Source organism: Galleria mellonella, unplaced genomic scaffold (genome assembly GCF_026898425.1).
Source record: "Galleria mellonella isolate WM207_F2 unplaced genomic scaffold, CSIRO_AGI_GalMel_v1 utg21, whole genome shotgun sequence".
NCBI classification, from domain to species: domain Eukaryota; kingdom Metazoa; phylum Arthropoda; class Insecta; order Lepidoptera; family Pyralidae; genus Galleria; species Galleria mellonella.
The window spans coordinates 4,676,586-4,748,674 of record NW_026442037.1 but is presented as its reverse complement, the minus strand read 5'-3'; the positions used below and the strand labels follow the sequence as shown (position 1 = coordinate 4,748,674).

The 72,089-nt window shown below is 36.6% G+C and overlaps 6 protein-coding genes across 6 annotated transcripts; 1 reads left to right on the top strand and 5 right to left on the bottom strand.

Annotated features, from left to right (window-relative positions):
- Window positions 1–323: 323 nt before the first annotated feature.
- On the bottom strand, window positions 324–2,954 carry LOC128200565 (neuropeptide-like protein 31). The gene is made up of 2 exons (XM_052894393.1): window positions 2,868–2,954; window positions 324–1,112 (listed from the first exon to the last, which is right to left on the bottom strand). The coding sequence occupies exons 1-2, from the start codon at window positions 2,877–2,879 to the stop codon at window positions 864–866; spliced, it is 261 nt and encodes an 86-aa protein (XP_052750353.1). The 5' UTR covers window positions 2,880–2,954; the 3' UTR covers window positions 324–863.
- A 9,032-nt stretch (window positions 2,955–11,986) lies between these two features.
- Window positions 11,987–16,854, bottom strand: LOC128200554 (pupal cuticle protein G1A-like). The gene is made up of 2 exons (XM_052894354.1): window positions 16,757–16,854; window positions 11,987–12,713 (listed from the first exon to the last, which is right to left on the bottom strand). The coding sequence occupies exons 1-2, from the start codon at window positions 16,766–16,768 to the stop codon at window positions 12,069–12,071; spliced, it is 657 nt and encodes a 218-aa protein (XP_052750314.1). The 5' UTR covers window positions 16,769–16,854; the 3' UTR covers window positions 11,987–12,068.
- A 13,099-nt stretch (window positions 16,855–29,953) lies between these two features.
- On the bottom strand, window positions 29,954–32,760 carry LOC113513421 (larval cuticle protein F1-like). The gene is made up of 2 exons (XM_031910695.2): window positions 32,609–32,760; window positions 29,954–30,398 (listed from the first exon to the last, which is right to left on the bottom strand). Exons 1-2 carry the CDS (start codon window positions 32,618–32,620, stop codon window positions 30,054–30,056), a joined length of 357 nt encoding a protein of 118 aa, XP_031766555.1. The 5' UTR covers window positions 32,621–32,760; the 3' UTR covers window positions 29,954–30,053.
- Window positions 32,761–35,380: 2,620 nt separating this feature from the next.
- On the bottom strand, window positions 35,381–38,037 carry LOC113510536 (RNA-binding protein 33-like). The gene is made up of 2 exons (XM_026893992.3): window positions 37,910–38,037; window positions 35,381–37,799 (listed from the first exon to the last, which is right to left on the bottom strand). The coding sequence occupies exons 1-2, from the start codon at window positions 37,922–37,924 to the stop codon at window positions 36,027–36,029; spliced, it is 1,788 nt and encodes a 595-aa protein (XP_026749793.2). The 5' UTR covers window positions 37,925–38,037; the 3' UTR covers window positions 35,381–36,026.
- Window positions 38,038–43,020: 4,983 nt separating this feature from the next.
- On the top strand, window positions 43,021–48,303 carry LOC113513786 (gastrula zinc finger protein XlCGF52.1-like). Its single transcript, XM_026897769.3, has 5 exons — window positions 43,021–43,648; window positions 44,680–44,858; window positions 45,428–45,511; window positions 45,777–45,988; window positions 47,089–48,303. Exons 1-5 carry the CDS (start codon window positions 43,104–43,106, stop codon window positions 47,128–47,130), a joined length of 1,062 nt encoding a protein of 353 aa, XP_026753570.2. The 5' UTR covers window positions 43,021–43,103; the 3' UTR covers window positions 47,131–48,303.
- Window positions 48,304–49,259: 956 nt separating this feature from the next.
- LOC128200544 (proline-rich protein 12-like) lies at window positions 49,260–51,356 on the bottom strand. Its single transcript, XM_052894311.1, has one exon. It carries the CDS (start codon window positions 51,354–51,356, stop codon window positions 49,260–49,262), a length of 2,097 nt encoding a protein of 698 aa, XP_052750271.1.
- Between the last annotated feature and the right edge of the window lie 20,733 nt (window positions 51,357–72,089).

Below are 72,089 nucleotides of genomic sequence, written 5' to 3'. Positions count from 1 at the left end.
GCTACATGCAGCTTCTAGCGTTTCTTTACGACGCCATCTAGTGGAGCGTCAAATTTTATTTAAATTTTTGTTCAGCCATTTAAGTGCCTACAGTAAAGAAACAACGGGGGAACGGCAACATATACGTATAGTAGACAGGCATTGCTACTGTATGAAATAATGAAAAAATATGTAATGTATAATAAAATACATACATTATATATTTTTAATCTTGGTGGTTCATTCCACCGATTTACAATCCAACTCCGACAAATAATAAATTTATTTTAGAAGCTGTCAAAGTCCATCCTGTGTTTTTGGAGAAAATGTTTTAAAACACCAAGTAAGTTTACTGAAGAGTTTTATTGGCTCTCGAAAACACTTAATATTATAATATCACAGAATAAATAAAGAATATATACAATGATGATTGTGAGGAAATATATGCTCTAAATATAACTTGAACAACGATAACTTACTCTCGTCACGTTGTTTATGAAAGTATGCAATTCTATCCTACGAGTGAATTTGAGAAGATGGTTGCAAAATTAATGGCACAGGTTTGGTCGCTGGTTGGCTCGGCAGGCTGTGTGACGGTCGCTGTACACAAGATCTTGTTATGTTGTCACACTTCCATACAGTTGAATGATACTTCGGGCGAGCACCTCCAGTCAGTGTGAATGTTAAAAAATGTATTTCTTTCCCATGTAATTACATAGAACAGAATCGAATAATACACTTAGACAATGATATGTTTAGTAACATTATTTCTAACATTCTCAGATTTTGTCAAGTAAACAGTCATTGACGAAGTACGTAACTGTGTGGAAATAATGGTACGTCCAAGGAATGTTGTCGCCCGAAGTAGTTATTGACATTATTGTCTACCACCATCCGCTGCTCCACCCGCTCCTGCCGGCCCATCCGCCGTATCCGCCCCCGTATCCGCCGCCGTATCCGCCGCTGTATCCGCCGTATCCGCCGCTCCAGCCGCCGTAGCCGCCCCTCCATCCGCCGTATCCCCCGTAGCCGCCGTAGCTCCTCCTCACCACGACGACGGGCGAGGACCAGCCGCGGCTGATGTAGCCGGCGCTCGCTGTGTACACCACAGCGCACAGGGCGAACACGAATGCCTGAAACAATTTTATCAAATCATATGCACTGCCCTCCACTCACTTACGAGTATATACCACTTTAACGTATATTCCTTTTAAAATGAACCCTATGGTGTGATGAAAACATGAAGTAATTCTTAAAATAATCATCATCATCGTCATATCAGCCGTTCAATGCCCACTGCTGCCCCTATTGGGGATTTTGCCATTAGCTGCCACGTTTGGCAAGCAGGTTAGCAATAGTAGTTAGACTTTGCTGATGTTTAAAGAGAGACGCTGCTGTTCATTCCCTCGAGCATTAAGTAAAATAAGTAAGTAAAGATAGTAAGTTTTCAAACAATACCTAAAGAGATTTTTTTTTTATTTAATTTAAATAGGTGCTTATTTTACATGTTGACGACGTGATAACTGTTAAAACTAGTTTTTATGACTTGCTAGTTATATTGTTGTGTTTCAAATACAATAAATTATTGCATTCTTCGTGTGAGATGTGAGAAGATTACAATGTAATTAAAGCTTGTTAACCGGAGTCGTGTTAAAGCCGACTAGAATGAAAAAGCGGAATATAGTTTGGATAGTGACATCCGCGTACTATTCGTCTATTTCTCGACGTTCCGGTATTTTTGTATGGAATGCCCCATACTATATATATATATATATATATATATATATATATATATATATATATATATATATATATATATATATATATTTAAAAATATAATCAAATCATTAAAACTTAAGATACAATGAAAGCACAATATAGCAGAACATAAAAAAGAAAACTAGAAATAAATTGGAAGAATACTAAATATCTTTTTTTATAAGAGTCTGTAAAGGACCTGTGTGAATAAAGTTATTGTGAATTGGTTTGATGGTGCCCAGTGGAGGATATTTAAAGGGTTGTTATATATGGTGATGATGGATGATGTTTTATGTGTAGCAAGTAAGTCAAAACTATTGCAAATAAGTTTCAGAATATAGAAAACTATGTTTATAATTTAACTCGAAAATCGAACCCTTTCATAAAGCTTTATTATGAGTGAGACCATGCTCTGTGTCACTAATTGAATGTTTGTTTCCTAGTTCTGAAACGTATTAATTTATCTGACATATTAATAGTGCATTTTCATTAGATGAAATATATGACATCGTGTGAACAGACACTACAGCTTTTATTGTATTTGTTGGATAGATCACTCAGGCATTTGTGCATAATTTGGTGCGTGAAGACTATCAATTAGTCCTTTATTAATTATTAATTATATTATGGCTGTATTTTGTATACTATTGTATATATATTTTTATTTTCACGAAAATAGTCGACACATGTCTCTGATTACGACATTAGTAATTAAAATCGTGAGTATATTTATTTATTTTTTAATTTTATATTCAATAAAACAGTTATTATACCAAATAATCTTAATTTTAGAATAAAATTGCATCTATATGTTATGCATTAAGGTATGTTTAGTTACAGCGTAGCAATGTACATAATACATTATTATATATAAATATAAGAAAAATATATCAAACATATGTGTATATAATCAGAAAGATAATTATTTAGTAAGTAAATAATTCAATTATAAAATCCCATTGCATAAAAAATGCCTTATAAATTGTTGGGAGATTTTTTTTTTAAATAATATGCATAGTGCATGGTTATAATTAGTTGCACAATTGAAAACGAAAAGTTCAATGACTGACATATTGTTTTTTTGGCGTTAATTTAATATTAGATTTAGTGAAATAAAAAAACCGACTTACTAGAAGCTTCATATTGTTAGTCGAGTAGTGGAGTGCAGGACTGGCGACCAGTACATACTAAATGCATATCGCAGCTTCACTCTTATATACTGAATCGACACACATCACTAGCAACTTCTATGCGGCACAGAGTAAACGTGAGGGTATACGGCACCAGTGTTACAATATTAGTAAACTGCTTTATTAGTATATATTTTGACCGGATAGATTTACTCTGCGATGTAAACGAGCCTCTCCCACTGCGGATGAGTCACAATGGAACTTTTATTATTATTAACTGAATATAATTTATATGAATATGAAGTGTATTGCTACTTTAGTTTTTTTTTTTTTTAACAGAATACACATTATTTATTCATTAGTACAAATATGTGTACATAGCGGACTTAATGCTAAAAGCATTCTCGCCCAGTCAACCATAGGGAAGTGTCAGAATACTCGAATTCGGTACTAGTAATTATTGATATACCTACATACTATTATTACATATATAAATAAATATATACAAGTAACAAATATATTTATTTATTTAAAGGAACACCAGCAGCATATTGCATTATAATATATATAACAAACATTAAATACAATACAATATTAATGCACATGCCTATTAAAGGTATTCACAGCGTTTACTTTAACATAAGTATATAGTATGAATTAAATATACTTGCACATATATAATATAAGATATTTATTTATTTATTTATTCATTAGTACAAATATGTGTACATGGCGGACTTAATGCTAAAAGCATTCTCTCCCAGTCAACCATAGGGAAGTGTCAGAATACTAGAATGCGGTACTACTAATTATTGATATACATACATACTAAAATTACATATATAAACGAATAAATATATATAAATAACAAATATACTTACACATATATGACATATACTATATTATACACGAAATTGAGAATAATATAAAGTACTTACTGCTCGGATAAAAATAAAAAGTGTGCGTTAACGCTTTTTTTGAACACGAAAATGAGAACAATAGAAGTACTTACTGCAGTGAAGAGCTTAAGATAAAGCAATACACGTACCTACTGTTTATAGCTTATTTGCTAAATATGAAGTAACTCGTAACAAATATGGTGAATTTTTTTCAAGGTGCCTCATATTCGCACTGTTGGTGTAGGTTAGTTATCGACTTGCCAGACTTTACCAGAGGGAGACTTTGTACAAAAGTCGATTGCTTGGGTACCTCTGTCCCATATGTGTTTCAACCGTGAAACAGTTGTGTTTGCATGGCTGTGTTTCGGTTTGAAGGGTGGGATATGGCGTGAATTTACACGGTACAGAGGAATAACACCTGAGTCCTCAGGAATGGCAACGCATGGGGGGTATCATGGGCGAAACAGTAAACTCTGTTATGTCCATAGTACTGCTCATGTCTGTAGGCGACGGTTACCACTTCGGGCAGCCTTCTCCCCCCCCCCTTTAATTAAGTTTATAGAGTCATGTGTCTGTATCCTGTAATTTAAATACCAATGTAATATATTTTACCCTTTAAGCCGAAACACAGCCACATGGCTGCACGGCTATTTAAAGAAAAAGTTCAGAAGGCCTAAAAAAATTAACATGTCATTTCTTTGGACTTTTATGGTAGGAATGATAAACAAAAAATATGATGAACGAACAAAATGTTCAGCTCAATTTACTGGGCCGATTACAATATGAATGAAAACACGAAATTGAGTCTGAAAATTTAGGAATTTTATTTCACGATGGAGTCCCTGAGTTCCTCTATTAAAAATATTACGGTAACACGGTACTAACAATCTCTGTATTACCAATATTTGTGAGGTACCAGCTATACGTATCCGTGCTAATTTAAAACGAGCAACATGCGTTGATTTGCTGCATCTAGGTACATACGTGTGAGCGAATCAATCATTGATTCACAATAATTCATCTTAATTATAAATTACCGTCGGTGGCTCGAGCTTTATTAAGGTTATGTTCTAAGCTGTAATAACCAATGAATAAAACAACGATGTACAATAGTTCAGAAATTATACTCGTATAGTTTGATGCTAAAAATTATTTTTAGGCAAATATATAAATAGATAAAGGTTTCATGATCCTCGACATGTTTGTAAATAAATTAGATTAGATTTACTAGAGGGAGACTTTGTACAAAAGTCGATTGCTTGGGTACCTCTGTCCCATTCGTGTTTCAACCGTGAAGCAGTTGTGTTTGTATGGCTGTGTTTCGGTTTGAAGGGTGGGATATGGCGTGAATTTACAGAGTACAGAGGAATAACACCTGATTCCTCAGGAATGGCGAAACAGTATACTCTGTTATGTCTATGGTACTGCTCATGTCTATAGGCGACGGTTACCACTTTCCATCAGGTGGGCCGTCAGCTTGTTTGCCATTCTAAGTTGTATAAAAAAAATCATTATTAGTAAATTTTTTTTATACAACTAAAAAAGAAAAAAAAATATTATTATTATTGTCATATTCTTTTTTTTCTGTTTAAAAAATACATGTTTACGACTATAAACTATATGGGGTAGTCAGAGGCATTTCTTAACTGCTAACATTATAGTGAACGTAAAATTCTACATGCTCTCATTTTGCCTAAGATATTAATTAGAATCCAACTATGCAGTAAATTGGGTCCATTATTGGTGTTTATCAAGAAAACAGAGAAATTTAATTCACACATAATGGAATCAATATGGTGTTGGTGTTGGCTAGACTTGAATTCGTTGTGTATGCTATTTATAAATATGGGACAGTATGCCCTAACCTGAATTATCAGGGGGGAGAAAGGATTGTTAGTAATGGGGATTAGCAACCCGATTGCTAGCAATAAACCCTAATAGGCCGACCTCCACGCGGTTCCCCCTGGAAACTATCATGATTAATTTGTTTTTTTTTTTTATTCACGATCGGTTAACAGACCTGTTTCATCCTCACCTGTCATCCCTCACTGGTGCCCCGTCATTGTATACCAATAGCGCAGGCGCGGTTACCATTTCATTATCATCCATTAAAAAGTCCTGAATTACCGAAATCACTTTGTGTAATAATATTTCTTAAACACACCCTGCTTCGCGTCGTTGCAGCGTACTTGGATGTCGTAAAAACGTATTTATGCAACCGGGAACGGTAGTTGGCGGTTCACCTCCATGGTGAATGATAGTCATCGCCTTTTGACATGTACACCACCATAGCTATTACCACGACGCCCATGTTACTTCTCATGCATTGCCATTCTTGAGGAAATTGCACTGTGTTAGTATCCGCGACATTGAGTTATTTTTATTAGTCGTATTAATATACCATAATAGATACACTTCGCTCAAAACAGAACCATTAGCGAAAATGTAAATGTTGCTATTTTAGTTTAATGTTTCGTCATCCACAATCAATGACTTATGATAAATGTCTATCGGTTACGCGTGATAGATGGGTTGCGTTAACCTATACTTCTACACGAAGATTAGATCAGTGGAATAATACAAAAATTCATAGCAAAATTTGCCAATATTTCATTATAATTCAAATATATTCGAGCTCTTGTAAGTATTGCAATAGGTAAATGAGAAACGAGTTAAAGAGGAATAAAATTTTATACAGGATTACTACATACGATGGAGAAAGAGGGAACCTTTTTACCAGAGGGAGACTTTGTACAAAAGTCGTTTGCTTGGGTACCTCAGTCCCATTCGTGTTTCAACCGTGAAGCAGCTGTGTTTGCATGGCTGTGTTTCAGTTTGAAGGGTGGGATATGGCGTGAATTTACTGGGTATAGAGGAATAACACCTGAGTCCTCAAGAATGGCAACGCATGAGGGGCATCATGGGTGAAACAGTATACTGTGTTATGTCCATGGTACTGCTCGTGTCTATAGGCGACGGTTACCATTTTCCATCAGGTGGGCCGTCAGCTTGTTTGCCATTCTAAGTTGTATAAAAAAAAAAGACATAGGCTACTTTTTGTTCTAGTCCGTGAATATATCCCGGTTACGCAGACAAAGTCGCAGGTAAAGCTTAGTATTTGTATAGCAATTATACTATTATAATTAAAGTAAAAAAAAGTTTTTCTAAGCATAAATGCAATTTATTTTAATCTAGCTATATCCCGCGATTTATTCATTTGAATCAATACTGGCCATGTACCAAATTGCTTTGAAATTCGTTTAGTTTTGCGTGAAAGACAAATAAACATTCATTCATATATTATTACAAACTTTCGCATTTATAATATTAATAGAATTTATTAGGTACATCAGGAAGAATTGACATGTTTTGAACTGTGCTATAAGGGACAACATCCAGATTATTTACCATCATTAACGCCTGGTGTTGACGTTAGAATTAGTTGGCAGTAGTAAATTAAGCAATGGACACTTCGTATACAAAATATACACACGAAATACTTTCGAATAGATGATTTTCCAAATACATCCGACCTAGAATCGAACCTGAGACTATTTAAATACCTATTCTACTAAACATATTTCTTATCTTTATTCTAGAACCTTATTCTAAACTTAAGTTTTGTTTATTACATTATGCTATGGTTGTAAAAGCAAGGATATCGTGGTATTTTCCACTGCAGAGATATTTTTTTAAATATTAATATTCTATCATATCTCCATTAAGTTGTAGTTAATATGACTGCGGTCATCGATTGATGTATGCACGTATTATAATCTCCCAGGCGACCAGGGTCAGGTATACCATTAAAAAGATTTTACATTACAAACTATAGGTACAATATTAATATAATGTTTTTGTTTATTTCTTTCGGCATTTACGTGAAAGACAAAATGAGTTTCAGCCATAATATATTTACTTATTCTAATATTCTAGATAGATAAATACATAGATAAACACTTTATTTAAGTCATTTATGACACGCTGAACACATTTTGAACACTTTTCAGAGTTCATGGCTCGATAGAATTTGAAATTCGCCGCAGTTGCCTTTAACCTGTCTTTATAAATGATCAAATTTATAAAATGTATTAAAGAACGACCATTATGTATAAGCTAAATGGTTTCGTTTCTAAAAATAGAAACGTTATTTATAGCTGCGTCACGTTATGATTGACGTCGATGTGTAATTTGGCGGTAGTAGACAGAGGTCATTGTTTTCGGTCGGTGATTCAAGTGCAGGCGGCCGGCGGTCACCGTCTGACCTGTATATGATCCAAACTATATTTTTAGGGTTCCGTAACTCCAAAAGAAAAATCGAAACCCTCACAGGATCACTTCGTTGGCCGTCCGTCCTATCGTCCGTTCGTCCGTCTGTCAAGATGTTTTTTCTTAGGAACGCGTGGAGGGATCAAGTTGAAATTAATAACATATACTTAGGTTTGCAATCTTTCAAAGCAGTGAAAAAAATGAAGCTTCTAAATCGGTGCAATTAAAAGATACGGCCGTTTATGTTACATTTATATCGTATATTTTGACGTTCGCAAAAGGAATTAAAACCTATAGGGTATTTCCCGTTGACTAGAGTCATGAAATTTGGTAAGCAGCAATGTCATGTAGCACAAATAAACAAAAAAATTCGAAAAGCGTAAATTTGCAGTTAATTCACAAATAAAAAAAAATTAAACTTGATGATTTTGTAGAGAACCCTCTTTGCGTGAGTCCAACTCGCACTTGACCGGCTTTATTTTTTAACAATTTAGTTATTTTAAACAATGAGAGTGGGAATGCGTAAGATCTGTTTGTTATCTGCTCAAGTTGGTGGCGACCAACATCAACATTTACAGCTTTTTTATTACCCTACTTAGAATTTAATTACCTACTTAATTTTTTATCTCTACTCGTATTACAGATTTCTACATTTTTAGATTTTTTTTAGATTTCGGCGCTGTCGTCGTCGTCGACTTATTGGAAAAATATTAATGGATAAAAGCTCAGGCAGAATAGCAAAAGATCTGAGTTAACTGTCTTAACCAGTAACTGTTTGAAAGAAAGAATGTATATATATATATAAAGTTTTGATTCGTTTCTTCAAAACCAAATTAATAACTTAAGACAATTGTAACCAGACTTGAAAAACAAATGTTTTATTATTATTTGCTAGCTTTTACTTATGTCTTCGTCCGAGTGACGGGACATGTCCGCTGATCGGGATAAAAAGTAGCTTATGTATTCTTCATCCCACGTAGTAAGTGTATGCTAAATATCATGACGATTTTTTTTAATGGGTGAAAATAGAATGGTAGCCCTGCCTACGCTATCGGTATACACTGGCGGGGCACCAATGAAGGGTGACAAGTGAGGGTGAAGGCAGGTCAGTTGGCCCATAGTGACCAGTTGAACAAGAATTAACCACTATGGTTTCCAGGGGGAATCGCGTGGAGATCGACCTGATAGGATGTATTGCTAGCAATGGGACTGTTAAATCTCATCACTAACAATCCCTTTCCCCTCATTTTATGACGATTGGTTTCATATTTATAATATTAGTAAGGATTTTATGTTCACAGATTAAAACGTTATTACTATGAGGAGCGTGGTCAGCGCGCCACCAACCCTTGCGTCACGGAGATCTTTAGTAAAAACACCTAGGATTTTTACTGCCGCCAATTTCTTTAATTCGGAACACGTATTCCAATTGCCACCTTGACCGCAAAATCAATAGGTGAGATAAAAGTGTGTATATATTCTAAAAACTACATGTTTTAGGTATAAAATAATTTGTTTGCAAAACAGTGTATTTTAAACTTTACAAATAATCTGTTGATATCTAACTATCACCATGGTCCCGGCATAGAATAGGCCATTCCTTCTTTTCTCGTGGGTGTCGTAAGAGACGCTAAGGGGACGCTAAGAGAAGGGAATAACGGGCTTATGGTGGAAAGACAGGCAGCAGCGTCCCTCTTAAAACATCACCAGAAGACAAACTGCGGTTGCCAACCCGACTGCCAAGTGTTGCAACTAATGGCAAACCCCCGTTATGGGGAAGGCTATGTTCAGCAGTGCACATTTAATGGCTTATACAATAACAAATATTAGATATTTTATGGTGGTTTTAGAACGCGCTAAAATTACAAGTGGAAGTTTGTTTACAGATTACGCGCAGAGCAAATTGATCTTTTTTTTTACAATGCAGGGGGCAAACGAGCATGCGGCTCACCTGATGGTAAGTGACTACTGCCGCCCATGATCACCCACAACACCAGCGGCATTGCAGGTGTGCTGCCGGCCTTTTAAAAAGGAATATACTCTTTTCTTGAAGGTTATGTTGTCGTATCAGTTCGGAAATACTGCTGCTGGAAGTTGATTCCAAAGAATGGTTGTGCGTGGAAGAAAGTGCCTTGAAAAACGCACGGTGGAAGACCGCCACTCGTCCAGATCTGTTGTTCTGGAACTCTCTATAACCGCGATTGTCAGTAATTATATTCACGAACTAATAGTGGTAATGACCTTTTCGCCTCTTGTGATATTTTAATAATAATTCATGTTTGTGAGCGATCTAGTGACCCAAAAACTCATAGCCGCCATAGGCAGTGTCGGTGTTAGTGATGTGCCAAACGTCAAGCTCGAATACTGACGCGAATCCGAGTATATAACTCGGATACTGGGTATTCGAATACTATGATTTCGAGTGCTTTAGATATACTATTAGAATACTAGTCGCATGTTTATGCAATAAATGTTTATATTTGTGTTCTTTTTAGTTTTTTTTTACACATTTCAATATGTCATTATGAATTAGAATATGTGAAAATAAAAACAGAGGGAGACTTTTGTACAAAAGTCGATTGCTTGGGTACCTCTGTCCCATTCGTGTTTCAACCGTGAAGCAGTTGTGTTTGCATGGCTGTGTTTCGGTTTGAAGGGTGGGATATGGCGTGAATTTATTGGATACAGAGGAATAACACCTGAGTCCTCAGGAATGGCAACGCATGGGGGGTATCATGGGCGAAACAGTATACTCTGTTATGTCCATAGTACTGCTCATGTCTATAGGCGACGGTTACCACTTTCCATCAGGTGGGCCGTCAGCTTGTTTGTCATTCTAAGTTGTATAAAAAAAAATAATATATATATCATTTTCTGAATTAGTAAATTTTAAAAATAAATTTAAGTATAATTTGAGTATAATGGAGTAGGTACTTGAATGATCAAACTGGTGATATTAAGAGTTGTCAGACTCGAGTTAGGATTCAGTTATTTTAACGATTACTAGTAATAATCGAATATTAATAAAGTGTGAATCGGTACATCACTAATCGTGACTGGCGTGACGCGCGGCCGCACCGCGGTTTGCCGGCACAGGCGCACGGTGTCCTAAACATGTCTCCAGCAAGGTCCTTACGCAACATCACTGGAAGTGGATGTTTAACATTTTTATGCGTCATAAATAACAGCACGGTTGCTTATAGCCGCTGCAGCCTATTAAACACGAGTCAGTTATCTCGTGGTCAGATGTACGCAATACATGCTCCTATTTGGATGGCAAGGTCGAATGTTATGTCACTAAACTTAGGCCTTGGACCTTCAGTGACCCAATGTTTAGTCATGATCTCTAAAGAAAGATTACAAGGTTATAAGATGAACTATACATATTATTTTTTTGTTTACATTCAATTAGTATATGCTGTGGATAAAATTGATTGTTAAAATTCTTTTTTTTGAACTCTCAATACGGAACTGCATTGCAAGATTTGTCATTATAATTACAATCTATTGCAGCGTAGATACTTTATTACGAATTCCAAACATGCCATAATCCTTTATACCATTTTTGTACGGATCCCTCAAGAGATCAAATGAACAAATTCATGTTATTTAATTCGTACATAAAATTTTGTGTACTCACGACTTCGCATAATCAGAATTACAGATAATGATATACTCATAGTTAGGTCCAAAAAGAATGCACTAAAGATATATTTGATTTTATGTAATTTATTGATTTTATGTTAATATATTTTCTTAAATTCATATTATAATATCTATTGATGACATTGGACTACAATTTATGGCTTTCAAAGTTTTGTTATGGAAACAAACGCCGTGGGATCTGTGCCACGGCGTCCATACATAATAATTATGACCTTTTAACCATTCGAATTTAGAACTATTTGAACATAAACACAATGTTGAATTATAAATTAAAAGATTACCATCAACATTGTTAAATAAAACAATAAAATTGGACGGTTTTTTAAACGATAACTTTATTTGGTACAAAAATAACAAAAATCACGTATTACCAAGCAGCGGCGTATTTAGGAGCGGATACGTACTTAGCGTGTACGGGTGTAGCCTTAAAATAGGAGGCGGCGGGCACCACGGGAGCCGCGTGCACATGCGAGCTCACCACGGGCACGTGGTGGTGGTGGCTAGTGGTCACCACGGGAGCCGAGTGCGCGGAAAAGAAAGGCGTGGAGTGAGAGCTGTAGGATGCCACGGGAAAGTGTTGAACAGGCGCGGCGTGGGCATGGGAACTGAACGAGGGAACTGCGTGCACGGAGTTGAACACGGGGGCGGCGTGGACTGCGTGGGCGCTATACACGGGAGCAGCGTGGACTGCGTGGGTGCCAAACGCGGGGGCGGCGTGGACTGCATGGGCGGTAAACGCGGGGGCGGCGTGGACTGCATGGGCGGTAAACGCGGGGGCGGCGTGGACTGCATGGGCGGTAAACGCGGGGGCGGCGTGGACTGCGTGGGCGCTAAATGCGGGGGCGGCGTGGACTGCGTGGGCACTAAACGCGGGAGCAGCGTGGACTGCGTGGGTGCTAAACGCGGGAGCGGCGTGGACTGCATGGGCCACGGGCTGGCTGAACACACCGCGCTTGTCGCGGATCTGTTCTTCGGATGCGCACGCGGACGCCACCACGGCGAGTATCACAATCTGCAAATAGTAACAACGCAAGCTAGATTATTTATATTTTTTTATTTATAAACCAAACAATAAAATAGTAGAGAGAAGCTGATATTTTTAACAAGGGTTATTAGTAAGATTTCTTAAAAATATACTTTAATCATATTTATATGAAAATTGTTATCGTATGGTCCTGGTGTAAAATAGGCCACTACTTCCTTTCCCGTGGGTGTTGTAAGAGGCGACTAAAGAAGGGCGAGGAATGGGTAGCAGCGTTCCTCTAAAAACTTAACTGTGGTTGCCAATCCGCCTGTCAAGCGGGGCAACTACTGGCAAATTCCCCTGAGGGGGAGGTTTATGTTCAGCAGTGGACAGTTAGAGGCTGACATGATGATATGAGAATTGATAAGTTTTACTCATATATATGTAAGTATATAAGACTGCATTAAAAGTTCCATAACATTTACAATTTAAAACGGTGTCATCTAATTGCAATAAATACTTGTTTTATTACATTACCATTCCAATATATGCAGTTTAATTTGAGAATATCGGTAAACACTTTATCGTATAATATAATAAGCGAGGAGCTACAAGCTGCACAGCTCGACTATACTCGTAAACATGGAGTTTAATATAGACATTAGTAATGTACTCATTCAATGATACCTGATCGAGAAGTTAATATCAAATATATTTCTTAACATGCTCATGTTTTGATGGCTGGTGACTAGAGTCTCGTATTTATTTTAATTATTTATTTATGTACTTTATTGTACTGGTTACAAAAATAAGCAGTTATGCCACCATTAATAAATGGTCTGTAAAAACAATAATTATTCGTTAGTCTTTTATTCAAAAAACAATGTACATTGTGTGTGAAATAAGGGATAGTCATACAAAAAGCATTACAATAAATTGAATATTACAACCAGCCAATAACAATAATAATAAATATATTTTACAATAAACAATGTCAACTTTATCTGTAAATATTATATATATGTGGAATTTATTTTTAGTTATTTATTTAATCACCAGTACAGAAGTCAATCAATCAATTAAAGCGAACAACTTAAATTGTGTGGCAAAATCTGTTATTTTGATTTAAAAAACTAATTAACTAAACTGATTTTGATGAAACTTTTATTGACTTAATCTGTCCTTTCAGATGAAAGAAGAATTTTTGAAATCAATTCAGAACTGATGGAGTAATCGAGTAACAAATTTCAAAATTATAACCGAATTGAAAATTGTCTTCTTTATGAAGTCTGAAAAAGGTGACTATTTTTTTTTACAACACAGGGGGCAAACGAGCATGCGGCTCACCTGATGGTAAGTGACTACCGCCGCCCATGGTTACCCACAACACCAGCGGCATTGCAGGTGTGCTGCCGGCCTTTTAAAAAGGAATATGCTCTTTTCTTGAAGGTTATGTTGTCGTATCGGTTCGGAAATCTTATCTAGACAGTCTTTGGGTAATCTTTGCAGCACACTATATTATGCTAATATATATACATATAAAGAAATATATATATATATATATATATATATATATATATATATATATATATATATATATATATATATATATATATATATATATATATATATAGATATAGCAAATATACAACAAGAGTGAGTAAAGGAGAAAGGCGATAAGAAAAAAAAAAAAAAAAATGTAAAGGACTATCGTTAATTATTAACTGTTATATTGGACAGTAAATTTTTTTTTACGATGTCGGAATTTACGCTTTGCTGTATGACATTGTACTATTTTTAGAAACGAGTTAAGATGTAGGTGAGATTATGGTTTACTATATGTTGACATAAAAAATAATCTTAGAAAGACCAAGTGGATGGCCCTCACTTATGTTTTTTATGCAACTTAGAATAGTAAGCAAACTAATGGAAAGTGGTCATTGTGTGAATATACCATGGACGTCAGGTTATACTCCGTGACGTTTATGGTATCATTCAAGTGTTACCAGTCCTAAAGACTATGGTGTTATGCTTCAGTACCTTTAATGTCATTGCCATATTTATTTATTTATAGCAAAGTAATAGAACACAAATCAATATATTATTAATATAAATATTTCATAATATACATAAAATTTGTACTCAATTTGAAACTCGCAAAAACACACGCACGGCGGAAGTACTAGTATGAGTGGGACAGAGGTACCCAAGTAGACAACTTTTTAAACGTTCGTTAAGTCCTTCTCTGATATAGCGAGTACCTGTATTAAAACTCAGATTTAGTACAGATTTATAGAATTTAGAACTTAAGGTGGATATAAGCCCAGTAACTACGTGCGAACACGTCGACGGCACTTATTCGATGTTCCATTACGAAGAACAGTTCGCTAAGCAGGCTCCCCTATCTCTTGCATTGAAACTACTCAATGATGTTTTGAGCCAGTATCCGCAATTGGATGTATTTGCTTCCAACTTGCTGGAGTTTCGTCGGGTGACCACAGAGTATTTGTGTTCAGACGTTTTTGTTTAAGTCTTTTTATATTATTCTTGTTGTATATATGTAATATTCCTTTTTTTATATGTTGTTGTATTCATGCTTTCCTGGGTGGGCGTATTGGGAGACTGTTAGGCTCACCCAGTGGATGTAATAAATAAATAAATAAATAAATAAATAAATAATTAGAGCAGCTTCCAGAACAGAGGACAAGTTCAGGTCAAAAATATGATAAATTGAAAAGGTCTTTATAATAAACGCTTTCTACTGGTAATGACTTACACTTTTATAAGTGGACAAAAGCAGAAAATCGTGCGGCTTGGAAAAGATATCATGTACGTAATGATCACGTCCTTCAGCCATGAGGATACGAAGAAAAAGATAGACAATAGACTGCCTCAAAGAGACATAACTCTAATGAAAAGAACAACCCTTACTATCTTCTTGAGGAGACACCTGGCGTCAAGCCAGTAAAGTGTGAAATGAGGGTATACCCATGCTCATTAATGTAACCGATATTGCCAGAAGATACAGTAGTATGGTTAGATGGCAATGAGCCGGGCATGGCTGACGGAGAGTGAAGACGGATGTAATCAGACGACTCTTCATTGGTAACTGCCAGAGAAAATGGGAATATTGGTAAACCGCAGCTACGAAGCTGATATTAACAGTAACTTGGACCAGAGATAATACAATGCTATACTAATACTCAGATCGAGATGTAATGGAGATTTATGCAAGCTACAATGACATGACATGATAATGGTATAATGAGCATAGGTGTATTTAGAGGGGGAGGTCGGGTGGGCCGTGCCCACCATAGAATTGTCTGGTGCCCACCCCAGAATAAGGAGCGGAGCTTTCAATTATACGTTTTCCATGCCCAAGGGAACATATACGCCTTTAAAGGACCACTTCCCTACCTGGAAAATATATAATCTCAAATAAGCCAATGACAATGAAGTTGAGAGAGAAAAAGAGTCAATACTTGGAGTCTTGGGTCGCAACATTGAATCCCAGCTTAAATATTTGAGTTATCTAATTTATGCTTGGATATTTAAAATGAAAAGCGTTAGATTCGTGCTTTGGAAGACATGTTAAGTTGTTCTTTGGTAGGCCACCCCAGATGCTGTCATGTAAAACGAAGGCAGTCTAGAAGCACATGTCATGCCAGAAGGTGACATCCTGATTGAATAGTAATATGTCAAATTTTAACTATTTCTATCTAGATGTTTCCAACAGATTTCCAATTCAAATATGTTAATATTGATGTACTGCTATAAGATTTATAAAAAAAACCATTGAGACGGGAATTAATGCAATTATTTAGGTAAACTATGACAATTTATCTGAGTCATCTCGACGTCTCGACCGTGTTACACCGGCCGCGGTCACCAGTAGACTGATGTCGCGCTATCATGTTTCCGTTTCTGTAGCCGATTATTTCTTTCTACCCACTCATTGTCCCACATCCACCCAAATGATCGTGTTATCTTTTATAAAACATGCAGCGCGAATGTCTAATATTTAAAATGTAATCGATATTGATTTTAAAATTGTTCGTTTCACATGTTAAATTGATGAAGGAGGTACTCACGATGAATTTCATGGTGTATTAGGTGTCGGTGTGGCGACTGGATGCTGCGGCGATATTGTGATGGTGTCCAACTAATTCCGAACTCATTTATACCACTTGGAGCAATTAATTCATAACGAGGTGCAGTGTCGTAATCCCGGCCCTCGCATGTACTTTGTGATCATCACAATGTACCATTACACATTAAACTGGAAATGTTAAGAAATATATTATGACACGTCGCAGTGTGATACTCGCGGCTCAATGTTAAATGCTACTTACACTTATTTGGTATTAGAATAATATTGTTCCTACCATAATATCGTACAAAATACCTCAATGTTTGAAGGCGAAGGTCATTAACCGGCGCGTGTTGCCAGTCATAACTCGCAGAACCGAGACATGGCCCTACACGATTGTCCGTATGCAAAAATTTCAAGTCACTCAGCGAGCTATGGAGAGGGTCGTGCTCGGAGTTTCTTTGTGTGATAGAATACGAGCCCGAAGAATAAGCAAGCTGAAGTGGCAATAGGCTGGTCAGATAGCTCGAAGGACCGATAACCGATGGGAAAGAAAGGTTCTTGAGTGGCCACCCCATATTACTTCCCGTGGGTGTCGTAAGAGGCGACTAAGGGATCTTAATGTTATGATGGACAGCAGCGTCCCTCTTAAAACATCACCAAAGTCTAACTGGGGTTGCTAATTCGTCTGCCAAGTGTGGCAATTATTGGCAAAACTGGTTTTATAAGAAAGGCCATCAGTGGACAGTGGATGACTGATGTGATGAAATGCTGGAGCATCGAGTATCAAAAAATGATTAAATTTCAAATTAAGGAATGAATTAATGAATATCAATTTGCAAGAAACATGACAAGTATATAGATGCCAAAATCCACATATTTCGTTATAATTAGACATGCAAATTTTAAAAGGGGACATAAAAAAGCATATATTTACTCAGTTAATTCGATACATGTGTCTATTTTATTTTAAATCAAAACAAAACATGCTTTTTTTATTGTTGTAATTAATGGTTAAAAATTCTTCAGATCCCAGAAAAAAAAATCATCCAGATTTTTTAGATTTGAATTTGGAAGTATTTTTTTTTATTATAATTTGAATATAAATATGTACGTATTGCTCATAAGTAATATACATGTATATAATAATAATAAATATAACAAACACGTATCAATTAATATGGCGGTCATTTTAAACGAATACATATTTTATGTCCATACTCAGATATAAATCAAAGTGTTCAATAAAGATCATTAAGTATCATTATGTAATATTTATCTTGTTCATTCAAATATATTCCTTAGAGTTATATATACGTTTGTTATAGTACTCGTGGCACTTAGAGGATCGCGTAGTGATGGTGATTATGTGATATGTATATCATATTACGTTTACAGGCTAGGTAATACATATTTCCTTTAACTTATAGGTCGAGGGATGGGCAGCGGTGTCCCTTTTAAAACATCATCAAAGATTAATTACTGTTGCTAACCCGCCTGCCTACCCTTATCTCAATTATTATTTGGGGTCCATATCCATATTACAAAAAAAATTGGTTTTAGTTTTACGACCGGCCACCTGCCTAACGTCAACCCTTTTTGGAAATATATATATATATATATATATATATATATATATATATATATATATATATATATAACAATAATATTGACTAGAACTGAACTTGGAAGTAGTTATTTGAACACAGCGCGCCGCCGCGCCGGAGTGTACGGCGAGCGTACGGTGCTCGTTGATGTCTTTTCTACTGCGCATCTACACCCTAGACTAGAATGCACGTACATACAATTGTGTTCCACAAAAAAATTATTTCATTTGTGGTAAAACCAATTATTTTGATTTAAAAACTAAACTACTGACCCGATTTTGATAAAATTTCTATGGTACCGATCTGTAAGTATATCCTTTTAAATAAAGAAAGTTATCTGTTAGTTATAAATCAAATTGAAAATTTCAAATTGATTTATATCTAACGGAGTTATGAAATAACAGACAAAACAGTACAATCGAATTGAGAATCTCCTTCTTTTCGATGTTAGTTAAAAATAAGCGCATACTTATGAAGTTAATTACTTATTAATACACTATTATATATATATATATATATATATATATATATATATATATATATATATATATATATATATATATATATATATATATATATAATTTGTAACCTATTTGTTGGTTCCACCTTAATTTTTTTGTATCGGTTTCTTATCGAACAACATATTAAGAGTGCCATAGCTATAACAAAAGGAAATTTATTAATATGAGGTCGAGGAGAATGCAAAGGATAAGCTGGACAGAAAAAGTAAGAAATAACAAAAACAAAAACATTAAAAATAACAAAAGATTTTTTTTTGTAATTTTTGACATAAATTAAAGATTAAGACTATTTTATTTAATACCTTCTCCTTTTTTAACACAAATGGGCGCATATAAATTTATTTGATTATTGTATTTATCCATCAAAAAACGCCTGATAAGTCACAATGCATAATTTTTTATTAATGCAACTTTGCTAATTATAACACTGAACAACTAGGTGAGTCAAAAATTTGCTACCGATGGTGTCATATGAAACAACCATAAATCAGTAGGAATGATAGGATTTATTCATTTTGTCTAAGGGCAGGTCATTCGAAACACAGGAAAACCTTTACAACGCCATCTAGTATCTGTCTTCAAACTAAACTTTTATTTATTTATTTATTTATTTATTTATTGGAAAACTTTTGACAAGGACAATACGTTTCTTAAACAAACACGGTTGATAGAATATACAATTATCTTACTAATGACTAAGTATTCTAATAAGCACCTAATTAGACACTTTTCCTTTCCTTTAAGAGCTTCCTCTTGTTGGTGCAACTAATTCATGCATTCTCTTCCAGGCAGCTCTGTTTCAGGCCATATCTCTGACCTCCCTATACGACATGACACCTCGTATTGGGGAGAAAGAGATTGTTAGTAATGGAGGCTAAAAATCCTATTGCTAGCAATATACCTAACCAGATCGACTTCCTCGTGGTTCTCCCTGGAAACTATCATGGTTAATTCCTGATGAATTCATCATGATGGGCTAACTGGCCTGTTTTCATTCTCATCTATCACCCTTCACTGGTGCTCCGCCAGCGAATCCCGTTAGCGCGAGCAGGGCTATCATTACATTTTTACCCATAAAAAAAGACACCTCGTATTGACATTGTTCTATGTAGTTATTCCTCGGTATTGCCTTTCCACTTTTACCCTCTATTTTTCCTTCTAGTATGCTCTTTAAAAATCATTTTGTCATATATAAAGTAGCCAAGCATTTTGCCTCTTCTATTCTTTATTGTTTTTATTAATGCTCTTTTCTCATTTATCTTTCTCAAGACTTCCTTGTTCGTTATTTTTGCTGTCCACTTTTAGGCATTAGGCACTTTTCGGTTACTAAATTAGTACTCTCTGTTATTAGCGTCACATCAGGTCAACTGTCCACTGCTGAACTTAGCCTTCCCCTCCCCCAATTAAATATTTTTTATAAAGTAGAAAATATTTAATTGTACCGAGAAACATCGTTAATAATTGTTATACATTTAATGCAAGTGTTAGGACCTTTGAAATTTCTTGTAAATATAGCTTTGCATGCTACAAATCTATGGGCGTTTTTAATATTTATTTTTATTTATTTATTAAACTTTAATATACCTAGACAGTCTAAATAGTGGACTTAATATTTAGGGTTATCTAGCAGTCAACTGTAATAAGAGAAACTGTTAAGACAGGAATAACAGAAAATATACCTAATTGACGGTGCAACGTGATGGGTAAATAAACAGAAAAAATACAATATTATATACATATAATACCATGTATATAATAACATTATACATATAAATAATATGAAAGGAAAAATTATTTAGATACAAGGGAAATACTAGCATCAGACAAAATAAAACATCTAAAACATATTACAACTCCAGGGATTCTGATTAAGAAGAATTTTAACATTAAAATAAGTCTGCATAATTCAATCTCTCTATCTATTTAAGAGCTGCGCTCTTATCGGTGGAGCTCTTGCCACTCACTACGATTTTCAGCGAGTCTCTTCACCTCTTGATACGACACGACACCAACTCCTTCCTTGATCTGCCTCATGTAACTATGTCTCCCTCTCCCTCTTGCCCTTCTTCCTTCTATCTTACCTTCTATTATAATGTTCATAAGTTCGTCGTGTCGTATCAAGTGTCCCAACATTTTTCCCCTTCTGTCCTCAATAGTTCTAATAATTTGTCTTTATTCTATGTCTAAAAATTCAATATATTGAATAATTATGCATTAATTTAATTAATTTATATACATACGCACATTATAGTCGTTTCGATATCTCCATCTAGGGAGGCATTATGTAATAACAATATTTGTAAGCGTTGTGATGGCAAACATTCTACATTCTATACTGTCAAATTTATAACTGAACTTATATATATACAAATAAACGATTGATTTATTGATTGCTAGTGACCCCGTGTCATCTCCTAAATGTTTATTAATTAATTAAAGTTGTAGTGTAGGTAGAAAACTATGTATTTCTCGTTTCTCGTCAAAACCATTTTGCAATCACAAATACATTAAGCGTTTTATGCAATTATTTTTTGCATTTTGCATTGTAATGCTTCTCCTTTTTTTATATTTTCGTAATGTAATGTTTTTTTATATATTTAAGTACTAATTATACATAACTTATACATGTTATCTCCTCGGACGTTCCCGTCCATCTTTCTAAGTGACTGTTCGTACATTATAAATATACCTATTTCTTTGCATGGTAATGCTTCTCCTTTGTTTAGGATTTTGTAATTTAATATTTTTTTTTTATAAATTTAAATATTACTTATACACAATTTATACATGTTATCCCTTAGGGCGTCCCCGTGCATCTTTCTAAGTGACTGTTCGTACATTATAAATATATACTTATTTCTTAGTACTCTAGTTTTATCTAACGTCTACGAGAATATCCATTATTACAATTACCTTTTAGTTCGATGCATTTATATTAATAGGCACTTCAATAAACTTGACTATAATATAGTTATAGGTTCTCGGACCAAATGGCAAAATGGTCCACACAAAATGTCAGCTTCTGACCTTAATAATATTGAGTCCTAATCTATAGAATTGTAGATTTCAATACTGGTTAGTGAAAAGATCGAGTTATGAATTCGAGTCTTTTATTTTGCTTAGAATTCCAACTTTGATTGATTTTTTTTATACAACTTAGAATGGCAAACAAGCTGACGGCCCACCTGATGGAAAGTGGTAACCGTCGCCTATAGATATGAGCAGTACCATGGACATAACAGAGTATACTGTTTCGCCCATGATACCCCCATGCGTTGCCATTCCTGAGGACTCAGGTGTTATTCCTATGTACCCAGTAAATTGAAGTCCTATCCTGCTATTGAATGGTTTTCTTCTTCAAACCGAAACACAGTCATGCAAACACAACTGCTTCACGGTTGAAACACGATAACTTTTTATTTCTCGGATCAAGGACACAGACACTTTGCACTGTCCGAAGTTCTGATGCCATCTGTCTTAAATACGATCTGCAATACAATCGTGGGCTAACACATTTGGCCTTCTCGTAAATCCTGCTAAATCACAAGCTATCATTATTGAGCAATCGATGCTTTTGTACAAAGTCTCCGCCACTTTACTACGATGGAGTAAGTAACCCATATTTATTTATTTATTATTATAATACCTCTCCATCCCATATAGTACTTATATATTAAACATAGTGATTGATCAAGCCGCTATAAAGTTACAAACAAACAAACTCACTTTCACATTTACATATAATATTAGTGAGTATTAATGACTCTAACATATTTAGTTATGTATTCTAAGAATAATCCGGTTTGGTATAATATATTTATTAAATCAACTGATTTATGTGTTCCTTGATTCATTTACATGTAACGTTGTGTAAGCGTGGCCATAAAATTAATTTTTCCGTGAAAATTAATTCAAATCTTTTAATTTATTACAATTCCAAATTTGAATATACAATTTTACCAGAGGGAGACTTTATACAAAAGTCGTTTGCTCGGGTACCTCTGTCTCATTCGTGTTTCAACCGTGAAGCAGTTGTGTTTGCATGGCTGTGTTTCGGTTTGAAGGGTGGGATATGGCGTGAATTTACTGGGTACAGAGGAATAACACCTGCGTCCTCAGGAATGGCAACGCATGGGGGGGGGGGTATCATGGGCGAAACAGTATACTCTGTTATGTCCATGGTACTTACTGTTCATGTCTATAGGCGACGATTACCGCTTTCCATCAGGTGGGCCGTCAGCTTGTTTGTTATTCTAAGTTGTATAAAAAAAAAAAACTTAATCCCGGTGAACGAGAACGAGTGTAAGTTACTGCATTTATATTTATTTATTTATTTATACTTATGCACACATTAGAAAATGTCTACAGGGCGGACTTAATGCCTGATACATTCTTTTCATTATATCGTCATAGTCGTAGAATACTGACGGATCTATATATGTAATATTCGTCAGATCCGTCAGTATTCTACGACTATGACGATATGTGTCTAACTAGCTTTTACCTGCGACTCCGTCCGCGTGACCGGCACATGTTTACTGACCGGAATGGGAAGTAGCCTATGTTTTTTTCAATCAATCAATCTCTACTACTTACTCTTCTGTCATATATTGCGTGTTATACCAAATTCTAAGTAAGAAACAAACAAACTCCCTACCATATTTGTAATATTAGTAAGGATGGAATAATTATAGTAATTTTTTTTATACCACTGAGGTTTTTTTTTTTTTTTTTTATACAACTTAGAATGGTAAACAAGCTGACGGCCCACTGATGAAAAGTGGTAACCGTTGCCTATAGACATGAGCAGTACCATGGACATAACAGAGTATACTGTTTCGCCCATGATACCTCCCAATCAATCTCTACTACTTACTCTTCTGTCATAGTTGCCACTCCTGAGGACTCAGGTGTTATTCCTCTGTACCCAGTAAATTCACGCCAACAAACAAGCATACGGCCCACCTGATGGTAAGCGGTTACCGTAGCCTATGAACACTTGCAATATCAGAGGTATTACGCGCGCGTTGCCGACCCTGAAGAAACCTCTTTACCCCTCTTTTGTACTTCATATGTGTAATATACATATTTAGGGGGAAAGGGATTGTTAGTAATGGGGTTATATAGCCACATTACTAGCAAATATACCCTGTCAGGTCGACCTCGTGGTTACCCCTGGAAACCATTATGGCTAATTCTAGTTGAATTCGTCAGGATGGGTTAACTGGCCTGCTCATCAGTCATCTATCACTGGTGCTCCGCCAGTGTATACCGATAGCGCAGGCGGGGTTAAATATATATATTACTTATAATATTATGTAGTAAATAACATCCATGTGTCCACGTCCCGTGTGGCAGTTGAAAGCTGGTCGCGCGTTACACGAGCAGGTGTTAGTACGGTCACTATGCAGTGCGCTTGGTTACGACCTACATGTCCCACTGCTAAATATTCGTATATGTTACAGTATGTGAAGTTGTATGTACGGGTGGATATTTGTTACTCTCTCACGCAATAACCACTGAATGGATTTAAATGAATTTCGGCATACGGACTCGGATATAGTGGAGCAGACGGAGGTTATATCCTAGTCTACAGTTACATCTACACTTCTAAACTTATATTATAAAGAGGAAAGATTTGTATATTTGTGTGTATGTTTGTAATGAATAAACTCAAAAACTACTGTGCCGATTCCAAAAATTCTTTCACCATTAGAAAGCTACATTCACCTTGAGTAACATAGGCTATATTTATTGCTAAAAAAGATTAAGGATCCTTACTAAAACTTTAACGTAAGTCAAGGTGTAAAAAATGCTAAAAAATATCTTTGGTCGCGTGCGCTGCGGAAACTATTGGTGATAGAACAAAAGTATGTTCTACAATATTGAAGAAAATATCAATAACTACAAAAAACTTCACGATACTATATGTCTAACTATTATCGTTATGTGACAATACCTATTTTAAATATTGTAAAAATGTCCACCCGTCTGAAGTCGGGACGGGTCGCTAGTTTAACATATAAAGATATTTTATATGATTCTTTCGGGTGAAGCTGCAGGAAACAGTAAAATATCATTCTGCGTGTTGGTTAGAAATGTATACGTAGTTTGTTTAAACGGACTCTATTTTAGATACTGCTTTTTATTTCTGTGTGTATCTTGAGTTATTCTATATACCAATATATCTATATTAATTACATTTAGTTCCGGACATAACCGGAACATTGTCCGGGATATAGAATAGTTTCATGTTATCTGTTTTAACTACTATATGTAGTTATGTCAAAATTTTACGAAAATTGGTTGAGCCGTTAAGATATTAAGAGTGAATAACAAACAAAATATTTTCAAATTTAAAATATCGTTTATTTTTGTATTAAATTTGTTCAGTTCATTTAAAATTTCCATCCTCTTATGATTGCGTCGTCAATTCTGAATAATGTTTTAAAATCAATAGTTTATTCTCGTACTAGCTGTATCCCGTGACTGCTTGCGTAAATCAGTACAAAATGTACCCTATGTTACGATATAATCTACCCGTATTCCTAATTCCATTCAAATCTGTTGAGTAATTTTCATTTTCACGTGAAAGAGTAACAAACAACAACAGGATTGATGGCCATACTTGTAATGGATGATAATGGAATGGTAACCCCGTCTGTGCTATCGGTATACACTGGCGGGGCACCAGTGAGGGATGAATGATGAGGATGAGAAGGCAGATCAGTTAGTCCATCGTGAGGAATTCAATGATAAATTAGTCACGATGGTTTCCAGGGGGAACCGCGTGGAGGTCGACCTGATATGGTATATTGTTAGTAATGGGAACTAAGCTCCTCATTACTAACAATCCCTTCCCCCCGATGGCCATACTTACAAACTTTCGCTTTGATAATATTAATAGGATCGGTTTCATATTAAATTTGTTGGTACTAAAGTCGCCATTTTCTTTGTGTGGCAAAATTTTGCTATTTTAAATTAAAAATTTTAAGAAAATTTTCTCGTTCATTGGTGTTAAAATTATCATAGGAATTAGTCTTTACATCGTATTTTATTTTGTTAATTATTAATAATAATCTTTAATTAAAAAACAGAAAACAAAATTTTCAATGGTCCCCATATGTCGAGCCTCATTATATTTTGATTTTTTTTTTTTATACCACTGTGTTAAAAAATTTGTTGGTATCATTTTCTTTGTGTGGCAAAATTTGGAAAATTTTCTCGTTCATTGGTGTTTAAATTATCATAGGAATTAGTCTTTACATCGTATTTTATTTTGTTAATTATTAATAATAATCTTTAATTAAAAAACAGTAAATTACAAAATTGCTTAACAATGGTCCCCATATGGGTCGAGCCTGTATCATTATATTTTGATTTTTTTTTTATACCACTGAGGTGGCAAACAAGCATACGGCCCACCTGATGGTAAGCGGTTACCGTAGCCTATGAACGCCTGCAATACCAGAGGTATTACGCGCGCGTTGCCGACCCTGAAGAAACCTCTTTACCCCCCTTTTGAAGAACCCCATGCTGTAGTCTCTCGGGAAAGCCTCGATCAATTTATTTTTAAATAAAGAATAAATTAATAAAAATTTTAAAGGACATTAATACGTGAATGAATCGAGTCACTGTGATAGTAATGTTGAGTAACGACGTGTGATTGAAATTAATTATAATTATGTTAATTGATGCCGCTTTTGTAATTGTGAGATGTCGCCATGTACAGCCCTATGAGAAGCTTGTTGTCACAATGTAATTTTTTACTAAATTTTTGAATTATTTGTCTCCTTTGTGTTGACATTACCATACTCGACGAGAAATATAATCTCTTTTTTAAGTCTCGTTTTCAATTAGTAATTTTTTTTTCAAAGTAAAATCAGTGTCATTAATATCTCTTTAAGAAACTGTTTATTAGATATTAGAATAATCGACTATTTTACTCAAAGAAACATGAATAAAAAAACGTTGAAGAAATTTTAAGTCTTCTCAAAAGCTTTTCTTTTTGTATAATAGTAAATAACCCTATTGCTTAACCCAGCCATTTTAGTATCCCATCCAGTAAACTTAAATACAGCTGTTTCACGACAAACTGGGCGATACAGACGTACCCAAACAGACGACTTTCGTACAGTTTCAGTATTAAAATGACGTTGCTTTTGACTGACTTTTTAGTACCTTGGCATAAAGACAGCTTGATTGTGATTTTTTGTTTTAGTTAGAACAAGGACCGGGCATGGTCGAAATGAAAGAATATATTCGACTACTGCAAGTATGATATATAATGATCATTGACGACATTGTCATCATATCAGCCGTTAACTAACTGTCCACGGCTGAACATCCACGGCCGAACTGTCCACGGCACGGTTTTCTCCTATTGGGGGGTTTTCCTAGCAGTTGCCACGGTTTTTTTTTAATGGATGATAATGGAATGGTTACCCCACCCGCGCTATCGGTTGCAACTGCAACCGCAGTTAGGTTTTGATGATGTTTAAAGACAGACGCTGCTGTCCATTCTTGACGATATTAAATTCCCTTGTTCACGATGGTTACAACACCACGTGATAGGGAGAAAGGGCATATTGTTAGTAATGGAGACTGAGAATCCCATTGCTAACAATATACCCAACCAGGTCGCCACGGTTGACGGTTCCCCCTTGAAACTATCATGGTTAATTCCTGGATGATTTTCAAGATGGACGCTGCTGTCCATTCTTCATTCTCATCTATCACCTTCACTTACAACACCAGCGGGATTAGCGCAAGGGGGTTATGGACAATTTTCACCCATCAAAAAAAATAGCTTGCAGGTGCTTACTATATTTTCGATTTTGTTCAATAATTGTTAACACACATTTTATCGGCAATTAGTCCTTCATAACAAATATTGCGTAACATATTTGCGTTCTATTTATTTATACCTAAGTCGAACGTTGCGACATTAGTTACAGTCGATAAAAATCTACGGAAAATTCTTGCAATATCTCTAGCTTTTTAGGTAGCGCACATTTCTAGGATAGACTAATAAATTCACCCACGCGAAGTGAACGCACTTTATATGGTAAAGTATTTTTGTGGCATAATCGTTCGGCTTGTTGTATGTATCCTTTATAGTTCTAATAGTTACTGTACTCCTTAAATAACACAGGAAACATTTTTATATATTTCTTGGTAAGATAAAAAGCTGACGGCCGTCCTGATAGAACGTGCTTACTGTTACCAATAGACGCGAACTACAGAATATACTGTGCCCATTATGTCACTCTTTTCCTTTGACGTTCTTCGTGTCAGGAAATGCACTGATTTTTAACTGACTTTAAGAACAAGAGGTTCTCAATTCCGTTATGTATTTTTCTAATTGAACTGTCAAATCTTAAAATCATTAAATGAAACTTCTAATGTAAGTAGTATATTCATTTATTTTAACATTTATTATATAAGTAGGTAGGTATTATATGTATTTATAGTGTATGTATTTATGTAATATTTTATTATATATTTTAATATTTTATTTAACTGTATATTTGTTTATGTATTAATAGTTGTAGCACTTCAGCTGCCCGCTAACGAAATGCTTTCTCACTGTACTGGGTTGACTGGAAGAGATCTCTGTCAGAGATAAGTCCACCCTTGCTCACAACATTTATAAATAGATTATTTTATATGTAACTTACAAGTGCAATAAAGTATATATATATATATGTTTTCTTACGTGTCATCATCATCATGGTAACAACGTTTAACTGTCCACTGCTGAACATAACCCACCTTTTTGGGGGGTTTTGCCAGAAGTTGTCGCACTTGGCAGGCGGGTTGGTAACCGCAGTTAAGCTTAAGAAATGTTTTAAAAAGAATGCTACTGGCCATCCCTCGCCCTCCCTTATATGTCTCTTACGACATTAATGGGAAAGGGAGGGGTGGCCTATTCTATTTGGGGATCACACTGCCTTACGTTCCTCATAGCTCCGTCAGTTGTAAACCGATTTGAATAATTCTTTTTTTATCTAAAAGGATACACAACTACTTACAGATTGGTCCAATAGAAATTTTATCAAAATCGGCTCATTAGTTTTAAAATTAAAATAACTTGTTTTCCCATAATTAGAGTAGGATTTTTTTTGTGGAAATCTTATATAGTTAATATTATTACTAAATATTATTAAATAAAATTCACATTTCCCCTCTTAAGAGATTGCGAACTAACAGGTAGAGAAACCGTCGTACTATGCAGTCAGTATCCGAGAGCATTGCTTTTTGCATCTTTCTCGGAAGAGATTGGGATAATTCACTGATAGAACATTTGATGATTGATGATGATGATGATGATGATATTGAATATTAAATTATGTAAGTTACCCACAAATAATATATAGCCTAAAGGACAGGGCTATTATGTATTATATATTTTTTAAAATATTTATGTGCCTTTACTTAGATATATGAGTATAAGCCTTCATGGCTTTAATTAATCCTTAATAATTAATCCTGTACATTATATATATGTTGTCTGTGTTAAGAGATGACTCTAAGCGACTGTAATATTTGTTTTTGTGCTTAATTTAATTTATAATTTCATTTACTGTATGAATTTTATTGTACCTACTGTGACATTCAAATACAAATAAAATATTGTTTAAGAATGAATAAAAAAAAAAATTGAATTAGTCACGTATCTACATTGGCTTTATAAAATGTCCTTAATAGTAATATACTAGGTGTGTAGGGTTAGCATTAAACAATCCTTTACAATATTCACTGGGACTATTAATTGGCAAATATAATCTATTACTATTACTGGATAATTATACTCGAGCTATATAAGTACTAATCAAGACTGTCACAAGACGGAACCTAATTGACAGCCGGTGGCAGCGGGGGGACGGCGGGCCCGACACAAGATCACCTTTCGCAATTTTCCGCTGCCGCGAGCTAATACAGCAGTTTCCGCTTGCAACACTTCAAATGTACAACCGTGTACTTGTAAGTATAACTATTTGTAATAGGTAATTAACATTTAATACCATTTTTGGGCATCGAGGGAACCGATAAGTGAAAAGCAGTTAATACTTTATAATAAATGTATTCTTTAGAAAAAATAGAACCGCGGATAGAAAACTTACTAATTTGGCACTAAACACAATGAGACCTTACGGTCCTGATGGTTTCAATGTAAGTAACCATGGCCTAGACCGAGCAGGGGGGCGGAGTACGCGCTATGACTGACTACGGGTGCTGCGAGCGGCACGCCGTGGCCCAACAGTCCGCCGCCGTACACTCCGCCGCCGTATAGTCCATGCCCCAGCAGCCCGTGTCCGTAGAGTCCGTTGTTGTAGAGGCCGAGTCCATGGCCATAGTAGCCGCCGGAGACGAGCGGAGCCGCGAGCGGCGCGGCGAGCGGCGCGGAGAGCGGCGCGCCGAGCCCGTATCCGAGGCCGAGCACGCCACGCTTCTCGTTCTTCTTCTCTTCTGCGCCGTACACGACGGCCGTCGCCAGCAGCACTACGCACAACTAGAAATAGACGTAATATTATTATCTTTTTTTATACAACTTAGAATGGCAAACAAGCTGACGGTCCACCTGATAGAATGTGGTAACCGTCGCCTATAGACATGAGCAGTACCATGGACATAACAGAGTATACTGTTTCACCCCTGATACCCCCCATGCGTTGCCATTCCTGAGGACTAAGATGTTATTCCTCTGTACCCAGTAAATTCACTGCCATATCCCACCCTTCAAACCGTAACACAGCCATGCAAACACAACTGCTTAACGATTGAAATACGAAAGGGACAGAGTAGCCCAAGCAAATTACTTTTATACAAAGTCTCCCTCTGGTTTATATTGTATATACATAACATCAGTATACTATGTCGCCCGTGATACTCCCCATACGTTGCCATCCCTGAGGACTAAGGTGTTATGCCTCTGCACCTTGTAATTTCATTGTCATATCTCACCCTTCAAACAGAAATATAGCCATGCAAACACAACTGCTTCGAAAATAGAAACACAAATGTATATATGCACCCATATATGTATATATCTTTGTATATATTCATGAATATTATATATAATGTCAAAATATACATGCAGTATTTGTAACAGAAAAGGCGTATACTACTTCTATACCAGTCAATCTAACCTTACGATCAAGTCGCGATTAAAAAGTGGTTTAAAAAAATTACAATTTTTTCTTAGCCTACAATAATACATTGTTACAATTTTGTTTCATATGTAAACGAACATGAATAAATAAATACTATGTGAACGAAAATAAATAATAAATATGTATATATGCGTATATATGTATATATCTTTGTATATATTTGTTTATATATAATAGTAAGCTACCTTTGTTTTTCTTTCTTTTCTCAATGTTCTCTACCCAAAGGTTGTCTGGAAGAGATAGCTTAGCAATAAGACCGCTTTTTGTACTACACTATACGTATTGAAAATTGTTTTAACAAATCATGTTATGTTGGTGCAATAAAGTATTAAATAAATAAAATAAATAAATAAATAATCTAAAGGGTGGAATAGCATTTTATTGATTTGGAAATGAATTAAAAGATTTAAACGTAATTGTTGTTGTTTTAATTGTACAACGCTATGAATTTCTCTCATAACTGTCTTCTATTTGTTTTTTTAGTTACCTTTAATTTAGTTTAATTTATTTGGCTTATTTATTTACAATTATAAGATTGTGTTCCAAGATTTTAATTATGGCAAAAGTATTTAAACTGATTAAGAAACTAAACTATTAAACCAACTTCAAAAAAATTCCTATGGGGCCAATATGTAAGTATATCTTTTCAGATAAAAAAAGAATTTTCCAAATCGGTTTATAACTGAAGAAGTTATGAGGTAACAAACCTAAAAAAATACAATCGAACTAAGAACCTTCTTCTTTATGAAGTCGGTTGAAAATGGTCACATTCTATACAAGGAATAAATAAATGATCTCGTCCACAACTTTTGGGTGACTTTTTAATTAAACACATAATGTTTATAATAAACCAACTAAATCGACTGCTCTCACACTTTCGAACTTTCGAGCAGATAGTTTGACACTCATAGAGTAACAGTCAACGCATTATAGAGTAGTTTATATATATATATATATATATATATATATATATATATATATATATATATATATATATATATATATATATATATATATAGTATTTCTATAACCTCCATAAAAAAAATACAACACCATCGATAAGATACGTTGTCACCGCGACCGTTTAATACGTATACTTAATGCAAGTTTCCTATATTAATATTATAAAGAGGAATTATTGGATTGTTTGTTTGTTTGTAATGGAGAAACACAAAAACTACTTAATGGATTTTAAATATATTTTTTTTATTTATAGAAAGTTACATTGTCATTGAGCGACACAGGCTAGGTATATATTATTTTCGAAAATTCTATTTGCCCGTGTAAAGTCGTTAATATTCTAGAAAATTATTAATTTAGTTTGAAATCGTAGTTTAGGTTAGTTTATTTAATTTTTCATAAAGTTATGGTTAAAAATATAGAAGAAAAAACAATAATAGATAAATAAAATGGTTTTATAAATTTAGCTAAATATTTTTGCTTTTCATCCAAAGATGTGTTTGTGAAAATATACGATTTTTATTATCGTTTCGTTCTAGTGGCGAGTGCGTTAACGTTGTACATGTGATATATCCTACTATATACTTACAGCGGCCTTCATATCTTCAGGTTGCGTCGAACGGGGACTACCAACAAATACTGCTCCCTCCGTGTGCCTTGCAGGCTTTATATGCGGCCCGGCCGGACCTAGGCCCCCCTTGCTTGGTGCTGTAGGCACTAGGTGCCCTATAGGTGCAGGTCTACAGTTTGAATAATTATTAGCAGTAGTGTAATTACATCCTTGTTAACTCTAACACTAAATTAAACCACAATTGCTAAAATTGGGAAAACTAAATTAATTATTTATATAAATAAATAAACATAAATGTGTAGATGTTTTTTGTGTTATTTATATTAATGTAACACGTATTGGTAATGACTGGAAATATATCATATAATATATATATATAAAAAAAGGAAATGATTTTTTAAAATTTTGTTATACCACCATTTTTGTATTTCTTAATGTAATGCTTAATAACTACAAATCTATTATGTAAATAAATATAAAAACACTAGTGGAACTATAGAAGTGATATCATTTTAGAGTACGTCGTCTAAATATTTTAAACGGTTCTTTTGATGAATAAGGTATTATACGATATATTTTATAATTGAAATCTCATTTTTCTATACTAACCACTAATTAATAATACATTGACATTTGTTTATTTTATAATAGTGGACGTTTAATTTTTTAGAACAAACAGTGTTCTCTAGTTATTAATATGACTCGATGGAAAATTGAACCTAGTATAGTATTTTATAAAATTGTGCTAAAAGGAGATTACGGGATAATTGACCTATTGGTTATTTTTTTAAATTGTGTTAAGCATTGAAAAGTAGATTATAGTACAATTGACCTACTGGATTTTTGGTTTTGATAGGCTGTACTCACGTGCGGGGTGCATACTGCACGCTCGCGTTGGTACAATCATTTCATGAACTCCGCTCCATATAGTACTATTGTTTTCTAATGCATTGATTAACGACCGCTGATACATACTCGTCGGGCAAATAAATCGATATACTATAGCACGTATAATTTTTGAATATATATACATATAAAAAAAAAACATATATTTGTATTTTTATTATGCAACAGTATCATGAACATAACAGAGTATACTGTTTCGCCCATGATACCCCTCATACGTCGCTATTCCTGAGGACTAAGATGTTATTCCTCTATACTCTGTAAATTCACTGCCATATCCCACCCTTCAAACCGTAACACAGCCATGCAAACACAACTTCTTAACGAATGGGACAGAGGTGCCCAAGCAAATGACTTTTGTACAAAGTTTCCCTCTGGTTTATATAGTATATATATAATTCGTTATATGGAACAGCGGCTTCAAGACCAGTTTAAACCTTGATGTGACATTTTCGTCAATTCTAATATAATTTTGATACACATTTTTTTTATTTAATACAGTTCATTACCGATTTATAAACCAATGCCGTGATAAAACCGTTGATACATTAAAGTGAAAATAGGTTAATTTAGAACACAGTGTCGTATGTAGCTAAGTAGATTTTCTTCGCAATATATAGACTATTATTTCTGAAAGAAACGGCGATTTCTAACATCACAAATTAATATGAATCAACAATAAAAAAATAATCTTATCAATTTAAAAAATAATTATCGAAATCGGTTCAGATATAGCAACGCAATTGGGTATCCCTAAAAAAGAAATAGAGACTAAATTATTTTTATAGCAATAAGGTGGCAAACAAGCGTCTGATGTTAAACGATCAGTGTAGGCTACGGATGCAGTGAAGAAATACAAATACGAATTGAGAAACATTGTGTTTTTTAAAATCGCACTAATATATATGGTAAAATGTGTATGATAAAAACAAATAATAGTCACTGTAACACCAGCGTATTAATAATATGTAGCTACTCGTAGTAGCGTGCCTATGTGCCGGCCGGCGTGAATGTGGAGCGTACGTGTATGGTGTCACAGTATGAGTGCGTCACACGCAGGCCACGCCCGGCGGCCGCTTGCGAACTGCCAATAAATTTCTCATGTGAAATAAGCTTATATATTATTGTAGAAACGAGAATATAAATAATTTGAAATTTCTCTGCACGTGTGCTCTTATGATTCTTTTTTAAATTAGAATTTTTAAGGTATTTAAAAAGGAGGTAAAAATTGTTCACTATATTTTCGCGCAGGTCGCCAATTCTGAATTAGTTTTAATGTTCTTTTTTTATTATTTATTATTCATATTTATTAATTTTATAAAAATAATATAAATATATATTTTATAAAGAAAATTCTTCTAAAATGGATTAAATAAACATAGTAATAATTTATAATATAATACAATTTATAATTTATAGTACCCGTAACCGGCGAGCGTGTATGAAAAGATTGATGAATGTGGAAGAAGTGAAAGAGGTTTGTTTGAATCGAAACATTTGGCGTTCCATTGTTTCTGCCTACCCTAATGGGAGACAGGCGTGACAGATATGTATGTATGTATGTATAAATAATTTTTTTGTAATGGATTATAATAGAATGGTTACCGCGCCTGTGGTATACGCTGGCGGGACACCAGTGAGGGATGATAGATGAGAATGAAAAAAGCAGGTCAGTTAGCCCATCGTGATGAATACACTTGGAATTCAGCATGATGGTTTTCAGGGTGGACCGCGTGGAGGTCGACCTGGTTGGGTGTATTGCTAGCAATGAGACCCTTAGTCTCCATTACTAACAATCCCTTCCCCCCAAATCCTAGTATTTATAATTTAATAACAATTTGTTTAAATAAGATGAAAATAAAACAAAACGAAGAATAAATAAATAAAAAAATAATGTTGGTTAATAATAAATAATTTATTAATAATTTTTAAATTAATAATAATACTTATGCCGAAAAAGACAATTTTCAGAGACAAAAGTAAATCGTACCATTCGCCGGCTGAATGGAACTCTACGATTACTTGAAAATCTCAAATATAATATAAAATATACGTATCTATAATAAATAAGTATTTAAACTGTTTCACAAAAACAGTCTACAGATATGGCCAATCTGCTGCACATTATCACTCGAACAAAAAGTTAATTTATTTGCCGTTATCTTTGGCTTAGTATTAATTTTGTTAAATAAAGTGTTTTAATAAGAAATATAATAATATTACTTCTATCTTCTGAATCGACCTCTTCACAATTAATAATTGATATAAATAAATTAGACATTCCTTGATATTTTGCGTAAAATATAAATAATAATTTACAATTTCGTGCATATTTACAAGTGCCGTGTGTACTGTTCACTAGATGCTATATATTCAATATCTAAAAACGTAAATGCCAAAAACGAATCGTTCACCGACTCGTCTTACGTTTATGTCATACATTTTATGAGGTTTTTATGATTATTAACTACATATGTATATGTCATATACGCAGACATCACACGTGTCAATCACAGTGGTGCGGGGCGAGCTATCGGAACTGTTCCGGGGGCCGGTTGATAGGCGGCTGCAGCCCTAACGGGATGTGGTTGTGGTACCGTTGGGCTTCGCTCTCGCCCTCATTGTCCACGCTCCGTCCCTCGGCCTGTGGGAGCCCGTACTCCTGCCCTAATTGTTGGTGGGCTAAGTTGAAATCATTCCCCGCGTGCTCTTGACCTTGCTGGCTATAATCATGTTGTGCGTATTCTTGAGCGTGCTGCGCGTATTCCTGTGCATGTTGCGCGTGCGCGTAATCTTGAGCTTGCTGCGCGTAATCTTGAGCATGCTGCGCGTAATCTTGAGCGTGCTGCGCGTAATCTTGAGTGTGCTGCGCGTAATCTTGACCGTGTTGCGCGTAATCTTGGTTATGTTGAGAAAAATCTTGATTGTGTTGTGAAAAGTCTTGTGCATGTTGAGGGTATTCTTGGTTCGGCTGACCGTACTCATGGCTCAATTGTTGAGGAGCGCCGTATTCTTGAGGAAGTTGATGCTGATGGTTCAGATTATGTTCGTACTGCGATTGTTCGAGTTGTTGTTGAATGTGGTGCTGCAGTTGATGTTGATAGTCGTGATACTGTTGTTCGTTGCCGGTGTGGTGTTCAAAAACTTGAGTGGCTTGCTCTTGAGTAAAGTGATGTTCTGGCTGTGGGAAATGAGCTTCAGTGTGTTGTACAGGAGTGAGGTCGTGCGCTTGCGACGGCACTGGAGACCAGCCGTTACTGTCGATAGATACCGCTGGCTGAGTCGGCTGCAAATGGACTGTTGGTTGTGGAACAGGCTGAGTTGGATGTATAAGAGTGGGTTCTACAGGCACAGTAGGAACTGGTTGCTCTAGGACCCCCTCGCCTCCAGCTGCTTGTGGTACTAGGTGGAATGAAGGTACATGAGGACGTTGCAAAACGACTTGATTAATGGATGCCGGTGCGATCGGTGGAGCCAAAGGTAAAAGTGGACTGTGGTAGTTCAAGAGAGGATATCTGGGATAAGTGGCAAAGAAAGATGTCTGCACAGCGTTACCTGGTCGTATTATATATGGGTATTGTGGCGCTAATGGTATCGGTGCAGGTACATGTGGCGCCTGTGGTAGCGGTATAGGTGCGGGCTGAAAAGGTACTGCTGCGGCAGGATGGAGGGGTACAGTTGCAGCAGGGAGGATTGGTTTAACATCTATATGGTTCGAAGGTAACACGTGAAGCGGCGGCGGGGCAATAGGTACTGGCTGAGGAGGGAGGATCGGTGAAGGATGTAGAACTACTGGCGGGGAGGGCGCTGGAATTGGATGCGCTACGGTCCCTGTTGGTTGCGGGATCGGAACTACGGGAGTAGCGGGTGCAGGCGGTGCTGGCAACACTGGCAACACCGGTTTAGGTTCGACATGGTGATGATGGTGGTGGAAGTGATGATCGGGCTTCGGCACTAGCACGGTATTCGTATGCGGATACTTGGACCCAAAATGGGAATGTGGATGATTCACTTTATGTCCGACAGACACCGGGTGTCGATGGATGAATGGATGCGTGAGAGGCACTTTCACAGCCGTTACGGATGCAGTCGGGGGGTAGGTCACCACGAGAGGCTTCACCACTGAGTGTGTCACCAGCGGGATGTCATGTCCGAGTTTGTATGGAGGTATCGGAGACAGCACTCCCCTTTTATGATGTCTCACTTTCCCTGCGATCCTCGCCGCCAGTCGGGCCTTCGTAGCCTTCAGGCGTGCCACATCAGCGGCTGATAAGCACATGCACACGCATATCACCAACGCGATCTGAAATACACCACGCGCCATGTTTAATGAAACCATCCGATTAGCTTTATCACAAAACACAGAACACTGACACTGCACTTTTCCAGCTATAAGTTTCCATGGATACTTACTACCGCGGCTCTCATGTTGGCGCGGTCTGCCCGACACAATGACCACTGTGAAACCGAGTGTCATCGTCGAGCACCACCCATACTTATAACTTAGAACACATGACATTAGTATGTAGCCGGCGTGTAGGTTTCACTCGGGGTAGCCGGACGCTTTACATCCAACTTCGTCCTTACGTTATATTACTTTCGTTAGCAGTCATAAATGATTCTATCTAAATTCTTCTTCCGAATTCGATGTACTGGAATATCAACAGTACTCCGTTGTGTTAGAGTGCGTTTCCGATAGTTGGTTATAGTTGACATGCAGTGCGCCGTCTGTCGTCATTCATGTAACACGGACACACGTGAGCATACCAATTGATTGACAAACGTAATCGGGAGAAAATTGTACCAGTGGATACAGAGACGGATTGAGTTCTATGTTTACATGCTTATAATTTTATTATTGTTAGTAATTATTTTTTTATTTTATTATTTACTAGCGATCCGCTCCGGCTTGGCGTGGGTAGGTAAATAGACAAAAATATATTTTATTGCCTTTATTACCCGTTGATAATGAAGTTAGTCGAGAAATTTTTTAAAATCATTTAAGTAAATTTTTGATTTTTATACCACTCAGAATGACAAACATGCTGTCGGCCTACCTGTTGGAAAGTGGTAACCGTTGCCTATAGATACAAGCAGTACCGAGTACATAATAGAGTATACTGTATTGCCTATGATTTGTCATTCCTGAGGTCTAAGGTGTTACGTTTCTATACATTGTAATTTCACTGCCATACCCCATTATTCTAACCGAAACACAGCCATGCAAATAACTGCTTCACGGTAGAAATACGAATGGGATAAAAGTGCTCCACAAACGACATTTGTACAGTCACCCCCTAGGTGATCTATATACTAACTATATAAATATAACTAAATATATATATATATATATATATATATATATTTAGTTTAGTATGTATATTTGTATGTATGTATGTATATTTAGTTTATTTATTTATTACAAATAAACAAACCAACAAAACATACAAAAAATCAAGTTTTCCTCTTATACAGACATATAGATATATAGACGGACTTATAATTTAAATTAACATAAAAAATATATGTTTAATCAATTAATCAATAAATTATATTATTTTACGCGGATAAAGCCAGGATATGGATAGTTTAGCACAATTTGTTTTTTTTTTTTTCAGTTTCTAAAATGTTTTCACCAACTCTTCAGAACCTATGGCTGTCGAGTCCGCGCCTGGCTGGTGCGCGTTGGTTATGCGCGCGCGCACGTCCAGTAGTTACCAAATGTACCGGCGATCACTTTCCTGCGCCTGCGCCGGGGCCCGCTGCTCTCACTATCGCCACGAAGGACGTGCACATGCAGATTTCCTCGACGCGTGACAATTCTTGTGTCGTAACATGGTTAACATGTCACGACGAAAATAGTACAGTATCTAAGGTAATATTATTTTTATGTATGAATATTGAATATAAAACACCTAATTATTTAACTATGTTTACTTTGAACCGTAAAGTCTTTTGCGCTTTTGATTTACCAGAGGGAGACTTTGTACAAAAGTCGATTGCTTGGGTACCTCTGTCTCATTCGTGTTTCAACCGTGAAGCAGTTGTGTTTTCATGGCTGTGTTTCGGTTTGAAGGGTGGGATATGGCGTGAATTTACTGGGTACAGAGGAATAACACCTGAGTCCTCGGAATTGGCAACGCATGGGGGGTATCATGGGCGAAACAGTATACTCTATTATGTCCATGGTACTGCTCATGTCTGTAGGCGACGGTTACCACTTTCCATCAGGGGGCCGTCAACTTGTTTGCCATTCTAAGTTGTATAAAAAAAAATACATTGGTCGAGTTGATGCCAGTGACGAATGATTGATGAGTGAACTCAGTTGACTATTAAACTATCATATCTCTGAAGCTAAAGCAAAAATACTCGATAAGTTATTTAATAAATTTCATTAAAATCGGTTAAGCGATTTTGGAGATAACCGTGAACGAAAATCGTGAGACAGGAATATTCATAATTGTATAAACAGTAGCTAATAAATAGATACTGATTTAGTTTAGTCATGTACTTTTTTTTTAATGGGTGTTAATGGAATGATAACTCCGCTTGCGCTATCGGTATACACTGGCGGGGCACCAGTGTGTGATGATAGGTGAGGATGAAGCAGGTCAGTTAGCCTATCATGACGAATTTAATAAGAATTTGCTACGATGGTTTCCAGGGGAAATCACGTGGAGGTCGATCTGATAGGGTATTTTTTTTTAATGGATGATAATGGAATAGCCCTACCCGCGCTATCGGTATACACCGGCGGGGCACCAGTAAAAGATGATAGGTGAGAATGAAGCAGGTCAGTTAGCCCATCATGACAAATTTAATAACAATTTGCTACGATGGTTTCCAGGTGGAACCACGTGGAGGTCGACCTGATAGGGTATATTGTCAGCAGTGGGGCTGTCAAACCTCATTACTAATAATTCCTTTCCCCCTAGTCATGTACTAGTAATGCCAGTACTAGTGTAGGTGTAAAGAATTATCACTTAAGGGAAAGAAAGTCCTCATGTGTTCAACGTGTAGGTGTAGATACAGGACACAATGTGTGGTGACAATTGTGGTCAAGGCGCAACCTCTATTTCTGGTTCCATTCTCAAATACCACTACACGTATGAGAATGTGTATTAGCTAACGTAGTATCTGGCGCCTACTCGTGTTACCTACATCCTACAATATGTTACGAACCGTTATATTTACTTTTTCTATTTAAGAAATCAGAGTATGTAGGTGTTGTGTATGTTTGTTACTCAATCACACATCCTTCTATAGTCTATAGCCTCCTTTAATAGTTTCAACAGATCTTAATACAAAGGTAATCAAGTTTTGTTGAAATTATCATAAAACCTCTCTAAATGAAATTAGTAATAAATCGAAACATTGAATGTTTTCAAATTAATAAACATTTTGTTTGCATTACTATTGATGAACAGCAGATCTTCTTACGGTCGGGTCAAGTATTTGTATATTTTAATTATGTCCTTTTGAAAAAGACTACAAATATTCCAGAGGGAGACTTTCGTTTACTGAGTTTATACTTTGTACAAAAGTCGATTGCTTGGGTACTTCTGTCCCATTCGTGTTTCAACCGTGAAGCAGCAGAACCGACTAAGGGAGGACGAGGGATGGACAGCAGCGTCTTTCTTAGAACATTACCAGAAGCGTGGCGATTACTATCGTTCAGCAGTGGACGTTTAAAGGCTGATGTATGTATGAAAGGAAATATAAAATAAAACCGTATACTAAGCCGCCCACCGTGATACTGGGCTATATTCTATGTATCTTTTGAGAAGGCTACCAGAGGGAGACTTTGTACAAAAGTCGATTGCTTGGGTACTTCTGTCCCATTCGTGTTTCAACCGTGAAGCAGCTGTGTTTGCATGGTTGTGTTTCGGTTTGAAGGGTGGGATATGGCGTGAATTTACTGGGTACAGAGGAATAACACCTGAGTCCTCAGAAATGGCAACGCATGGGGGGTATCATGGGCGAAACAGTATACTCTATTATGTCCATGGTGCTGCTCCTGTCTATAGGCGGTTACCACTTTCCATCAGGTGAGCCGTCAGCTTGTTTGCCACTCTAAGTTATACGTATACGTACGTAACACGTATATTAACGACACGCCCGGCTTTGCAGTTTTTTTTTTAATAAAATTCAGTCCACGTCACTCCTTGATAATGAATGACATATTGAATGAGAATCGAGAATGAATGACTGATAACTTTAATCAATGTAGCTTTCTATACAGGAAGAAAATGCGTTGCCATTCTTGAGGACTCAGGTGTTATTCCTTTGTACCCAGTAAATTCACGCCATATCCCACCCTTCAAACCGAAACACAGCCATGCAAACACAACTGTTTCACGGTTGAAACACGAATGGGATAGAGGTACCCAAGCAAACGACTTTTGTACAAAGTCTCCCTCTGGTGATATTTGTAGATATAAATATTATATGTATATATATATATACCTATTCCTACTACGACACCACAACGAAATGATTTATGTTATGATACTGTTAATATTATGAGCAATGCTCTGTACGCCTGTTCTCACATTAGGTTCTTGGGAGCGGACGCAAACTGTGACACACATGTGTCGAATGGAATGCTTTATTTATGAGCTATTATTAATGAATATACAGGTAACTAGGTAGGTAGTTGTTTAAAGCTAAAACAGTTCAGTATCAACAGGTTGGAGAATTAAATAATATACAAAATATGTCGTTGAATATAAATGGTAAAAATTGTAAATTGTACCTTATGCAACTGTATCTTTCTTAAATACATATTCTTCTTCCTCTTCTTCTTGTTAAAAATGTAGACTGATAGTAAATAATGAGCAATTTTCAGCTATCGCTAATTGTTTGTGAAATATGTTCGTGTGTTTTCACGCAATTTGCACCTTAATTGGTTTGATGGATCTTAATGAAAAAATTTTAGTTACTTAGAATGAAATTGTAATCAAACAAGATTTGATGTAACTAATGTTAGGGTCGGACTGGGCCGAAAGGGCCCGAGTGGCTGACAACAAGCCCTGGGCTCGACATTAAATGATGGTAGTTGCACCAGTTGGTGGTGACACCGCAAGCCCAGCAAGCCGATAATATATCTTATCAGGTCGACCTCCACGCAGTTCCCACTGGAAACCATCGTGACTAATTTATTGTAGAATTTGTCACGATGGGCTAACTGACCTGCCTTTTTATCCTCACTAAACATTCGTCACTGGTGCTCTGCCAGTGTATACAGATAGCGCAGGCGGGGTTACCATTTCATACCATTATCATTAATTAAAAAAAATAGCTAGGTCCGTGGGGGGCCCACGCAGGCTGTGGCCTGGCTAGCACATGCCAGTTCTCGACTATATGGCCAGTGCGACGCTAAATAATAAATCGTGTATTGAGGCATTAAATTAGCATTTTCAGTCATAGATTAAGAATAGTAAGACATCTCACAGACACTATCCGTGATGTTAGTTGATGTTGACAGTTTAATGTGACGTTTCGTGTCATTTCATATTTAAATGTCATATGATTGAAATTGTAAACAAACTAAAAATATTTATAATTATTGCAAATATATAAAATTTGAAATCATCTTTACATTAAAATGGAGAACATTATTAATAGGAATATCTGTAGAATATGTTTCAAAGAACAAGATATTTCATTTCCTCTGTTCGTAGAACGAAGTGATTGCTCATGGTCTCCTTACGACCAGCTTGTGGATAAAACTAAGTTAAAAATTGGCATCGATGATGGTGGACCAACTTCTATATGTTTACAGTGTTTAAGAGACCTTGAAACTACTGTGAATTTCTTGGAGAAATGTGAGAAATCGAATCAAATATTAACCTCTCTGTACCCTTCATGTGTCGCAACTACAGAGTCCAAACTTGACTTGAAAGATGTGATTGATAGTAGCGAGAACTATTCAGAAGTAGTTGAATGTAAGAATGCTGATCAAAGCAAAAGTGAAGTAGTCAGTTGTGAATTAAATAAGGGTATTAGCATTGAGGAAGAGATGGAGAATGCGTTGCGATGTCCTGAATGCGGATCGGGGCGCCGGTGCCGGCACTGGGCGCCTCCAAGTACGCACACGTGTCCTCAATGCCACAAAGTATTCACTAGAAAATTCAATTTTAAACTTCATCTGTAAGTTTATTTTTCATTCTTACAAATTTAAATCAACTGACCTTAGTCGGCACTTAGTGATAAACAACACATCACCCTTGTAGTTTTTCACATCTGTAGTCATAAGTAATACACATTATAGATTATCATGAGCGTACTTAGATCAAGATTCGTGGCAATTATGGTGTTTGTTTACTTTACAGTTTTTTTTTTCAATTAATGCATAATATATTGTATACAATTTTCAGAGGAGAAAGGGCGACTGCCTTCTCTTGCTTCCCTGGATACATCCATGTAAATTACACCATGGCTTTTAAGACACTAATACATTCATAATGGTTTTTTTTTGTCAAATATACTTGAGAGTGGCTTGGTTATCGTTTACACATAAACACTATGACTCGGGTATTGCTGTTTCACAGCTAAAGTAATGTGCAGTATTAGTGATAGTATCTTTGCTTTACTTGTAGTAGATTTCACAGTCATCTGTACAGGTACATCTGTCCTATTCGTGTTTCTGTTGCCAAGCGCTTTTGCTGGTTTAAAAATTATATTAGTGAAATATAATTTACTTAATTAGAGAACGCAGCATTGTACTATAAGCTACAAAATAATGGAATTTGTTTTTATTTTGAAAAGTTATTGAGCTTCCGCCTTAGATTACCCTATGTTATGGGAGAAACAAAATGTATTTTATGTCTTATGTCTATATTTTGGTGTTAAGAATGAATACTCATACATCTATAATGAATTTAATAGTATATAATTTCAAATAATACACTGGGACATCTAGTCACAGTGTATTTTATTAAATTAATTATGGTGTTTATGTACATAGGTCACCTATCACTTGCCACTTTTTATCAGGTGGGCTTTTTTTTTAATGGATGATAATGGAATGATAACCCTGCCTGTGCTATTGGTATACACTGGTGTTCAAATTCTATTGCTAACAATTCCTTGCCCCTCTATCAGGTGGGCTGTTAGCTTGGTTGCCACTCTGAGGTGCATAAAATATGAGTGTATTTAGTATTAGTATAATGTACTTGCAGCAAGCGGCACAGGGGTGAACGCGAGTTCCCGTGCGCGCGGTGCGGGCGGCGGCAGCTAACGCGCGGGCAGGCGCGCCGCCACTGCGGGCCGCGCGCGCGCCGCGCCTGCCCGCGGCCCGGCTGCCGCAGCACCTTCACCAGCGCTGCCAACCTCCACACGCACCTCCGAGCGCACGATGGTGCGTCCTCACACGCACACGCACACGCATACACGCACACACGCACACACGCACACACAGTAGTACACTACACACACAACAGAATCGACTAGTCTTTCTAACGAGTTGATGTAATTATTGGGCATAGGGACAGGTAGTGATAAATATCAATGTTATATATTTATTAGAGATGTCTAATGACAGTTGATATTTGGTGTAAAAGATAAACAAATCAGTTTGCTTATAATCTCAACTTGGATGTATTCTTTAATCAATAATCATAACCTATGGAAAAAAGCAACACAGATTTGTATATATATGACAACTAGTATTTCAATGAGTTACCTCATGTTTGTAACATTTGAAGTTTATTAGTGAAACAGAGATTACTTGATGATTGTATCTGGTTTTCATTACATTTATTTAGTGCACAATCCACTTGCCCATTTTGCATTTTGTTCTTTTAATATGGTGTTATTTGAGTGACACAATATTATATGTTTATATGTATAAATTGCTGGATTACTGTAAGTCTATATATATCATAATTGTTGTATTGTATTAATTGTTTTGACATTTTTAATTTGCAGGCGAGAGGCCCTTCGTTTGTGGAGAGTGTGGCAAAGGTTTTACATCTAAAAATATACTCAATGATCACTTGAGAATTCATACAGGTGAGTGAGAATTATTATCACATCATGAGGTAAAGATCAAAGAATAAGATGTTATCAAAGAGGCTATATTAAATGCATGTGTATTGGTGTACTTAAGATTATTTTTCCTGGTCCCTTAAAATGATTCTTTACTGATAATCTGAGGTAGCTCTAAGACGATTCTGAAGGGAGCATGCCTCACCTGGCCCCCCTATAAATATGTCTATGTGCATACAGCTTTATCAATGTCCGCAGTACGTCTAAAAGTGAATAATGCACTAAGCAGGTGTAAAGCCGTATATGTGTGCGGAGTGCGGTGCGCAGTTCACCACCAACAAGCTTGCCGCGCACGTTCGTACGCACCGCGTCCCGCGGCCGCCGCGTGCTGCACGGGCGCCGGCCGCCGCCGCCGGCCCGGCGCCGCACGCGTGCCGCTGGTGCGCGGCGCGGTACCGCCACACGCAGTCGCTCAACAAGCACGTGCGGCGCCACCACCAGGTATGACGTTCAACTAAATCTCTCACTAACACACATGTTTATTCATTCAATAGATATGTATGATAGGTACCATACCACTCCTTTTCGTTCCCAGTATGTAGTCGCCGTGTAGATTCCGGCATAGAATTGGCTATCCCTTCCTTTCCCGTGAGTATCGTAAGAGTACACTAAGGAAATTTATGATTGAGAGGTGGACAGCAGCGTCCCTCTTAAAAGATCATCAAAGAGCTGACTGCGATTACCAGACGTGGCAAAACTCCCCTTATGGAGAAGAGCAGTGGACAGTTAATGGCTAATATATATAAATATAAATAATGTAGTAAAAGCTGATCATGGAAACAAAATATATTACAGTAAAAAAAGGGAAATTCGGAATAAGACAGATTAATAAGAATTATCTAGCCAATGTTATAGTAGGCTAAAATTATTTACGTAGCAGCAGTAATGGATGATGCATGTAGAAGTATTTAAATCTTTCACCATCGCACCGCTCGCCATCGACAGGAAATCCATTCTTACACCTTAGAATCAGAACGGTCACGTATATACGATTTCAGAAGAGCTTCCTCCCGCAAATACTCAAGTTTTAAAATGATCTTGTCGAAACTTTCCGTAGAGACTACAGCATGAGGTTCTTCAAAAAGGGCGTATTAAGATCTCTTAAAAGTCAGCAATGTGCGCGCGACATCCCTGGTGTTACAGGCGTCCAACAGCTACGGTAACTCCGTTCACCATTAGACGGGCCGTATGCTTGTTTGCCACCACAGTAGTATAGAAAATATCTAAAATTAAACAACTCATACCTATTTCTTCTATGAAGGAACACTTAAGTTTACTTGGACAGTCCTATTGGTCGTCACAAAAACATTGATGGATATAGTTCTTATAATGAATAGCAATGCATGGGAGATGCCATGGCAGTACATTGTATTTTAAGATGTACATAAATGCTGCTCATTTCTGACAATGAAATGCAATTATTTATAATGACTCATCTATTTATGTATTTATTTTTGAGCCGCGACACTATTGTACGAATTTTATGTCTCTGTTTGACAGAGCAGTAAGTTTGTTCTAAGATTTGACTATATTTTTTACAGAATCTCGTCGAATCGAAAGCATCAGTGGAAAATGGCCAATGAAGATCACCATCGTCATATCAGACGTTAATCGTCTATTGCTGAACATATGCCAATGAAGATATGCTATGCAAAATAATATAATGTTAGAACACTACAATAATTATGGCATCATTGTTCATTTGTATTTGTTAGATAAAGTTAAGTAATAAGGCTATATATGTGTATTAATATTAATTTGGGACAGGAAACAAAAAGGTATATAAATAATACTATGTAAAGAACCGGAAATCCGGCTCGAAGGATCATTTCAAAATTGATTGTAAACTGATATCCAGTTGTCCCCGTTGAAGACACCAGTCACAGTTCGCCGGATTCCTGGTCTCCATCCAGTTTCAATTAGAAATATATCTTAAACCTACATAGCACTTACACGAGGGGGGAAAGGGATTGTTAGCGATGGGGCTTAACAGCCCCAATGCTAGCAATGTTACTAATCAGGTCGACCTCCACGTGGTTTCCCTTGGAAACCATCGTGGTTACTTCACGTGGAATTCTTCATGTTGCGTTGGGCTAACTGACCTGCTTTCATCGTCATCACTGGTGCCCCGCCAGCGTATACCGTTAGCACAGGCGGGGTTACTATTGCATTATGTCCCATTAAAAAAATACTCGAAATAACATGAATGTTATTATGTACTAGTTTATTTTTTATTACGATTTATGTCAGTGTGGCGTTTTCTAGTAATGTATAAAGAGAATAAATAGATTCTAGCTCTCAGATTTTCTCTCAGATTTTTTGTACATGTACAAGGTGCGAACGCCTCCTACGTGATTTGGCGAACAACAATGATTTTAATATGATTATTAACAAAAAAAAAAAGAGATACAAATTTGAAAATTCCGAAATTTGGACTGGGATGTGACCTTGGGGTTTCTGATCTGCAGCCAAGCGTGTCGATTGTGCTGTAACTGCTTCATTAAACTATTAAATAAGTACAGTCGTGCAATAATGTGCGCCACTTTCTCTCTGTGACATATTGACCAAAGATTTTATTTATTAGTCTATTCAAATCAATTACGTTATAATGAGATTATAAATATATAGTTGTAAAATGTATACAATTTCTTATATGTATCTAATGCATTACCAAAGAAAGAGACAAAATATTTAATTGTGTTTTAATAATTATTATTACCAATGATTTTATTAACAGAAATAAAAAGTAATTGTGATTTATGTTTTATTTTTTGTATTGTGTCTACTGTTCTTGAATTTGATTCCGTTGACGGTGACACGAGACCCTGGGTACAGATAGTATCTACCTATATGTAAAATTATATATTATGTTGGATCTAATAGCGAATATACAGCGGAACACATATAATATTTTTAAACGTTAATTTTGTATTAAAGTTTCCAATTTCAATTCTTATTCAATAACAATTCAGCAAAAAATAATGAAATAATATTGTGTTTAGCTAAGTATCGTGTCATCAAAGTGAAATATGTTAACTACAATAATTGTATCACTTTCTGGAAAATGCGTTCGAGTTAAGATTGCATTCTGGTTGCAGTGCCACACTGCAGGTCGCAGACTGCTAGCCTGCGATGTTGATGTAGCTCCTGCTCTCGTCGTTACTAGCGGGCACGGCTCGCTAGTAACGACTGTACCAATAACAAGCACCTTGCGGTCCATTTAGGTCATTGCACTTATCTCGAAACGTTTACCAATGACCGAGCGTTTCTACTTTGTTTTCTATTTCATCTCGCAGCGGCCCGGACCTTCACCCATATAGGCGACAGACGTTGTCGGTGATTCGACGTGCCTCGGCTAATTCAATTTTCACGCCTCAACAGTAATCGATTCGTATCTCGTCAATACTAATATTGAAAGCATCTATTTACGAAATTGTTTATTAGGAAACTTATAAGTAACAATTTTCTTAACACTAAATATAAAAATATAAGACTATTTAATCAAGTACAAATATAGCAATACATATAAACTAGATCATCACAGGAGAAGCATCTTTGCTCTTTCGATTTCTAGAACGGTTTAATACATCAATTTGGTGAACATTGAGCAAATGACGTCTTTGAATTTATGACGAATTAGGAACGCAATTAACGCATTGTCCTTGGTTTAAATAAATAATTATTATTATGGCGGGTACTGGGCGAGGTGTCGTCAAGCTCGCTCGTTGCCGATCCTCACGGACTTGCTGGAGAGAGTGGAAACGCGAGGCCGCGGGTCGTCCACCTGCACGTTGGTGGCGCGAACGAAGCCTGTTCTGTATCCCGTCTCCCGTACGCGGGCGTTGGGGCTAAGTTTGTCTGTTCGTTCTTTTTCATCAGCACGTCCTGATTCATTGGTGCGTTCTTCGTCTTTCAGAGACCGTTCTTTTTCGTCTGCTCTGCCTGAATCGTCCGATCTACCGGAATCATCTGTCCTTCCGGAATCGTCCGCCCTTTCAGAGTCGTCTGTCCGCTCATCTTCTCGAATCTTTTCGGGATCCTCTTGAAGGCGTTCATGATCGTCTAGAAAATGCCCATTCCTTTCATCCTCTGGCGCTTGCTCGAGCCGTGCGAGATCTGCATCTTTCGTCGGCGGAGGAATAGTAAGCGCTCTATAAAATTTCTCCTCTTCAGAAATTGGAAGCTTTTTACCAAAATAGTCATAGTCGCCGGCAGAGTATTCACCTTCAACATCGTCTTCTTCTTCTGCGGAACGAGTTTTACGATTTTGTTTACGACGCCGTTTACGTCGAACTGGCGCTTCTGTTCTGTAAATAGGAACACTATCCTCTCCTTCTGTATCCGATTCCGGATAGTTCTGATTCTCCTCTGACTCTTCAGCCTCGTTACTTTCATTTTCATCTCGATCTGGTCGTTCAGGGCGGTCTCTATGTAATTTTTTTGGTCGTTTCTCTTTATATATGGGGGGCACGCGGACTGTAACTGTGTCAATTTGATTTGGGTTATGTTCTGTTGGGGGAAGGACTCGCGGTCTCAAAGGACGCCTTGGGTCTTCAGTAGTGGTCGTTACCTCACTTTCATCATCAGCTTCTGGCAGCGGTAGAGTTATTCGATTTCGGTTTGGACGAGAGCGCTGTATACTTTGGTGAGAATCTTTATCGCCGACTCTTCGAATTTGATTAGCAAGTTCACGGTCTCCAAAATGCACTGTTTGATAATGATCCGCTGGCAGCTTTTTCGGTTTCTTCTTTTTCTCCCAGAAACGGTCAACAGCAGCGCCAAATTCTTGAACTGCTCGGGCTCGGTCACGAGATTCTTGAACATCTTCGTAGTCGTCGTCAGCTGGTTGTACTTCCTCGTCGTCATATGCTATGTAATCATCATCGACTGCATCTCGCTGAGAGTTCAATGCTTTAGCATCAACAGTATTCACTCTTTGTGTCACTCCATTTCTCACCACAAATGCGTCAACATAGACCCTCGGCTCACGCAGCTGAGGTGGCGGTAGTCTCGCTGCTCGTGGTTCAATAGCGATAGGCACAAATTGTTCTTGTTCTTGTTCGACTTCCTCGGCGGCCGGTGCCGCTGGGCTCGGAGTACTTCGTACAAAATTAAAGTTAAGTTGGAAGTTAGAAGATATGGTCTCGAGATTGGAATCGGCTTGCTGTTTAGGAGGCGGCGGTGGTGCCGGTGCACACGGCGAGGGTGTTGTCGGATTCGCCCTTGGTTTAGCGCAAGGTGGCGGCGGCGGCGGAGGCGGTGGTGGTGGAGGGGGAGGAGGAGGCGGTGGCCTCGGTTTACGCGGAGCAGCCCGAGGTTTAGGGCAAGGTGGCGGTCGTGGAGGTGGCGGTGGAGGTTTTTGAGCTCTACAAGGCGGAGGCCCGGCTGCACGCGGGGCGCCGCAGGGTGGTGCCGCGGGGGCCGGGGCAGGCGCCGGGGCGGGAGCCGCTCCCGCTTGCAGTGGCAAATCTATACCGGGCACAGGTGCGAGTGGTGGTGGAAATGCAGCCTGCGCAGGTTTCCTTGCGACGCTGTATCCGAGCACATCCGCGAGTCCCCTGAACACTATATCGCCGAAGGTTCGTTTCCTTCTGACCACGGGTTCATTGTCACCATCTAGTTCCACTAGTGTGTCGTTGTCTAACTGGATGATCGTGCCGTTGCCGAGGATGACGGTATTGGGTGTGCCGTCTCTGGCGTCACCGGGCACGACGGTGGCGTTGGCGAGGGCGTCCGCGGTGAGGGCGGCGGCGCTGCGTGCGGCCGCGGCGGCGGCCAGCAGCAGCAGCAGAGGCGCGGCGGGGCGCATGGCGCATGGTCAAGTGTCGCGCGGGAGGGCGCCGCCCGCGGTTTTGTTGCGGCCGCGGTTGCTCAAGCGTCGTCACGCCCCGCCGCGCGCCGACCGCACTCCGCGCCCTGCGCCACTCGTCTCGCCGCTTTGGGGTGGAGCGTGCAATGACAAAGCGTCCACAATTAATTGCTAATCTTTTGAGACATTGGGAATTCAATTTTGTTCCGATTGTTACACTTGTTTAGTATCTATTTTGAGACCTTAGTGTTTGTTGTCCGAGTGTCATAGTCCATTGCCAGCTGATTGACTTCACGTCGCGGTCTTAACTTTTGATTTTTGTAATGAACCACCGTTGTATTTATAGTTTTTATATATAGAATTTTGACGTTGAAATTATAATTTATATAATTTTGATTCTGCCGCCAAAAAGCTGCGTATCCGCTTGCATATCTGTATTTAAGTTTGATAGTTTATGTAGAGCAGTTAAATTACTGAATTACGGAGGCAAAACAATTTGGTTCACAGGAATGGCAAGACACCTACTACGCGTCACAGTATATACTGTGATTCTTTAGATGGGCCCTCAGCTTGTTTGCTTTTCCACGTTGCGTAAAAATTTGCAAGAGGATAAATTATCCTGTTAATAATAATAAATGTTTAGAGTTTGTAACAATGGTTGTATAGAATACATTATGTATGTAATTCAGGCGGACAACGCCGTAGGATACAGCTAGTAATATAATTACATTACCTATTACATACATTGTAATGAAAATATTATCGGTATAATGATCAATAATTAATGTTTCTTGTGTTACGTAAATATTTGAGTTATAGGTAGCCATTTCACATTATTGTAAACAAATTAGCTGCGGTCTATTCTCGTACAATTTCTAATTACTGCACGAAAGCCGCGCCTTTTGTCGTTATAAAAATAAATTTGTTTTGTGTTTATTAGTGGCCGATATAATTTTGCGCGCATTTCGACATTACTATCGAGCTTTCCGCTAGTGTTTACATGTAAATTGAAATGTCGAACACAAGGTCACTGAGCTCGCACGCCCCTAACACGATGTTAGGATAGTTTATAATAATTATGTTTAGTAATGGACTATAATAAATTGAGCAAGCTAATTTCAAATTTATGGAGTAATTATTAAAATTACTGTTTGTACAACGCTTTATATTAAATCTGGGGTTCCCAAACTTATTTTGTCTATTGCCCACTTTGAGAATAAATTATATTTTAGCGTCTCCACTTTTTTTTTTCACTTATTTAAAAACCACTATTACTTCAAGATCAACAAATCACCCCCCAAGCCTCTACACAACGCCACCATTTTGTTCTGAGTCTCTTATCGCCCTCTCTTAGGCCTGCAGCGCCCACAAGGGGGCGTTATCGCCCACTTTCGAAAAAGCTGTATTAAAATCACATGTTTGAAGGGTGAGATGAGTATTACCAGGAAATCAAAAGATACAAAGGCTAAGTACTTTCATCATTATCAACACAGCCTTTAATTGAACATAAGCCTCTTATTTGGCTTTGCAGTAGGTGCCACGTTTGGCAGGCGGATTGGCAACCGTAGTTAGGTTTTGTTGATGTTTTAAGGACACTGCTGTCCATCCTTCGCCCTCCCTTAGTCGCCTCTTACGACACTTACAGGAAAGGAAGGGGTGGTCTATTCTTTACTGAGACCTACACGGCTTGGGTACCTCTGTCCCATTCGTGTTTCAACCGTGAAGCAGTTGTGTTTGCATGGCTGTGTTTCGGTTTGAAGGGTGGGATATGGTGTGAATTTATTGAATACAGAGGAATAACACCTGAGTCCTCAGGAATGGCAACGCATGGGGGGTATCATGGGCGAAACAGTATACTCTGTTATGTCCATGGTACTGCTCATGTCTATAGGCGACGGTTACCACTTTCCATCAGGTGGGCTGTCAGCTTGTTTGCCATTCTAAGTTGTATAAAAAGAAACTATATATTGACTTAGTAATAAATCTATTAAATACCAGTTATTCAGTATATAATATCGAAATTAAAAAATCGATTGATAGATATCCGACGTAAAGTAATTATTGTTGTGTAATTAATTGTATTATATGCCCGATGTAGGCTAGGCTTTTCCTTTAAGACGTTATTTTATTTATTTTATTTTACACTTTATTGCACCAAACAAAAAGAGAAATAACAAATACAGTAAATATTAATGAGAAGTGATACAAAAGGCGGCCTTATCGCTGAGCAATCTCTTCCAGACAACTTTTGAGTAGAGGACATTGAGAAAAATACAAAGGGTAGGTGCCGCACTATTAAGTCTTTTTTTTATACAACTTAGAATGGCAAACAAACTGACGGTCCACATGATGAAAAGTGGTAACCGTCGCCTATAGACATGAGCAGTACCATGGATATAAACAGAGTATACTGTTTCGCCCATGATACCCCCCATGCGTTGCTATTCCTGAAGACTCAAGTGTTATTCCTCCGTACCCAGTAAATTCACGCCATATACCACCCTTCAAACCGAAACACAGCCATGTAAACACAACTGCTTCACGGTTGAAACACGAATGGAACACACATTTTAAGAAAAAATATAATGTACAGCGCACAATAAATATTTATTCTATTCTATTCCGACTGGTATGAACGATATCGAAGTGGGTGATGACCTTTTTTCCACCATCAATGTCCAGAGGAATCCAACATATAGATATGGCAGCGGTACCGATATTACCCATGCCCAATGATATGCCGAGTGGTCCCGGCATAGAATGATCCACTCTTTACTTTTCTTTAGGTGTCGTAAGAGACGACTAAGGGAGTCTAATAGTCGAGGGATGGACAGCAGCGTCCACGATAACTTATACGTTATCATGAATGCTGCTGTCTACCCCTCGACTATTAGGTATAAGGTAGTGTGGATGTCACAGTGTGTACTGCGATATTCATAGTGCTCTCATTCATGTCTGTAGGCGATGGTTAACGTTTTCCATCAGATGAGCTGCCAATTTATTTGGCATTCTAGTAGATTGTTAATAATGGGGTCTAACGGTCGTACTGTTAGCGTTATACTCTGTCAGGTCGACCTCCACTCGGTCACTCCTGGTAATAATTACAATGGTTGATTGTTGGTGAAGTTGTTATTAATCCAAACTATTCCATTTTCATCCTGAAAAAAAAAGACAAAGGGCCTACCATGAAATGTCCAAAATTTTGTAGCCGAACGAAATATAAATATGATGTTAAAGTTAACACATACTGTTTAAATATATTAAAATATCATTCCTTTGGACTTTAAAGGTAGGATTTATAATGAACAAAATGTTAAGCTCCATTTACCATATAGTGTTATATCTATAGGACTAGGTTATGTCTCTAACTTACAGCATACTTTATGCACTGATATAAGCTACTCGTAATACTGATTCACACGAGCAAAATCACACAGCTAGCATTTGGCAGTAGACAGTAGACTTTTCATTACAGAATGACAGAGTGATATTTCATTAGAATTCGTATTATTATTTATCTAGATTTCAGTGGTGAATGTCTCAACAAGATTATTTAATCAGCCGGTGACCACTTGGCAGGTAAAATTACTCACAAATTAGGTAACGCTGAAAATATTTCGTGCCACCGCTGACACTTTGTTTAATCGTTGCTTAACTTCTATCCTGTGGACTTTACTGAGTCATCACACTGTGAAGTGATGACGGAATCATCACTTCTGTCATTATCTGTTTACTGCTAAACATAGACCTTCTTCATAGACTACCATAAGGAACAGTCTTGAGCCACCTGCATCCACTGACTCCCTGCAATGCATTTGACGTCGTCACTCCATCTAGTGGGGGAGTCATCCTACACTGTATACTTGTATATGTAATTGAAAATTAAATATATGATGTACCTGTATAAAATAGGAAATGGATAAATTCAATAATTAATATTTGCATGCCATTTGATGTGGCGAAACATAATGGACATCTTATAAACTTCACAAATGCAACACCTTTTCTACAATGTTTCTAGCAAATAAATTTCATTTCATTTCATTTCACTGTGTTTGCCCGTACGGAGTTGCCACGCAAGAACCTTCCTTCACCATCGATTGTCGGTTTTTCAAGCTGTGTGACCATCCCATTGCTACTTTAGCTTGCTTATTTTTCGGGGTATGTCGGTTACTTTGGTTCTTTTGCGGATATCGTCCTTTCGGATTCTGTTACGTAAAGGCTCCGAGCGGGAGCACGCATGAAGTCTAAAATTGCTTATTAAATAAAAGGTACGTCATCATCAGTATCAGCTATTATCATATCATCATATTATCGAATTATCGACGTTTGCAGACACTACAAAGAGTTCCATCGGTAGACTGAAGATTGCATCTTGCACAGGGAAACATTTTGCAGAGTTGAGTGTTTATTGTTATTCACACTCAACAATTTGAACACCACTGGGTATTATTGAGAACGGAGGGTAGTTACTTATTTAATATGTCTATTGATACACTGATTGAACACTGTTTTATATGTTTAATGGTATGAGTCGACCTATATTTTTATTATAAAGTACAAAGTCTCACTTTACTAATAAGATAAATTTTTATTTATTTTATTTATTATTTATTTATTTATTTATTTAACAAAGTATGTTTGTATTAGCACAGAATTTATCATTGCCTCCTACACTAGGCTGAGCCTGTCCTGTAGGAAGCAGTACTCGTGTTATCATATACATGCATATAGATATTAAACATAGGCTTTTTAGCAGTACTCACAATTGTGTAACTAATCTGTATAATACAATTATTTTATTTATTTATTTTTTCTTCTCTCACCACCAATACACATGTATAAATAAGTATTATGAATGAGTGTGTGTGCATGCGTGTGTGTGTGGTGTGTGTCTCTCTGTGTGTGTGTTTGTGTGTGTGTGTGTTTGTGTGTGTGTGTGTGTGTAAATCAAATTATGAATGGTTTAAAGGATTTTGGCATCGAATTTACAAAATAAATACAATAGACACAATCGCAGTTAGACTTTGAATGAATGAATGAGTATACTTTATTTGCATTATACAATATAGGAAATAAGCAAGACAATTAACAAATATAACGATACAATTGTACAAGTACAGTAAGGCGGTCTTATTGCTGAGAGCAATCTTTTCAAGACAACCTTAAGGTTTGGTTTGGCCCTCGACTATTAAATTCCCTTAGTCGCCTCTTACGATTCCCACTGGAAAGATAGGGGTGGTTCATTCTACGCAGAAACTACACGATGGCGATACGAAGCAAAAAGGTAGATAAATAATAATGAAGACTATCTTGGTGATGTAGCGGTCAACTTCCGAAGGTCGTAGGTTCGATCCCCGCACAATGATAACTGTGTGTTCATCGGTACGTCTGTTTGTGTTGATCTTTTATTTTTCTATCTGTACTGATGTTATAAAGAGGAATGATTTGATCGTTTCTTTGTAACAGATAAATTCAAAAACTACTTAATATATTTTAAAAATCTTTCTCCTGTACAAGCTTATTAGCGGGTAATGTATATATTATTTCCCGTATTATATCCGTCCGAATCGCAAATTTATGTAGGTAGATTTCACGAAAAAAAAAAGTATTTTATAATACTTTTTTTTGTCTTTGTTAGCTAATACTCATAGTACAAGTTCTGCTTAGCTTTTTTTAATAGGTGAAAATGAAATAGTGACCCCGCCTGTGCACGCTGGCGGGGCACCAGTGATAGATGATAGGTGACGTTGAAAGCAGGTTAGTTAGCCCATCGTGACGAATCCACAAGAATTAACCACGATGGTTTTCAGGGGGAATCGCGTGGAGGTCGACCTGATAGGGTATATTGCTAGCAATGGGGCAGTTAGACCCCATGACTAACAATCTCTTTCCCCGTCAGTTCTGCTTAGTTTGGAATTACTTAATGTCATATATTTATTTAAGGAGGATAAGCTGGCTGAAGTGGCAATGCGCTGGTCACACAACAACCAATGGTCACACAAAAACGAATGGGGATGAAAAGTTATTTAGTGGCGAATCCGTACAGGCAAACGTAGCGGAGGACAACTCTCCACTAGATGGAGCGACGACCTTAAATGCATTGCAGGCAGTCAGTGGATGTAGATGGCTCAGGACCGTACCTTATGGCAATCTATGGGAGAGGCCTATATTTAGCAGTGAACGGATAATGTCTGAGATGGTGATGATATATTTATTTGATCTATCTATCTATCCTATTTAAGGGCTGCGCTCTTGTCGGTGGAGCTCTTGCGCCTCACTACAATTTTCAGCGAGTCTCTTCACCTCTTGATACGACACGACACCAACTCCTTTCTTAATCTGCCTGATGTAACTATGTCTCGGTCTCCCTCTTCCCCTCCTTCCTTCTATCTTACCTTTTTTTTATACCACTAAGGTAGCAAACAAGCATACGGCCCACCTGATGGTAAGTGGTTACCATAGCCTATGAACAACCTCAATACCAGAGGAGATATACTCAATACTCGTGCGTTGCCGACCCTGAAGAAACCTCTTTACCCTTTTTGAACCCCATGCTGTAGTCTCTTGGGAAAACCTTCTATTATAATGTTCATAAACTCGTCGTGACGTATCAAGTGTCCCAACATTAACTATATGTTATGTATACTATATAGAACTATTGAGGACAGAAGGGATTCTGTCCTCAATAGTTCTAATAATTTGCGTCCTTTCCTTAATAGGGTCATTGCAAATATACCTAATATTTGATATGTTTATATAAATACTTTTTCTTTAATAATGCTAACTTGAGTATGCATCCTGTGCATTGAGGGTATATCAGCCAGTCCATCTTTTTATATAACGTAACAATATTTGCTCGCGCATCAAAATATAAGTTGTGTTATATAATCCAATCTATTTGTGTATAAAATTATATTAAAATCCATTCGGCCGTTTAAACACGACTGTGTCACCAAAAATCTTTCAGATTTAATAGTAGGAAGTAAGATTGATTGAATAGATGAGGCAAGATGTAAGACAGAAGGGTGTTTATCCGCACAGTGAGAACAAAACTGTGTCACATTTTTTGCGGAATGAGACGCCACGATATTGGACATGAAGGATGAATGACCATAATGAGCGTAGACAGCAGTTGCACAACCGAGCCGCGGTCAAGGGCGCCTCGTGACCTGAGCGAGATATTTATTAGCTTTTAGTAAATATTATATTTATTGGTATACTAGCTGTATCCCGCGGCGTCGCCCGCGTGTGTCATAGAGCATTCTATATGTTAGAATATAACCAAACCGTGTATCTGTTTAAATCCGTTCATTACATTTTCAATTTCAGTAAATAGCCGTGTGGTCCCGGCATAGAATAGATCACCTTTTTCTTCACCGTGGGTGCCGTAGGAGGCGACTATGGAAATTTAATGGTCGAAGGATAGGCAGAAGCGTTCCTCTTAAAACATCTTTAAAAGTCTAACTGCGCTTGCCAATCCGCCTGTCAAGCGTAGCAACTACTGGCAAAATATCCAAATAGGGGGAGGCCTATGTTTAACAGAGGACAGTTGATAGCTGATACGACGAAGATGATGATGGAAAGTGATGTGAATTGTCTTCACAGACCTTCACGCAACAGTACGCGGACCATAAAGATTCATATTCCAAAATACTGTGGCTCCCGTTAGTTAAAAGAAGAGTTTTGAAATTTGTTGAGTAGTTTTTGACTAAGGGATAACTTTACAAACAAATATACAAAAAGAGGACAAATCTTTATAATATTACTATAATACATAATACCGAAAATACATATAATAGGAACTTGTCCTATGAAGTCTACTATTATTAGCAGTACAACAAAAATGGTTCCGTCGAAAGATGTCGTATGATCTTTTGAAAATGAAAGTATTAAAAGTGAAAAGGGAGACCACCACTACTTTCACCAGAGGGAGACTTTGTACAAAAGTCGATTGCTTGGGTACCTCTGTCCCATTCGTGTCTCAATCGTGAAGCAGTTGTGTTTGCATGGTTGTGTTTCGGTTTGAAGGGTGGGATATGACGTGAATTTACTGGGTACAGAGGAATAACACCTGAGTCCTTAGGAATAACAACGCATGGAGGGTATCATGGGCGAAACAGTATACTCTGTTATGTCCATGGTACTGCTCATGTCTATAGGCGACGGTTACCATATTCCATCAGTTGGGCCGTCAGCTTGTTTGCCATTCTAAGTTGTATATAAAAAAAAAAGAAAATCCCATTTTTTTTTCATTAAAGAAAGAAGAAAAATACGTATACTAAATGTATTTTACTTTATTGCTTTTTAAAATCATCATAGCAAACATATCCGAAAGAAGAATGAATGTTACTATTACGCCAGGAATTTTACTGCAATCGTATGTATTTTATGATCACAATTATGTCAATAATAATAGATATATATGGTCATAAAATACCAAATTTAAATTTTTCATTATATGTATACATTACTTAGACGATATACTCACCTAGGGAAGGGATTGTCAGTAATGGGGATTAACAACCCCCCTGCTAGTAATACTATTTATTTATTTATTTATAACATTTTAGTACAATACACTGGTAGATTAAATCTAACTGTTCTTACATTTATAGGCAACCACAGCATGCCTTGTGTTTGATAAACATTAAAATAGAATTAAATTATATATATATATATATATATATATATATATATATATATATATATATATATATATATATATATGTTATATATATAAATTGTTAGTTAAATTGATCACGATGGGCTAACTGACCTGTTTCACCCTCATCTATCATCACCTCACTGGTGTCCCGTCAATGTATACCATTAGCGCATCATTCCATTATTATTCATAAAAAAAGCTACTAGGTAGGTAGGTACTCATAGGTAGGTAGGCATCCCTCGCCGCGCAACAGTAGTCCCCAACATTATGGCGCATCGAGGGATGCCGTGGTGGTTTTAATCGGTAGGAGTCCGGCAGTACCCATACGCCTCCCTCGGGGCATATGGGTCTGCATGATGCATTTCCCCACAACAAAAAAAAGGTTGGTCGTCTACAACTGTAGTTTTATCTAAAAAACATTTTTATGTGCTTATCACACAGAAGTCTTCAATGTACTAGCTGTTTTATTACAATATTCTAGAGGAGAATTAATACCTCCAACAATTCTAAGAAAAAACTTAAAATATAATTAACGTTTTAAATCGATAAATTAACTAAAATATAATCAGAAAATTTTCTTAATTTATGAGTATATATTTATGAAATGAAGTTAAATATAACTATAATATTATTAATCACAAGATATGACATGAAAAAATAAATTTATTATGCTGTTGCATATTGCCTGCAAATTAAAGTTAGCAATCACTGTTTGCAAATTTATGGCTATTTATTTTTATAAGGCGTCGACTGACCGGGCCGATAACGGACGTGATTGTATTATAATATACTATGTCCGCCAGTGTAATTTCCTACAATTTGATATAGAGCTTCCGCTCCCGAGTTGGCCATAAACTTAATCTAATAAAACCTAATGTGTTTATTGGTGGTTATTGGATTAGACTCACTTTTAATAAATAGACTAATGTAGTTTACACTATTTATTCTAGTTTATGTATCTAATATACCTTATAAATATAATTGCTTATATATTTATTTTAAACTAGCGGCCGGTTCCGGCGTCGCACGGGTGGACATTTTTACATTTTAAAAAGTGGCCATTAAGGCTGCACACACGATGCAAGCTTAAAAATGGAGTAACTTCTCCCCGTTTTCCCAACATATCCCTTCACTGCTCTGCTCCTATTGATCGTAGCGTGATGAAAAGTATACTATAACCTGCCCAGGAGTATGAAGGATAATTGTACCAAGTTTCGTTAAAATCTGTCGAGTAGTTTTTGTTTCTATAACGAACATACAGACAGACAGACAAAAATTTTACTGATCACATTTTTGGCATTAGTATCGATCACTAATCACCTCCTGATAGTTATTTTGGAAATATATTTCATATACAGAATTGACCTCTCTACAGATTTATTATAAGTATAGATTAAATTCAAAGTGATATATTTATCACTTACCATTTTATCTCATTTTTATAATGTTCCTACGTACAAATTCTCTTGTTAAAGAGAACTATTTGTTTTTCTTAATAAATAAAAACTCTTACTTTCGTGAACATTTACTAGATATACTAAAACTTAACAACAAATTTCATATTTATGTTATTTAGACGTAATAGGCTTCTTTAGATTAATTAAAAATAAAAACAACTCAATAAATGTTAAGTTTTTTTTTATTCAACTTGGAATGGCAAACAAGCTGGCGGCCCACCTGATGGAAAGTGGTAACCGTCGCCTATACTCATGAGCAGTACCGAAGAATTTTTTCTTGAAGAATTTTTGATAAGTATAGTATTAAAGGTGGTCTTATTGCTAAGCATTCTCTTCCAGACAACTTTTGGGTAGAAAGAAAGAATAAATACGTACAATAATAAAAGTATCAGAAGTCAATATGAAAACATGCTTTTTAGTAGCAGAATATGTATCAGTAAGGATATCTTGATAAAATTTGTAGAAATCAAGCGTGAACTCTATTGATTAACAAATAACCTTTAAAATTATTTTATAAAAATCGAACCGAGAACCACTTTCTTTATTTTTAAAGTCGTTTGAAAATTGACAATGTTTCTTCATATTATTTCTGCATGTGACGCGTGCGTGTGTGTGTGAGCGCGTGACCGATAGATCCATTTGTGTCGGCGCCGGCGCACACTTCCGTATAGTTAGGGTTGCATGTCGCATGCGCACACTCACAACATTATTTACAACCACCTTTTTTTTTTTTTGATGGGTGAAAATGGTATGGTAACCCCGCCTGCGTTAACGGGATACGCTGGCGGAGCACCAGTGAAGGGTGATAGATGAGAATGGAAACAGGCCAGTTAGCCCATCATGATGAATTCATCAGGAATTAACCATGATAGTTTCCAGGGGGAATCGCGAGGAGGTCGACCTGGTTGGGTATATTGCTAGCAATGGGATTCTCAGTCTCCAGTACTAACAATCCCTTTCCCCCCCACAACCACCTTTTTGCTCGCTACTTTATTAGCGGGGATTTAAAAAATAAGAAAATTAATGGAATGGAAGACGTGGATGACACTTCTAGATGAGGTATCAAGATAATCATTATCATATAATTTAATCAGTTTAATAACAGATTATAAATGTACAAATCCAGTATATTACTGTAGTATAACTATTTATTGTATACCTAGTACTGTAGTTTTTATTATTTTTCATCCTAACAGTTATATATAATATGAATACGCATGTCGTGGCGGCTTTAATTAAGGCAGCATTTTACAATTATTATCATGTATTTTAAGTAGATATAAATATATGCTTTGTATATTTTTTTTATACAACTTAGAATGGCAAACAAGCTGACGGCCCACCTGACGGAAAGTGATAACCGTCGCCTATAGACATAAGCAGTACCATGGACATAACAGAGTATACTGTTTCGCCCATGATACCCCCCATGCGTTGCCATTCCTGAGGACTCAGGTGTTATTCCTCTGTACTAAGTAAATTCACGCCATATCCCACCCTTCAAACCGAAACACAGCCATGCAAACACAACTGCTTCATGGTTGAAACACGAATGGGATAGAGGTACCCAAGCAATCGACTTTTGTACAAAGTCTCCCTCTAGTTGGTTACCCTTAAATAAATAAAACATACAGCAGATTTTAAGTTTGACCTTAAGGAATGCAATTGTCCAACCGCATTCAATTTTAATGCAGTAGTTATAGTTTGAGAGAGTACCCTATTATATATTTTAATCTATTCTTTATGCTACTGTATTTCATTTGAATTGTTTATATGTCATTGTTTATTTTTATATTTCTGGTACAATAAAGAGTTAAATAAATAAATAAATAGTTATGCCGGAACAAACATGCAGACAGATAGACTCAGTACACTAACCACTAGATGGCGCTGTATCATGTAATGCTGGTAGTATTACAATGTTATTTATTTTCTTATTTATGTAATATGTAATAAATAAATAAAATACTTGATGCCGTTTGACTGCCTTTCTCGGCCGTATTAAATAACGTGTGCACTAATGAATTACATACCTAACTTGTCTTCACAGCAGTTTGTAAATGTAAATTTTATATAGGTATGTAACGAGTTAATATTTTTATTGAATATGTATTTCAAACCAGCTGTTAAATAAGTTAATTATTGTTCATAGCGTTCATACCGATATTTATTTACAAATACTTTTATTGTTATTTCAAAAATGCTGTTTAGTCGAAAAAGAGACTTTTATTATTTTTTTATATTACTGATATTATGGAATTTAATAGGGAGAAGTTTTAATAGTATTCGAATAATTCAAAAGAAAGAAAGGTATGAAATGCTTCTTTGTAAAATTTTTACTGACAAATATAGGCGCAACTTGTTCTATATAATTAATAGATCTCTTAAATAATTCAAAGTTACTTTAAGGGTAATAATAATAATAATAATATTTATTTAATTAGACTACATAAGGCCCATTTTGTTAGTTACAAATTGACTTAACCTATGTTAGTAAATGAGCGGTCATAACGCTCTTACATTGATAACCTGTCCCATCCAATATTTTAGGATGGGACAGTCCATTTTATCAGCAATTGTCTTCAGGACACTGTTTGAGCTAACACGCACCCTACCCAACAGCGAAACAATTCGTTTGCGTCGTATTGCGTAAAAATCATCTGTACGCTCCCGTGCAAACATGTGTGACGCACTACAGTGACTAGGTAGCCCCAACAGTGCCCTGAAGGCATTATTGTATTGGACTCGAAGAGCATTGTAAGTTTTTTGACTATAGTTGACCCACAAGCTACTTGTGTAGAACACCTGACAAAAAGCTTTAAACAGGGTTATTTTTACTTGTTTTGTACATCTAGTAAACCTGCGGGCCAACATGTTACTTCTAACTGCCAATGCTCTTCTTTCTCGTTTTATATCCAGGTCATCTTTTAAAGTATTTGCAATAATGTGACCGAGATATTTAAAATCAGTTACCACGTCAAGTACATTTCCATTAAGTGATATAGGAGGCACATACTTCGGTTTTTTATGTCCAGATACAAATGTCATGATTACACTTTTGCTAGAATTATATACCAGACCATGGTTTTTCGCGTATGCTTCACACACAGCTAGCATTCTTCTTAAAGCTCCAATTGAGGGGCTCAGCAGTACCATGTCGTCGGCATAGCTTATGTTATTGACGCTTACTCCATCAATATAACACCCAGCATGCATTCCGCTGAGCTCCTCAATTAGGCCATTTACATACATATTAAACAAGTTGGGTGAAGTCAGCCCACCCTGCCTTACTCCGCATTTTAATCGGTATGAGTCTGATAGAGTATCATTCCACCTCACCTGATTACTTTGATTATTGTACCAATACTCAAGAACTCTAACTAACTCTGTAGGAAGCGTAGTCTTATCAAGTTTACTCCATAAAAGATCATAAGATACCATATCAAAGGCTTTACTTAAATCCAAGAAACATGCATAGACTGGAGTGGATCTGTCTGTGTAGTATCTGACCGTATGCTTGAGACACAGAATGGCCGATTCAGTCGACACCCCCTGCCTGAAGCCAAATTGAAGGTCATGCAAGTTTAGATGTCGTCTAAGTTGCGTATCAAGTAAACCGTCAAACACCTTGGCTGTTATTGTAGCCAGTGATATAGGCCTGTAATTACCGCTGTCCGATACATCTCCCGTCCTGTTCTTAAGTATTGGTACAACAATCGTTTTCAACATATCCTCTGGTAGGTATGTATGCCCAATACAATACGTGTATAACATTGAGAGCACCCTGGGCAAATGGTCCCCAGCTGCCTGAAAATGCTCTATACTAAGGCCATCATGCCCAGGGGACATTCCTCTTTTCATGTTCTTTATAATAAATTCAATATCTTTACATGTAAAATTATGCATTTGACCTATTATCTTTTTACTACAAGCATTTGTAGTCGACTGTAAGTTTTGTTGACCTAAAGGAGATGTTACTCTAAAATTATTTTTAAACATATTAGCTATTTGTTTAGGACAATTAATACCATTAATATTTACAGGAAAACTAGTTTTACCGTTTAGACTATTTGTCGCTCTCCAAAACCCACTAAAGTCACTTCTGGAGCGGCAAAGAGCAATTATATCCATTTTTATTTGGTCTTGGTTATTTTGACACCATTTTAGTTTACTTTTAAATCTCTTACGACTCTCATACATTTCTTTATACATAATACCCTCAGTTGGTTTACCATATAATTCCCATATCGAAAACTTAATTCTAGCCTCATTATGTGCCTCCCTTACATATTTATTCCAACCAGTTACACATCTTCGCCGCCCAACAGGCCTGTCGTGACTTCGAGCTGCAGCTTCTGCTAATGTATTTACTATATTACTGTATAATTGGTTTATTATGGTCTTATGAATAGGATCACTGCACTCTCTATCACAACAATTAGCAAGCTCAGATGGGAACTCAATTTCACTTAACTTTTTATTACAATAATTATTATATAATTGTATCTGTTCATAGTCTCTAATTCCCCACAATATTTTATTACAATGTCTTCCATTTATTGCTATTTTTGATTGCAATATATTTATGTTACATTTTATTTGAATAGGGAAATGATCAGACCAATATATATCATAAAGTATATTTATATCTGTAATAGACTTCCAAGAAGCTTGTGTTACTAAAATATGATCTAACCAACTTTTTGTCCCATGTGCATCGCTAATAAAAGTATAACTATCCGAATTCAAACCTAATTTCTCTATATCCGCACAAATCAGCTGTTGTTCTGTACAGAAATGTAAAAGCTCCTTACCGAATTGTCCATGTGGGTGCGCATTGTAATCACCAAGAATAAATACAGTCTGCGAGTCATTATTCTCAACAATTGCACAGATCTCGCCTAAGCAGTGAGTGAATTCTGTTAAATTTTCACTATCGTCTGTGGGCATGTAAACACTCATAATAACCATTTGTTTATCACTAGTCTCTGCATTAATTGCTATTATTCGCGAACTTTCACATTTAATCACCGACACTGACCTGAAAACACTTTTCCGCCACAATATTGCGACACCACCAAACGGTCTACCGTGAAGAATGCCTACTGATGTGTCCACAGCAGACTTTCCAGAATATCCAAAATCATCATGAATGCTACCTAAAATATGTATATCATGAGGTAGAAGCCAAGTTTCCTGCAATGCGACTATATCCGCCCGTTCACATAAAGATTTTATGCATTCTACCGATCTTTTCATTGATTTACAATTGAAGGATATCAAAGTTAGTGTTCTATTATGCATTATTATTTTGTATTTAAAAACTTGTCATCATTACCAGATGTCTTTTTAAAAGTAACAAACCGACGAAACGAAATTCCATCAGGCCATAGACCCGCATCCATAAATATAGATAATTTACTTTGCGGTACAAATATTTTATACGCATCATATTCCTTCTGAAATTTCATGCAAATTTTTTCTAGCGCTACAGACACCTTAGTTTTTTGCAAAATATATGAAGATATGTCCTCTATGGAAGTATTTTTATCAACTTTATTTATAAAAAGCGGTATCTTTACATCTGCTGCTCGAAATTTTTCCTCCGGTCCTGTGCTTGCTTGTCCTCTTTTCCCCATAAATTTATTTCTGAGTTTCTTTCTTTGTACAACTATCCAATCTTCTGACTTTTTCCATTTTTCCATTTTCCGCCAGAAGCAATATCAGCAAATGATTTTTCCACTACTAATGGATGGGAGACTGTGTTGTGACTATTGGCTATGTTCCCACCGGTCGCACTCACTTGCGTGTCCGCTGCTATGTTTTGTTTGCATTGATGTACTGTATCTAATTAAAAAAAGATAATTTTAATATTTTAATTGCCTATAAGGCTACTTTTGCAATTATTGTTCAGAAGTATTGAATTTTTTTTTTATACGACTGTAATGGTAAACAAGCATACGACCAACCTCATAAATACAATAGTCTATAAATGCTTGCATTACTAGGTCTTTTTGCTTCTTTTTGAAAGACTTAATGCTGTAATTTTTTGGGAAAATCGTGAAAGGGAGCGCATTTCGTAAACTGAGCTTCTGCGGAAGTAGAATCCAGATTCTTGCAGGTTGTTGCTGTTTTTGAAAATTAACAGATAATGCAGACGTTATCATACCGTAAAATACTCTTAAATACTTTAAGATTATTTATATATTTATTTAATACATTATTGTATACACTTTTACATTCGTGTTTCAACCGTGAAGCAGTTGTGTTTGCATAACTGTGTTTCGGTTTGAAGGATGGGATATGGCGTGAATTTACTGGGTACAGAGGAATAACACCTGAGTCCTCAGGAATGGCAACGCATGGGGGGTATCATGGGCGAAACAGTATACTCTATTATGTCCATGGTACTGCTCATGTCTATAGGCGACGGTTACTACTTTCCATCAGGTGGGCCGTCAGCTTGTTTGCCATTCTAAGTAGTATAAAAAAAAAAAAAAAAACTTACTATAATAATAATATGACAGAGTAATTAAAAGGACAAAGGCAAGCATAACTTTAAAAGAGTTGTCTTCTAGCAACTTAAAGTGGAAAGGAGTATCAATGTCAGCGGGTAGAGCGATGTACAACATTATAACTATAGAACTTTGTAAGGTGGCTGTACCAAAAACAGTATGGTTTCAAGGTGTCTTATCCCCATATATATCCGAGTATGTTTTTGTTGGGTATGGTCGCTCGAGTGACCACAGAGTATTTGTGTTCAGACGTTTTTTGTTTGAGTTAAATCTTTTTATATTATTTTTGTTATTTTTGTTTAATATTCCTTTTTATATGTTATTGTACTCATGCTTTCCTGGGTGAGCGTATTGGAATACTGTAAGGCTCACCCAGTTGGTGTAATAAATAAATAAATAAGATAATAAGAGAAGAACAAGACAAACTTATGTTTGTACATAACTAATTATATCATATTTAGATTACATACTCGTGCATAAATGAAATCGAGACATATTATGGTAGATGCAAAACAAAAAATTCGAGCTCCACTCGAATCTATATCGTTATGTAACGACAGTAAGTAGGTGCGTATGCATTTATACTGTTATAAATATTATTATTCTCACGGAACATGCCAGAGATAAAAAAAAAGTATTATAAAATATGTAAATAGGAGCAATTGTGGAGTAACCCAGTCGAGTATACGGTGAGAATTAACATTTCCAACGCAATAATGTTGTTTAAATAGGTACTTATAATTAAATGACTTACCGTCGACGTCGGTGTAAATAATATTCAAATACGAAAGTCTTATTTTAATAATTGTGCGATTGAAAAAAATTCGAAACGAGCGGAATTTAAATCAGGTTACATAAATCATTTCCTATGAATAAAATTTGATATATTATCTATGCTATGATAATTGACGTTTACTATGACTACAAGAGCATGATTTATTGAAATCGCTATTTATCTTCAACTCAGAACTCTTACAGGGTAAACAGAATGAACTACGGAATAGAGAGCACATACGAATACTTATTATTTTCTTAATATCTGTCAAAATATGACTTTTTAATGGATGAAAATTTAATGTAAACCCATCTGCACTATTAGCTTAGACTGGCGGGATACCAGGAGATAGGTGAGGACGATGTCAGGTCAATGGGCCCATCCAGACAAATTCACCAGATTTTTCAGATTTCATCAGATCCAGGGGATCGCGTGGAGGTCAACCTCTTAGGATGTATTGCTAGCAATGGTGCTGTGAATCCCATTACTAACAATCCCCTTCTCCCACCAGTGCACAATTAGGTGACGATGAAATCAGGTCAGTTGGCACATTGTGACGTATTCACCAATCACAAAAGTGAAGCTGACAGCAATATTGCGGGGGAAAAGGGATTGTTAGTAATGGAGACTAAGAATCACATTGCTAGCAATATACCTAGCCAGGTTGGCCTCCACGCGGTTCCCCCTGGAAAATATCATGGTAATTCTTGATGAATTCATCATGATGGGCTAACTGGCCTGTTTTCATTCTCATCAATCACCCTTCACTGGTGCTCCGCCGGCGTATCCTGTTAGCGCAGGCGGTACCATTCCATTTTCACCTATAAAAAAAAACAGCAATGTTGCGATTATTCCTCATTCCTAACAATTCTTTCCTCCAGATATTTTATGGATTTAATTAAGACTTTCTCCGAGTCATTAGTTAGTTGTATCTACTTTAATTTTACATCTGAGTGATTAGGACTCTCGCCATAAAGTCCAATCATCAATCGATCATTACGCAATCATGTGTAAATAATGGGTCATAATTGAATGACGATGATTCGAGTCTGGTCGCGTTGATGAGTCAGACAGCGTTTGTAGCAGCTGTAACAACAACCATACACCTCCCAATATTTGCCATTACTAATGTAGCCTGCGCAAAATAATCTTTATTAAAATAAAACTATTTTCCATGCATTCATAAATTGGTTATTTCGTGGTAGTCTTAGATTCTAGTACATTCTGCACTCTGCATGAACACATATACTGCTGAACAAGATTTTTTTATAAAACTAGGGGCAAACGGACATGCTGTTCACCTGATGGTAAGTAACTACCGTTGCCCATGAGCATCCGCAATTCTGGAGGCATTGCAGTTATGCTGCTGGCCTTTTAAAAAAGAATATGCTATTTTCTTGAAGGTTACGATGTCAAAGGTTCGGAAATATCATTTATAAGATAATATCTTTCGTAGACATATGAAATTTATTAAAAATATCTTAACAAAAAATAATCGATTGTTCACAATCGAATATTTTTAAGCGACTTCCAAAAGATTTGTATTTTAAGAAAAACAATAATCAGTGTGATATTTTTTGCATAATTTTGTGTAAGTTTAGGTATCTATTGTTATTGTCTTTAAGTGTTATACGAAAAGTTCTAAATTAATCTTTTTATTTTTTTATTACTCACTATCTTAAATATCATATGATCGTCAATTCTGAACCGTTTTAAAAAAAAATTTCACTGTCCACTGCTGGGAACAAGCCATCCCCATAAGGAGAGTTTTGCTAATAGTTGCCACGCTTGCTGGCTTGCTGGCTTGTTGGCTTTTAAAGATCTTTTAAGAGGGACACTGCTGCCCATCCCTCAGCCTTCTTAGTCGCTTCTTACGATTTCTTTGTTTGTTCCATAATAATTATGCTAAGACGCAAGATTTGTGAAGTGCTAAAAATTTTTTGCGGATTTTAAAATCTTAAATGATACCTATCTCACCATATTGAACTAAAATAGGCATGTAACGGATTAATGCTATATATAATATAGCTATCTAAACATTTTCTGTGGAAGAAGAAATATATGTAATTTACTGTCGAAAAAATATGGTCAAAATAAGAGCCTTTCTAAATGACTCCAATTTTGGAGTGATTCTGTAAGTTCTACATATGTTGCATTCATTATATAGGATGACTGTATAAATTGATAAACGGAATATACTGTACGGTATATCATCGTCATCATAACCGTCCACTGCTGAACATAAGCCTCCCTCTTGGGAGGTTTTGCCAGTAGTTGCCACCGGTTGGTAAACGCAGTTAGACTTTGGAGATGTTTTAAGGGGGACGCTGCTGTCTATCCCTCGCCCTCCCTTAGTCGTCTCTTACAACATCCAGGGGAAAGGAAGGGGTGGCCTATTCTATGCCGGAACCACACGGCAAACGGTACGTGTTACGGTTATATATTACGTGTCAACTTTTACACCAACAATAATTTTAGTTAATAAATAGCAAGTTCATAGTTGTTATACTTACCAATCGATTGAATTACCAGAGGGAGACTTTGTACAAAAGTCGATTGCTTGGGTACCTCAGTCCCGATCGTGTTTCAACCGTAAAGCAGTTATGTGTGCATGGCTGTGTTTCGGTTTGAAGGGTGGGATATGGCGTGAATTTACAGGGTACAGAGGAATAACACCTACGTCTTCAGGAATGGCAACGCATGGGGGTATTATGGGCGAAATAGTATACTCTGTTATGTCCATGGTACTGCTCATGTCTATAGGCGACGGTTAACACTTTTCATTAAGTGGACCGTCAGCTTGTTCGCCATTCTACATAAGTTGTATGAAAAAAAATCAAATTACCGTTACTCTGAGTTACTTATTGTTTACAGTCAACGAGGAACTGTTACAGTTTTTGCATAGACATTAACGAGCAATTAATTTACAACCGCATCTTGACGGTAATGACTCAGTCTGCAACCAGGATGATGACAAACTTCACGAACTGGTCGTCTGCTAATGACTTGAACTAGCGATTCATCGTTATTTTCTCTCACAAGTGGGTCGTATGATTCAATTTCTTTCCGATACTGATCGACGCATTATTTAAGACTTATATTTCAATACAAATAGACAACGGAAAGCAACTGTGTATTTTATGCAACTATATTTGTGGTCTGAAGATTGCATGTCATTTTATTTAAATCATTCTTGGGCCATCTATGATTTTTCTATCAGTTTCTAACTAAACTTAACTAAAGGCTGTCCGCTTTTTGTATTTATCTTTTATAAAAGTCTGTGATTCCATCTGTATTTAGTTCTATTGGTGTCCCATG

Excerpts from the sequence above, each read along its gene's own strand:
- LOC113513786 (XM_026897769.3), top strand. The coding sequence starts at position 43,104 with ATGGAGAACATTATTAATAGGAATATCTGTAGAATATGTTTCAAAGAA. Across the intron at positions 44,859-45,427 it reads GCACCTCCGAGCGCACGATG|GCGAGAGGCCCTTCGTTTGT; the intron begins GTGCGTCCTCAC and ends TTTAATTTGCAG. Across the intron at positions 45,989-47,088 it reads ACGTGCGGCGCCACCACCAG|AATCTCGTCGAATCGAAAGC; the intron begins GTATGACGTTCA and ends TATTTTTTACAG.
- LOC128200544 (XM_052894311.1), bottom strand. The coding sequence starts at position 51,356 with ATGCGCCCCGCCGCGCCTCTGCTGCTGCTGCTGGCCGCCGCCGCGGCC.